Source organism: Varroa jacobsoni, unplaced genomic scaffold, assembly GCF_002532875.2.
Source record: "Varroa jacobsoni isolate VJ856 unplaced genomic scaffold, vjacob_1.0 scaffold_533, whole genome shotgun sequence".
Lineage (NCBI taxonomy): Eukaryota > Metazoa > Arthropoda > Arachnida > Mesostigmata > Varroidae > Varroa > Varroa jacobsoni.
In genome coordinates this window covers 206,152-278,240 of record NW_019213435.1, presented here as the reverse complement: position 1 = coordinate 278,240, position 72,089 = coordinate 206,152, and the positions used below count along the sequence as shown (strand labels likewise).

Genomic DNA, 72,089 nt, shown 5'->3' with positions numbered 1-72,089 from the left:
GTATTCCAATACTTCCACTCCATCTAGTCCTCCGCATCGGTCATCACGACCGCACGAGTCACTCGCCTTCGGCAGGAGACGACAAGCGGGTCACCAGCTGACCGCCGGCCTATTGCATCAGTCAGCGTGCAATTACAATAGATCTCTTGTGTGGACCTTATTTCATGTTCCTGTCTAGACGCCAGCTCCAGGAAAGCATTTCTACCCCCGGTACCCTTTCATTGGCTGAAAGTAGCCAGCACGAGCATTACAAGCAGGACTAACCGGACTTCTACTACTAACGGAAGCACTAGCTGGCCTCTATATATTGCCTGTCGGCCAGGGTATGAAGCTTTGGGAAGCGGGAGGCCGCGTCTGTGGTAGGGGGTGTCCGATCCAGTGGTGGGCGTTGAGGAAAGCTTGGCAGAGGCACCGCGCCAACGTACGATGACGATGAGCTAAGCGAAACGCCCCGGGGGGTCCTTTTGGGACGGGGTATCGTTGTTTCGGACAGGGAAAACGCGCACGCGGGGCGGGGCATAGTTGCGGGCATAAGGGTGGAATAGCGGGAGAACAAGGGGAAAGCAATGCGGCTTGAAGCGCAAGGCGTGTGAAGGGGGAGATCTAGCTGTATAAGAGAGGTCTCTGCTTGAAAACAGAGAAAGCCAACGGAGCCATCTCGTTAATCAAAGCAGAGATCAGCTTCAGCAGCAGCAGCAGCGGCAGTTGGCTGTAGTTGTTGGGTTAGTGGCTGGCTGGATTCCTACGATTGTCTCTCTTCCTTCGAAGCAAATAGGGCGAGAGTCGGGTGGCGCAGCAGCTACGCTGGCCAGTGGACTAACCAGCGGGTGGCTACTGACGAGGGGAGGCTGCCGGTGGGGAACGGGCCAAGAGAAAGTTAAAGCGAAGAACGAGAAAAGCTCTTCCATCGGGAAAATCCATCTGATAGGAGCTGTAGTTGTCTGCGACGCACATGAAAGGGGAATAAAGAGATGGGAAGGAGCTTGAGGGCGGACTAGGTAGCAAACAGCCAAGCGCAGAATGAGAAATGCCTGTCTGGAGAGACTGGTTGTTCACTTTAGGCCGCAGAGTCTAGGGGGTTCTTTGCTTGAGGCAGAGTAGGCCCGCTGCTGTTACTGCAGCTGCTGTTAGGGATGGGAAATACAAGAAAGATGAAGCCGTCTCACCGCCATGGGTGCACTGTCAACAGAATGAAGAGACGCAGATTGGACAGCGGAAGGAGCTTATTCGTAAACAGCATTCGGGTGAGCAAGGGAGAAAGACTAAACAAGATTGCTAAGCATGTCGTCAACAATACGCTGCCGAAGCAGTGGGTCAGCACCCTGTAATTACTAGATTCCACAATTTCGGGATGTATTTACAAAATAGATGCAGTCGAGTTAAATTTTCGGCCTTCAGGTAAGCGAAGCTACACGTATTTTTATCACTACTTTAGTTCGATTAAACAGAAAATCATCCCTTCACTTGAACCGCGACTTGTCGCTAGTCCGAACATATCGCTGGAAAATCAATATTCATGGTCCGACTATAGGTACCTAATACAAACACTGCAAGAGATTTGCAGGCACTAAATAAACCTACATAGATGTAATTCGTTTTTTACAGACGCCATCTGTGATCGGTCAATAGAATTCTGATAGTAGCGATTATAGCTTAAATGTAGGAGCAACTTTTTTTGGAGCATGTCTTCAGGCAGTAGGTTACTCTGAAGTAATTGCTAACTGTCTCAGTGCACGCTCGGCGGCGGGAGCGTATAGCTCGCATGAGGGCCGATACAGAGTGGGAAGAGTGGACCGATGAAGGAGCGGGTTTTAGGTGGAAGAGACGTCTCGCGTATGATAACTTCTTCGATGGTCGACAAATGATTTGTTCATTATCCCTCTTGCAGCGGTGTAGGGCTGCTGCCATTGCCAGCCAAGAAATCTACTACCGGATGACTTGAGGGACTTTGCTGTGACGCCAGCAGCGTTGAGTAAGTACGCAGTAAACACTGAGGTAGCGATCTGTGCAAAGATGCATAGCTTTGCGGTCCCTCTTCAGGAATGCTTCTGCGGCAGCTTCTATCATTACTCCCAGGCAGCTTGGTGCAACGCGGGGCTGTGCAGTTAAACCAGCGTAGGCAGAAAAGCGAAGGGGCATGCGCACCTACTCAGACAGTCGTTCAGACAATCATGCCGTAAATTCGCGAGATTCGAGTTTGATTTTTATAAGCATTTAAGGCTCCGCATCACGACGAGCATTTGTCTTCGGAGAGATGCCTAAAGCGCTTCTCGTTAAGAAATACATGCAGGCTAGGCTGGAGGCACTTTACGGAAAAATGGGATTATTTCAAAGGCACATACTTCAATCAGTTGAGGTCCATGCCATATTTTCGAGATAAAGTATGCTATAATTATATAATTAAAATTACATATCATTTAACTGTTAACAGAATTACTAGCATTGACAGGTGACATTGACGTTTCGGGCCACCGTCTTTTACTTGTACTCTTTACGAGTAACATGCTCTTGAATTAACCACGTTCTGAAATGGCTTAACATCAACACAGCAACAGATCAGTTCAATACCGTTGTATGAAATGTCATAGATTAATATTAAAATCGTTTCTAGCAGCAAACGTTATCTAGCTAGATCCCTATCAGGACGGTAGCTATGTTATTTCACTACTTTTTTCTTGCAAGAAGGCCTGCAGATATATTATTTTCGTTTCAACCATTCTAAACCAGGAGCGCATGAGGTCGGAAAGTAGCTCGGTTTGGCCTTACCCTGCCCTTAGAGACTGCTGAGCGGCATGCACCACCCTCAACCTCTGTTGTGGTGCCATCGTCTTTCGCATCCGCGTGTAGGGGAATACACATATGTGTACGTTCCTTTATCTACTGTTCTATCGCTCTCTTCTTCGTCTTTCTCCACGGGACATCATCTTCCTGTTCCAGGATCAGTACACACGACCCAGTGGTCTCTGCGGTGGCCCATGATGAGTTTATCAACATGCGGCGTGTCCGCTTTGTTCTCAAGTGTCATTCGCGAACGCGACCATCGCTGTCCGTACGGGGATGGCGTACAACAAGGGAGGCAGCGGTGGTCGTGCGATGTTTGTACTGTGGGCAATGGCAACAAACCGGCGACTGCAGCAGTAGTTGTGTTGATGGGAAAAGCCACATCACACTTAAACGAGTACACCAGATATGAAGCAAGCGAGCTCACTTCTGGTAGGCGACTTACAAGAGGTGCTCAGCGTTGTAGCCCCCCTGACGCGCCACTGACCGCGTCCAACGCCCCATTCTCGTTTCTACAGAGGGGACTTGTGCCGAACGAGCTTAGCACCAGTAACAAACTCACAAAAAGAAGAAATTTATAAATTCGTTATCTTTGGCATGCTGGCGCTTCCTGAAGTTAAGTGTTCGCGTGAGGCCCAGTGATATGGATAGCAAACGACTTAATGGACATTAGCCTGAATCGTCCTAAGCCAAGTACAGGTTCAATCTGAACCCGAAACCGGCACTATCTAGAGATAAGGTTTATAAATTCGACAACGCAAACAATGCGCTATCGCGTATCGCTGACAGGTCAGCCCCTAGCGATCAGAGTTAAAACACAAAACACTAATGATTATGCTTGTTAGAAGATTGTATAGTAAAACATGAATCCCGCCTTTCAACTATGGATCCTAGCCGTAAATGAAATAGGTCACCATTGAAATTTAGTTCGTCTAACCGATAACACAATGCCTTTTCGTCTTTCATAGATGTTGTTTACTTACGTTTTTGCTGCAAGTCTAAACGAAAAAAAAAAACTCGATAATGTAATGAAGCCGCTTAAATTTAATCAAGTAATGTTCTTTTTTCTCCCGGTTTGCTATTCTATGACCCGCCTAGCATAATCATCGGAGTTCGTAGGTGGTGCTTCTTCGTCTGCTTGAGGTACATTACTGATGCCGAAGTGTGTGTAATACTTGCGATAATATTAAACATAGGTAAATTATAGTTTAGGCTAAACAGCGCTTCATCTCTAAGAAAAACCATAATTTTCGTTTTCCTTAGCCCATAATGATACAATATTGAGAGTATTTTAGTATTTGGTCCGCGTCTCATTCCATTTATAATTCATCCAAGTCTTTTAGAACGGAATAAACTATTCATTCAATGACGTAGTTCCCAATATATAGTGACCGAGCATATTTACTAAACAGCTTTTTTATGTTCACGATCGTTTTCTCGATTATGTTTCAATCGTACGACGACTACTTAGAAGATCGAAAATGATAAACTACAAATGGCTAGCTTTATATCATAGTATATCAGTACCATAACTTTCGTTCGTTTGGCGCGATTAGATCTGTTTGGACAAATTTGACAATCAGGTCCATATTGAGAATTTTATTGACAATTTCATATTGCTAGACCTCCAAGGAAATTTAAATGTTCTAGATCGATTTACTCGGAAAACAATTCTTTTCACTGCGATTTAATAGAAAAAACGTGTTAGAACAATTTCAACCACAACGTCAGCTGGACAGCAAGCGATGCAAACGACGGCGACGACCAGCACAGCGCGCGCCACCTTGCTCGAGTATAAGCTGGCAAGAACGATGGCTGAGAGATTCTGAAGCAAGGGAACAGACGCCGAGTGAAACCCTTCAGTAGAATCCAATGTACAAGCTAACACTTAAATTAATTTTTTAAGCATCGTTTGAAATAGGCGGATCGAAATCACTTCTATTAGCACAAATGCTATCACCTTTCAATAGTAGAATTTTCTCTGTACTAGCTATTCATGACTGTTGCAAATCGATCTATTTAGGCTTTCCTCCAGCCGTAATATTAACAGTTTATGTATGTAGTTTTGCCATAGCTATTAAGTTTTCAGGCTATGGTGATCGCAGCGGCGGCTACACGCACGTGCTAAATATAGGTAGTTCGTTTAGTTACGACGCTTGATGGTGGATTCAGGCGAGCTCTAGCTCCGGCTTTTCCCCCTACCTGTACATGCGGCGGGACGATGCTCGTCTGAAGTCTTTGAAATAGCGCGCTGGATGGATGGATGTAGCCGAGACGCTCCTCATGAGGTAGTTAAGTTCGTTCATAGTTCATATCCGTCTCATTACGCCGTGTTCCTTCCGCAACAGGCCCATAACCGCTGCTTCCCTCTGTTCGCAGCAGTTCACCGTTTTGGCGCTAATGGTCTTCGTAGGTCGCGTCGTCCTGCTGCGTTGGAGCCATGCTCTACCGGTCGCGGAAAGCCGCCCGAGCGCGCGCAGCGGCTAGTAGTCTGCGTAAGGCGGACATATAAAAGCTACCTAGCTGTGCGCGCCAGCCCCGGCGCCCATCTCCCCTTTTCCTCCAGACTGTGCATCGGTGGATGCATAGCTGCTTTCCTCACCTCTTGGTGGAGCTACCACTACGCCTCCATCTAAGGCGCTCTTTCCCAGAACGCTTGGTCCCGGCCGCAGCTCAGCTTTCTCAAAACCGTCGAGGGAGTAGCACATGTTCGCCTCGCCCTAGTACAACTTCTTTCATTCGCAAGTTCTCCTAGCTCTTCTCTATTCTGTTTCGGCTCCCTCGAGCGCTTCCGTCATCTACCGTTTCTCATCGCTGACGACATAAAAGAAGAGATGGGGTCCCTTTTGCTTAATTATTTTTAAGCTTCACTTCCACTATTGCCTTGCCGCGCTGTTATTTGCCTCTTCATTCTGAAAGTGTGTCGTTACTGCACACCGTCTCTATCGATGCCAGAACTTGGTATAATGCCAGCAAACAGAAAGGTCAAATGAAAGTACTCGTCCTTTTGCCGCAAATCGGCAAAGTCCAGTTGTTGGAAAGCTGCTAACTAATACTTAGAGGAATGCGGCGTCGAAGTAGTGCGAACCGCGGGCCGTACAGCGTCCGTTGTCAATAACTGACGAATGCCTTTTGGATGTTCCACTCAGGCAGCTGCTCGCGTCGAAGTTCTGGTGATTGACTGACTCGAGAAGTTTCACTAGTGGTGGGAACGTCAAGAGTTTTTATCATGCGAACTTGTACGCAAGCGAGAACCATTTTCAGGCATCATCTTCCCGTTACACCACGAGCTTACTTACAGGTAACACCTAAAACGCAAAAATACGCACTAGGAAGCAGTTTCCTCACCACTCAACAACTAATTATGTCCGATGTAGGCGCGTCACGTACATTTGGGTAAGAGCGCTGTATCTGCGGTCCAGTTGGCTGTTAATGATGAATGAACGGACGACGAAACACATCAAGACGAGAACGAAGACTTGTTTTAGTATAGAAATTGATTAACGCCAGGGCTCTGTAAGGAAGTGGCAAATTCCCCCTAAATGCTCAACCGCTGGTTACAAATTACGTCTACCTATAACTCTGTAAATGGGGTGACACATTTATTTTAATGCCGGTGCTATATGCTAATCTTCTCGCTGAATATCATTTCGCCTACTATTTGAAGTACATCTAACTACTAATCTAAGTACATCAAAATAAGCAACGCTGTATCTTTTTTAATATTTCTTTTAGAAAAAAAAAAACGTAAATTTATTATCTACTAAGAGGATCTTAATTATACAGCCTTCTTATGATTGGATGGTTGATATAAAATAAACCAATGAATTGCTTATAAAACTTTGGCTAATTCTGAGCGATTTCTACAGCGACTAAGCAGCTGTTATACAATTATCGAACGTCATTCAGATTTTTTTGCAGCAATGCCGCTTTCGATTGCATTAAACAATAGTTGTCAATGATTTACCTTATCTCGCTCTAGTTTACCATCATCTAATTTGTTACTGTCAGTAAAAGTAACCATTAACTCTAGAGATAAATCTCTTTGCTATCGGACTTCAAGACTGTACACAAATCACTCCACTAGAACAAAAGCAGTCTACTCCGTCGTAGAGATCCTTACTCTACTAAAATTTGTCCTGATAGAGGACACAGTATAGCTTGATAGTATATATAAGTAGTTTTCATTTTCAATACGCCGGCTGGCATGTTGCTGTGCAACGCCCTTATCATGAAATAGGGGGGTGGAAAGGAGGACATATTCATTAGCAACGAGTTTAGACCCTCAGACAACGAAAACATCTAGCGAATTTCAAAAGGATTCTCTTTTTTGTTAGCTTTTTCCAAGAACTCTCAAATCCGAGCACACGAAAAAGGGTTTCATATCTTCTTTCTTGAGTCTCTACTATGTGGATGCGACTCAGCGTTTTCGAACAGCCGTACTAACAGTTTCCTACATGCCTGTTGGGTGGCATAAACCCCTGGGCTCGATGTCTGATGCTATTGCTCAGAGCTCACGCTCCCGTGCTCTTAGTGCCCTTCCTGTGCAGACCCATATAGGCGCCGATATCGCTTCTCCACAACCTCTTTTTTCCACCCCGACTCGTTGGCTCTGCGTCCTCTACCACAATAGCACATCCATTGGGAACCCGCCATTAGGACACCTACTCGATTCTGCTAGTCACCCCCGTACGAACAACCCTCATAATAGAGCTGGCAGACGATAGACGGTCGAAAGCATTGCCTGATGCTTTAGCTGCTGCTACTGCTGCCCAGGGGCAATATTTTGACAAAATGAACAATTTTTCAACACGTGAGCCTGCCATTGGAGCTAGGCTGAGTGTAAGAGGAGAAGCTTGTTGGTGAGTACCAGTGCCATTGTGGTTGGCCTGGCAGTTGGCAGGCTCTGTATGTTCTGTAGTTGTCTGACCAGGCAAAGAGGGGCAATAGTAGGCAAGCGAATGGTGGCTATAGAGCCAAATTCGTGGCGGACCACGTCGTTCGCACAGGACAGCACTGCGTTTATATGCTATTGTGATGTGCCAGATGATAGCGGGTCCTGTTGTCACTACCTTGCAGAGGTCGATGTCCCAAACAGCAGCAGCAGCAGCAGCCGCAATGCTTTTAGTAAAGAAAAAGAAGTGTTAGAGGGGGTTTTGGGGTGGGCGATAGCCTACGGGAACTGTGACGAGTGAATGTTGTTAAAGCAGCGAAGTTCCACTGTGCTTCACTGCATTGCACTCACTTGAATCGTTTTCCCACCCTTATCGCCTTGATGCGTGCGAATGAGGCTCACAAAAATGGCCAAAAAGTTTTTCGCATCGAACAAGCTTTTTCCTGCGGATAGAATACAGGTCCTTATAAACAAATCAGTTAGGCTGGTACATGAAAACAGCTATCCACTTTTCGCTATTCGTAACTCAGCCATCCCATATATTCCTGTGACATTCTCTCTACGGAAGAGATGAACCTTTTTTTTTAACCAACTAGGTCAGTATTTACCCATATACACGCACACAGATCGAGAGATATCTTTGTGAGTCTAACAGTTAATTTGGGACAGATGTTTCCTACAATAATCATAATAATAATGCTACTGAATACCAAAAGTCATATATATTTAGATCGATACTGCATAGCCAGTGGGATTTAAGATCGTTCGAATTATTATCGCATTGTCTAATGCTTGTAACGCCTACATATCGTATGCAGATTCATTATAGTTTCTGTCTGTTTTAAAATTCTGTCCGTAAAAGAAAAATATAATGAAAACGTATTGATCAAACCTGTATCAGTGTATACTAGTGTTTACTCGTTGTACAGGTGTTTTTTTCGTACATTCCAATCAATGACCAACTGATCTTTGTGTTGTCGCTTGAGCGCGTTGTGAAGCAAAATACAAGAGAACCAGGAAATGGTACGTAAGCAAAATCGATAACAGGAAGGTTCTGTGTCGTGCGACATTGCAATCGTCGAAGTCATTGACTGTTGTAATCAGCTAAAGCAGATGCAGTTGAGAACCAATTGGGTATGGCAGGTAGCAGGAGACATCTAGACGCAAATCGGGGAACGGTTACCGCTCTAGAGAGATCTGTCCTCTGCATTTACTCGGACGGGCAAGCAGGAGGAAGAAAAGTACGATGTGGGATGTTAACCCACAAGCTGGCCTGGTAGGCTCGGCTCAGCTTCTTGTCAAGGACATCTGTGGGACAATACGACTACATTCTGTCTGCCGTTCGTTCCTCCTACGCGCACCGTTCCACCACAATGTTGTCCAGCGAAGCGCTTGGGTTCCCCCTCGCATGTCTTGCTACCGGCTGTGACGGCTACAGCTGCCACGTCAGGAGGAAACGGCTTCTGTCACACGATAGGAAACGATATATACACTGAAGCCATCAAGATGAGCCGGAAATCCATAGGAATCGATCTCAAGTATATACACCTACAACTGCTACAGGTATTGTCCAGCCGGTTAGGAAACGGGCTAATGAAATTTAGTGATTCGTAGTCAAGCATTGCCAGTCGAACTCAACTTCAAACAATTCTGCAAATTCGTAGTTAATAGAAGCTGCATATTTTACGCTGACGTCAAACTAACACTCCCTAATCATATGGGGGCCCTTATAGATCTGATTGTCCGTTTAGCACATTTAATGTTTGCATCTTATCTTCAATATTTCATACTCGTTGAAGGTACTACAGGGAAGACGGTCCGTATCCTTTAATAATTCTCTCCAAAACGAGCAATCGCAATAAATGTAGAAAGGATCGCTGCAGATATTTGACTAATGTGTGAAACAACTGGATACGTTGACAAGTTTCATGTCGTAATTTTACAAATAAGCGGCACAGCCATATAAAGTCGCTGACAGTCACGCCAGGATAACCAATTAGCACTCGGTTTATGGCACGCAACATATCCGCCAATGGCAGCTAACGAAAGGGCAATTGCCATCTCTGGGAATAAATGATTCGTGACGAATTCTGGGGATTCGAATAATAGAAGAATCTCTCCCTTTTAGATAAACTGAGTTCTAGAGACGTTTGAAACGAAGATCGGCTAAAGCGGTTAATACAAAAAAAATAACACTGTTTTCGTTTACATCTAAAGTTTCTCATGCAGATAAGACGGCGCCTGTTGGTGCAAGTGCGAAACAGGAAAACTCACAACTTCTGCTCAAGAAATCCGGCTGTCTGGCTTATGCAGACGTCAAACTGTAACACAACAACAGTATAGCAAAACCAGCCAGAAAAACGATGCGCCTCATTTGTCATTGTCTATGATTTTAAGCTATAATTATTGTTACAGGTAACGTCGATTATTGACGGTTATATGACGCCTATATAAAAACATAAAAACGTGAACCGTTATGTCAACATTCTTTGCGTTCGCGTCAGTTAGAGCCAGTAAGTTCAACAACTGCAACACAAACGTATGCAAAAAAAATGTATACAGCGAAATACCTTTGGACAGTTTGCTAGAAGTCCCTGTGCAATAGGGGGAGTGTTTAGTTTATATCTGTTGAGGTAATAGGATATACGCAGCTTGTTGCAATAAAAAGATATTGTGACATATTGTCAGCACGTTGTATTCAAACTGTCCAGAGACTACTACCTACATTACACACTGGTTTGATGATGTGTCGTGAGGCCGAATCATACGTACGATTACGGTTTCACAGAATGCGTCTAATGAATATGTCGGGTTTTACGTTCAATACTGCCACTAGGTATTGCTTGAGAAGACTGGCGCCGAACACACTCGATAACGATCACCTCGTACTCCTCTGACAGCACCACAGCGATTTACGTTTAACTTAGACGACAGTCTTGTTAAAAAGTTAATTATGTAGTAATCCTTTTGCGCTGGCCTGCATTCAACCTGCAGCCCACTGAGCTTTCCGGGCGGAAGGTTACATAAATTATGCACTACTTAGAGGCTGAAATCGATACGTGTTCCGCATGCCTTTAAAAAACGGGCAAAAGAATGTCCATAAGGCAAACAGGACGTATATTTTACAAATGTGGAGCCAACTAAGCACTCAGTGATGCCATTATATAGCCCTACGGCTTGAATGCATATATAGAGGCGTTCCAATTAAAGGTTTATTATATTTTGAGTGTGTAGTAACTTATCATAACAAGGTGACGATAACGCAACAACATTCTGTGTCCAGTCAGCACGCCAGTTGAAGTGATTTCCCGCTATTTCTATGTTAAACGTTTCATCTCCTTTTCATGTTTTCTACTTAGATAAACTTACATAAACAGTCAAGTTCATAGTAGAAAACTTGCTACCGTTTTCAATTGATCATTTCACGTTATTGTCTAGTTATGCCTAAGCGTGTTACAATATTTCTAGTTCTCTGAAGGCTGCAGCTTTCTGAAAGCTGCTTAACCTTTTTCGAAGCTCGACTGACCCGCGGACGCTTCCCAGTGAATATGTTGCGGTGCGTACCTTGCTAGCAGCGTCCAACCAGCTGCTACATTCAGGCCTTTCTTAAAAAAACGAGTCCCTTGTACAAGATCCTTATTCCTAAAGCCAACGTCACCATCTTGTTCACGCACACGAACGGGCCTACAATTGTCGATGTTGCTGTCGTGCCAAGCTAACCGTGCTTCCGATTCGTCTCACGCATTAGCCATAACATGACACGCTATAGGGATTGAAGGGCTTGGCATAGGGCTAAGGTATGAGCGGAGGTTGAAAGGCAGCGAGCAGCTCTTTGGGGTTGAGGGCCTCTAGGATCTGGGCCGGCTGGGTCGGGTGTTGCCTTTAGACGACACGAAAGCAAACTGTGAGTCCCGCGGGAGAATGGGACACGTCGTATGGTAGTCCCAAGCTACCTATGAGCCACGGCCCTGTGTTGTGCGTGCTGTCGCAGGTCTTCGGTGGCTTCTGGGGCGACGACAGCAGCGGCAGACCGCTGGGTGTTAATATGAATGGCGGATAGTCGGTGATAGCCCAATCCAAACGTGCCTAGGCCGTTCACTGACACTCTCAGTGACTGTCTGCTACGAAATCTCTTTCCCCCCTTCAGATAGTCTTCGTGTTCCTTGCCCCCCGCTCCAATCTACCCTAGCCCTTTTTCCTGCCAGTGCCGCTTAGTTTAACCAAAAAATGAGCTTGTTCGAAGGGGAATATTGTATGCGAATATGCGAGCTAAGCTAATGTTTCCAAAGGACGGTCCTCCCGCTTAGCAAACCCGATGCTATCAGGGATAACTTATAGGTGTATGTAGAGAAACTGGGACCGGTATACTTCATGGTAACAGGTGGTACCTCCTTCCCCCAGCGTCATAGATATTTGCCTCGTGGCACAGATAACCTGACGCATTTATATGCGGAGATGCCACACTACGTACATTAGACTTGCTTCGCAATTTGTACCAAATATATAAAGGAGTTTATAGTAGTATGTAGTAGCTAAGTTCCGGGAATTTCGGACATTTTTTAACAACCTTAATGCTCAGTTATTTTTGAGGCTCTTTCTTTAGTTGTATCTTGATTGACGCAAAGGTTAGCGGAAGAAACTTAGACTGATCTTACCACCATATACAAACAAATAAAATGTGGAATACCGTAATCCTTCAATCCATATGAGGCGGCAGCTATAATATTGGGGAGACACATAAGCCCGCGCAGATTTGTTTTCGCCTGAGCTGTCTCGTTCCACGACAGCGATGTGCTGAATAGGTGGTCTGTTTACAGACGTTTACAAGAAAGTCGAGGCTATCCGTTCGCATCGAGTATATGCGAATCAGAGTTGGGATTGTAGGGTTGTATTTGAACAAAACAGCTTCAACAATAATGCTTTTTTCTATTTTCGAAGAGAAAACAGAGCAACGCAGACTACCAATAGGTATGGCGAGTACGTGTGCCCTTGATAGCAGGCAAAATACGCTCATTTTTTCTGGAAAAGGAAGCTTATGAACCCATGACAATTTTCCGTCTGAACTAACTGGGACCAACGCGTCGGCAACGAACGGTAAAAGAACTGGACTGTCTGTTCGATGTTTTTGGCCGAAATACTTTAAATTTACGTTCATGTAGACGGAGACATCAAACTTTTTGACGTTTTGAAAGTCTTATATTTCAATAATCGCTGCCCAACGGAGCGCAGACTAACGTGCAAGAGAATATTACCAAAGACACTAGACAGAAAATGTAGGAAATAGACATATAGAGATATGCTAAATTGGAATCCGACTGTATTGATTCGCGCGCTAGATTGTATACGGAACTGATACGAAGCGCGAGCTAGTGCTTCCTAAGATATTTCGACGCCTTTAATATCATAGCCTTGGTTTGGTTATTGAAGGAGCTGAAGACATCTGACCGTAAAGTTTGGGACATAAACGACAGATTATGCGATCGCCATCTTCATCCAGATCGGGCAGTTGTTTTTGTTTCTTGCCTTTCCTTGCCTCCTTATCCCGTTGTTTGTAGGCGTACCCGTATCCTAAGAAAAACAGAGACGGATCTAGTCAAGATAGTTGTAACATAATGCCCGCTACGCTACGCTGCACTGCTTGAAGCGGGAAGGACTTGAACAGGCAGAACAACGCTTATTAGCGTGACAGATGGAACGGCACAGTGTCCTGCGATCGGGCGAAATGGTAGCCTTGTAGCATTCCTGCCTTGCATTCTTTCCAGCAAAGCTGAGTTGGCGCGGCGGGCCGGCATGTACCCGAATCTATAAAGCAGCGACGGCACCACAGCACGGACCCGATATTAGGTCACAACCCTACCGCACTCAGGAACTAGCAGGCGTTCAACTACTGAGGCCATCGTGCACAGACTTTCAAGACACTGCCTTTCAAGCCTGGGTGCTGCTCGTTTACAGAAACTACTGGGAACAGGGTCATAATGGGGCAATTAACAAACGGCTGTGGCAGACGGGGCGGTTACCGCCGCCAACCGTTCTGCAAACCATTCTAACCACGAATAATTTTCCAGCATCGCCGACCGGTAGTAGGGACAAGCATCCTCGGCTGGTAGGCATACTGCATGTGCCATCACTGCAGTGTAGTGGTATCTGAACTGAGCAGATTTAAGCTGTTGTTTGTTCTTGTGGCCACCGGTAATACAAGCACATGCAGCGTATATGTCTATGTGCACGGATGTACAGAGTCGCACGTCTTTCTCGAAACGTGTAATAAGCCTATGCTAACTTATGTGACAGATTGCATTATTTACAGAGATCTAGATGTGCAACGATGAATGGTATGGGGGGATACAAGATTGTGCGTCTCGCCCTACTAACAATGGAATTTTAATAACGACATTGATTGCTACTATGGAAATACTCGTGCATACCAAAACACAATGACAACGCTGTGCTTAGCTTGTCACCCTCTTATGATGCTTCTAACAAAAGACAATATCTGAGACCTCGAAGGCGTTGTTATGAGCACCCCGTCTCGACAGCAAATATAGGCAAAGATTAATTAGGTGAACATATCGTCATGGGTGAGCAAAAAAACGTAATCTATTCTAGATGGTGCATATATTTGTGCAATTATATGACTGAAACAAATCTTACCGATCCCTTAACAACCTTGACCAGTGCATCTGCCAAATACTCATTTATGATGGCTTAAATTATTTATAGTTTTGAACTATTTAAATTGCTCGTAAAAAAAAAAAGAAAGGAAAAGCAACTTCGAAATTAAGTAAAGGCAACGTTTAAACATTATTACTATTGCAAATCTCTGGACCTTCGTTCACACAGTTCATAAACGCCTTACGGTTAGAGAGGTGTACCGGTATTCTAACTAGTTGAAGGTAAATATCGATCAGATTAGACTGCCGTAACAATAGGGTGTCTCGGCGTGGCGGCCTGGGCTGAGATGCTAACGTCCATCTCTTCATTTGCGTTTTCATATTTGCATGAAACATGCGACTACCCCTGATTCACATTTCAATATTAGCAAATAGTTGCCTTTGGCGTATGATTACTACGCCGTTCCATAGACCCGGCGGAGAAACCGCAGGTAAATCTAGCCAGATCCACTTTGCCTAAATTCTCTGTTAGGGGCAAGTCCTTGATGCTAAACCAAAGACTAGATAATGATGATCTGCTCACAAAAAAAGAAGCAGCTATATAAGCGTTAACAAAGAACCTACGAGTGTATGCCAAAAACATATCCAACGTTTGCAAGGTGGCTTGGATTGTGATTCTAAACAGACTGACGTTGCCCATCAAAGGTGGAACTTAATTTATCTACGGCATTGTGAAGGCAATTTTTTTTTTTAATAGAAGTCCAGTATTATCGACAAGATAGAAGTGAACGAGAGTGAAGCATGAAAAACTCAATTAGTGTCAAAATCAATGTCTGTTTAAGTATAGCAATAAAATTACGAATTTCTATCGAGAATGTCGCACGATGGCGTAGCGCCTTAATGGAGTCATATTTTTGGCTACTTATGGTAGAAAAGAACCGTCGGCGAGATCCATTTGCTCATATCTGGGAAATTATATTGTCTAAGACATTTGTTCGGTTAGTTTAAAAATCTTACATAAAGCATATGATCATGGCACGACAATGAACGAGCGGACAGTGATCACAGGCGCGACCTAGTCGCAATTCTGATTGGGTACGAAACGGACGGAGTTTTTTTCGTAATTTAAAATTGTACATATTCATGTTTCACTCGTAACGAAAGCATATTTCTATTTCATTTTATTATAAGTACTTTACTTTGAGTAAAATTGACAGAAACCCGGTTAGGTAACAGCGATAACAAAAAAATGACTGCTTTTAAAGATCACCCGTGACACGATCGTTTTGGCAGCGTAGATTTAATACACCGTCACTGGAATAACCGTAATATTAATAAGACTTTATTCATTGAAATCAGTAACGATTTTTACGTGGTGGATATTCCAGCTGGTGCGTATAGTCGTATTGTGCGAACAGATATTAATGGCTCAGATAATAAGAGAATTAATTGAATATCTATTGACGATTTATCTAGCTTATTTTCAATCCAAAGTTCTGACATATTTGCGCATGAGAGTTGGCGAAATTATCAGAGGGATAATGTACCGCGCGGTGAAGTAGGATTAGGTTTATAGTTTTCAAACAATAGGCTTACAGCCGACGCGGAAACGCTAAGTAAATAGACTCATAATAGAACGGAAGAGTAGGCATGATATTTTTATAAAGCGTACTTTTTTTTTTTAACTTACTGTCTTCGCATCGCAATGTACCGTACCCACGATTCCCTACGTCAACAAAAGGCAAAGATCTCCTTGTTATAGTTGGCCTCTTGGCATCATTTACCAATATGAATTCGGTGCTAAGAAAATAATAAGTGTATGCGATAAACTTGTTGATACAAATGCGTTAAGAACGAACGTCCTTTCCGTGAACGAAAGTAGGCGTTTTCTCCAATCTCTCATAAACCGTGGCCTTTTTTCATATCTAGGGGCAGACATCTGTAGCCGTATGCATGCATTTTGTTTTCCGGCGCTACAGATTAAAATTGACTTTGATAGTCTGACAACATAGTGTACAAACAACCGGCCGTTAGGAGTCTAGCTAAGTGCGCAACACTTTGATACATTACTAAGTGGATAGACACTTAAGTCCATAAAATAACCCCAAGCATATGCGCTTTTAAAGCAACAGTAACGTGTTTTTCTGTCTCGTGGCGACTAAACGGGTTCTGACAGGCTTTTGGCCCCTACAAGCAAAAAAACATGTCACCTCTACAAGGCCACAGACTCACTGTATGATTTATACCTTAAAAATTATCATTCTGCGTTAAAAATTATGACGCGCAATTTTCAACGGAGATAGTCACATGTTAAAATAAAAATCGTGTTAAGTAAAATTAACTTGTACCTAAGCAAATTAAGTGAAAAATATTATTATTATTATTATTAACAAAAAAATCTAGCCTAATCACAGCCATTTATCGCTATTTACACGACTGTAATATTATAAACATTTTTTTAAATATTCGTGCCCTGTACACACTATTTAAAAGCCTGCACTATACCTGCTTTTAAACTCTTTTCGTCAGCGCAATTTCCACACGATGCGACGCAAAAAACACGCTTGTCGAAAAAAATAATTTTTAAATTCGAAATAATGCAAAGTCATACATCTCGCAAAGAGTATCGATAATAATTGTTTAAATCTATCACATAAAAACAGATATAAAGAGAGCAATATTAATTGAGTTGAATCGTACGGTATCTGAGCATTTCGAATCTTTGATCGATCAGCTTTAGCCTGTAATATTCATGATTCGTTATCTGGTAATTTATCTCTTACGAATACGCTACACAATGGATTGAATCCGGCTGATAGGTATAGCCAAACTTGCCAGACCTGTCACAGCCGTAACTGCTACGGCGGGCTGCGTAACTGCAGTATAGTAATTATCAGATAGCGCGACTTGACGTAACTGGTAAGCTGCAGTGAAAAAAGAAAATCTGAACTTCTTACGTTTACTGTGTGAGCTAGTAAACGACGATTTCGCCATACGCTACGTCAGTCCGCGTCGCCATTGGAAACATAAGCGAAAGTCACTTTTGGCGGCAGTATGGCTATTTTGTTTACCAGCGAGTTGTCTGATATGACAGCAGAGCAAATATAGCCAGAGTATTCGTAGAAAGGGGCCTTCTATTGGGATCAGATACGAGCCATCAAAGAACGGTTACATGTATACCTATCTTCTATAGAAATGCTACTATAGTACAACGGAATGTTATCAGGGACCGTAATAAGGGATACGAAACCACGTATACGTGTCTGTTGATACTATCTGGTAAAAGTTATGGGTAGTGATATTGTTCGCAGTTTCATCGTTTGATAGTTTTATAGCAATTGCCTTATTGAGCCTAGATAATTCAAGGTGGTAGCTAACTAAGTGTTATATATCTACGTGTATACGAACGTGCAGCTGGCCTATCGTAGTAGTCGTATGTTTGTAGTGTTGCAAGCTAGACGTGCATAGAGAGCCTAATGACGTATTCTACCACCTAATGCGTTATATGCACGGCGTTTGTCACGTGTCCATAGACTAGATGACATTGAATTTGGAGACCTGGATCATGACTTAATATGATGGAGAACGTATCGGCTCTGCAAGCAGTTTACTCCAGGAACAGGAAACCTCAACTAAAACAGTTCTCTCTGATGCTTCCTTCTCCCTCGATCTCAGCTTTCCATCACCTTCCATCAAAATCCGCGGCCTAGCATATGCATAAGTTCTATGTAATCTTGTTTCTATTTCAAGACAAATATAGATTAACGATTTTCATTTATTTTGCTATTTTTAAAGCTAAATAATTTATCACTATTAGTACTTCTTTTCGAAGTGACTTAAATTTTTTCTTCAACAATTTTATCGAACTCAGATATTTTCTTTTCTTTTGAACGCTCTACATGCCAGGTGACAAATATCCGAGCCGAAGCGCGCGACGCCCACGTAACCGCGATAGCGGCAAAAAATTCGAAATAATGAGCTAGTTTTGATATCCACGAATGCTATTTGATAAAAATTCGCATATCTGTATATTTCGATCTAAAATGGCTTCGAACGTATCGTCAAGCGGCGCTAAAGTTTATGTTAAGTATTGATTGAATTGTTCCTCGTGAATCCATGTTGGACATTTGAACAGTCAGTTATGTTCTGAGGATCAGATGTGAGGTTCATGAGATTCGAACCCATGTTTACGAATGTGGCATATTTTCGAAAATGTCCTTTTCCTCCCTGAATTTAGTATAGGGAAGACTGACTGGAAACAGGCTAGAATGTTCATGTACACGCACGCCGGGACATATCACTTGACCAAGCATCATTGACCCTGCTGTGACTCGTGACCATTGTGGGCGTCGAGGCGTGCCGTTTATCTGGGATCTAATTTAGGGGCGGTTTGTGTCTGACTGTCACCTTATTGCAGGCTATTTTCAAAGACGGGTGTAGTGTTGGCGTGTTCCTAGCTGCCGACTGCTGGCGCTGGATTCGGTGTTGTTCACTAACGAAATTAATAATTAACAACAACAGGGAGAAGCGAGGTAGGTGGGTAGGAAAGATCCTTCCCAGCAGCAGCAAAACAGCAACAGCTGTCGTTGTCTCCACAAGTCTCTTTGGAGACCCTGCAGAGCTCCAAATGGTATGGATAGATTAGTCACACAACGACACACGGTACCGCTATCTTTTGCCACGACTGAACTTCTCCGTCGTCGCCGCTACTGCTGCGGCCGCCTCGCCCGCCAAAAAAGGTTATCCTTCCTGTTGTGAACATTTGCTTCTCCAGCCTGTGAAAGAGCGATTTTGGAAACAGACAAACTTAAAACGTATGATCGCACTATACATGATTCTGTGCTTCTCAACTGTTTCAAAAGAATCTAAATATAACTCGTTATTATATACTTAAAAGTAAGTAGAGGAGACCTTTATAACGTATCTGAACGTAGCTTTAGTAAGCATGTCAGTAGCTGAACGATTCTTAGAAAAGACCAAATTTATTAGTCGTGTCTTCTAAAAAGTATTGGTTTTAGGGATGCGCTTGTGAATACATATATCGTACGTGATCACAATACGTAGGACAAACTTTGTAAACCCTGCTGCGGTCCGGCGACTACGGGCCCACGCTACTACCGGCGAAAGCGTACGCTTTCGCAGTTACCACAGTCGAAATCGTTGCAGATACTTTTAGCTAACTCTATGATAAATTAAGTAAATCATTGATTCAGCTGTGATTAATGTTGTTACTAGAGTTATAGCAGTTCATTTTGCAACGGACTGCAAAGAAAGGATCTATGTACAATTAAGCTGAAAGCCCTTTTAACATGATGTAATATCATTAAAAAAAATATATTGTGTAATAGATTGCTTAAAAAGCTGAGAAATTCTACATCAACCTTTTCGTTAGTATCTCATAGCGCAAACTAAAATCAAACAAAGAAACAAATAAGAAAATAAGGTGCAGGCAAGCTTTTGCAACTATTATTCGATTCCTATTAACGGTGCTTATCGAATTATGCCGGACAGGTAAAGTAGGTCGACAAAGGAGTCCTTAAAAAGTTTCAGTTGCATTTAGGGCTATATAGCTTAGGGATTATTATCATCATGTGAATGGGGACATGCACCGATCGTGAAACTTTGTCAGAATATTCATACAAGCTATTTTCTAGGCTTGGATAGATAGGGCGTTTGCGAAAAGGCCGGGTTGCTGGCTTCACCTTCAATGAGTTTCACTTTTCCACACAGGCGGTCATACTAGCATAGCCCAATGAAATTTTCCGCTGAATATAATGCATATAGCTTATATCCTGCTCCCTCTACACGTGTGGTAGCATTTCTCCTTATTCGTGGTACATTCTAGGGAAGGAATTATTAGCAAATTGACAGGCAAACTAATTACTCTGAAGAGGATCAGCTTGCTAGATTTTCACCGCGCAAATGACCACTGGATAAGATAGTTTCTGTAAGATATTACTAATTAATCAGTTATTTTAGTAAGTGGCTTTTTAGTATTTAGTTTCTGTAGATCATTTACGTGTTAGTCCTTGCTCAGGTAGTTCGACCGGTTACTCGTTGGGCGCTTAAAAAGGTTGGCCTTTTTATGGTTGAGTATGTTGTTTTTGAATGTCAACTGGTCTCTCTACTCAACTAGGATCTATGTCCACTGCGTAATTCCTGTAACGAGCTAGCATCTCAGTATCGGAGATCTTTAACTCCCATGTAGGTGCATATCGTACCGGGGACGGGATTTGGATAATAGTTCTATTTTTATCACAAGACACTTATTGCCACCCATTTTTATGGTGAAAAAAAATTTTTACTATCAGAAAATAACCCGGGCTCATTATACGGCATGGCAGCTTTGACGATTGAGGTGATGGAATAAGGAAAATATCTCCTATTGATGTCGAGCCTGCTGGCGCAAATGAGTCTTGTATGGCTTTTATTGTTATTCTTGCCCTTTTTTGCCATTGCTTTTACTACCGTAGCGGATATCCCTAGCGTCACACGGCATTATAGAATTAGGTGAAAGCTTGTCAGTATTTACAAATACATCAGAACTGTAAATTCATAGCAACGACAATGTCTAACTGGCATTTTGCTTTCATAAACTGTGATAAAAATCTGCTTCGTTTTCGTTCATGCCATATCTCTGATTACATTTTTCGATCAGAGCCTGTAAAAGACGTTGATCTTGCTTTACAAGCTTTATAGACGCTTCGCACATATGTTATATTGCAAGACGAACATATGGACACACATTCAAAGCCCTTCATGCTTGAATGATCCCTGACTAGTGAGAAGTCAATAATTAAAACGTCGAAGTTGACTCACTCGAAGCTACAAGCAGATAAGACCTAATCGTGACCGTCATGTGTACATACATATGTAAAGAGCAGTTGATCCCAGGAACAACAACACGAGTGGTGGAAGACAGAGCAGCAACAGCAGCGTGCATTATAATAGCATTAGCAAAAACTACCAACTCGACATTAAAAACGGATCACACTAGATGTACACACAAATAACCCTAGACATGATTATAAGATTGCGGCGCACATACAATGATATACAACTGGACGATAAATAGCAATTTATCGAAGAATGAATAGGTGGATCACAATGATCCCCTATTTTTCCACTGGTGGTGTTTTACTCGTTGGCTTACATCATGGAGGTGGGCGTCTGTCGAGCAGCAAGCGACCCAGTGATTATGAGTGACTTTGACTATGATATAGGAGACACTGACAAAGGCGCAGAAACCTTGTTGTCTATATGTCGTATACAGTTGCTCATCCATATCTTTTATGATATGGAGCAACCTCAGTTTTTGCGCATGATTGCATGATGAAGATACATTGCAGTTGACCCAGTCGACTCTCCTTGCCTTCCCTTATTTATTGTGATAGGTCATAGCATAGATTGCCCAAGATTTTACCTTCCATGTTGCCAAAGAACCGTTTCCCCTTATCACGGCCGTAGATAGCCTATTTACTGCGGCATGCGCTTCGTCGCCATCACCGTCATCACTGTCATCAAAGACTTCTAATAAGATGAGGCCAATCGGACGACTTGGATCATCGCTGTACTTCTTATGTGCATGTGCTTACGACTGTGTATGTGTGAGTGCGCGCAGATATAGCGCTAGTAGTAGTAGTAGAGGGAGGGGATAATCTTCACTTGCTTACTGGTACGCCGTCATCTAGAAGAAACGAAGTAGCATGGGGCAATGCGAGTAAGTTGTATGGTGAAGCGTCCACTTTTCCCTCTGTCTCCCTCTTCCCTCTGCTTTCGTTCTTTCCCTCAAGATGAGCCAACCATAGGGGCACGAGGACATTGAAGGGCAAGGGCAAGCATAGTCAGTGAGGCGTTGCGTCGGTGTTCTGGGGAGTTTTGACAGTGGCCGTTGATGCTACCGCTTTCCCTTGGTGTGAGGTTGCTTGGTTGGTCTACATATCCTTCTCAGATCTTCTCAAGGGTGTACTGTAACGCGGTATGGTACCGCAGCACGTCTACTGGTCGGCTTACCATTGCACACTGCCTTAGCAACTAGACCACAACTCGTTGATACAGCGAAGGCATAGTAGGTCAGCTCGGCCCAGCCAGTAGCAAACCATGTAGAATGATGTTCGCTGTAGCATCGCCTTTCGTTCGACGCCGTCGATGCTACAGCGTGGACTCAATCCATTGGGTGTACAGACGGGGTTGTCTTACCAGCTTATTCAGACGAGAGCTGCGACTGATCTTTCGAAATAGGATTATGATTATTTGTGGGATGTAAGAGCGCATGCTGGTGATGGAAACAAGTGCGTGACAGTCATACTGGGTTTGAATGGTGCCTTCCACCGTACCAGTACCATTGTAAGGCCCTGTTTTGGCGACACTTTTGATGCTAATGTCGGACATTGAGGTGGAAGATTTGACGACCGTGCTAATGACGAATTACGATGTTATCTCTATGAGTTCCACGAGTCTTGTCCTATGTAAGTAGGAGCATTCTAAATGGAGAATGCCTAGTAGAAACATGTCAAATTGAGAGATGTATGGAATTCAATTACTTCAACAAATATCGCGAATTAAATATATATATATATGAGGGTTGCTTGAAAGTATTTCTCATTGCTTGACGCGGGATGAGTATGTACATGATGAGTTTGAATTATCGGCTCCTTGGAATTGATGTCGATGGGCTGAGTTTCGATACTGGACTATCGTGGCACAACTTTTATTTGTGCGTTTCAGCTCTCATTTCCTGTTTTCCCTACGCTACGAAAAGTAAATGGTAGAAGACCCAGGCTTCTCGTCACATCTATTTTGATACCTTCGACCCTATGAAGGCTAAGTTGAGATGTCCTTGAGTTAAACTTAACTCAAGGAAACTGCTATAAACGATGACTGTTAGTATCTAAATTTCTGGGATGCAACAACTGAAAAATTATCCAATCCACATTGTGTCTCCTGCTCTTATGGAGGCATTGTCATTTTAAAGTGTAATTACGTTCCAATTTAATATGCAAAAGAGTTTTAAATACATGAATTATAGGTTTGCTGCAAAGCATCATTCATACACAAAGTTACCATTGCTTGATCAGTTAAATATTCGAACATTCATAACTGCTCTGTAGAAATCATAAGAAATACTATTGTGTTACTTTACATTGCTTAAATACTGATTGTGATTGTTTTATTTATTTATTTATTTTTTTTTTATTTAAGATATCCCTTGTGCGTATCGCTTAATGTATTGTAAACCTTTTCTTAATTTAGCCTTACACAGCTGAATTACGTGTGCAGGATATAGACCTCCTTTCCATAATCAATTACGAAGGCGAGCGCATTTCCGACACAGGCCAAATTGCATATGTCAGCTTGATTTTTAAGCACAAACAGACTCCGAGAAAGTTATTAACTGTTACTATGCTTTCGGTCGGGAAGCTGACGCCGGTACTTTTATATAATGTAGTTGCTTTCTGGTCACCAAAATGTGGGCTAACGGAGTGAAAAAAGCAAACGGAGAACGGGGATCATAAGTCAACTAGGAAATATCCGAGCCTTGTTATTATGCGTGTGCGTACTGCACCCTGGCCCTTAAAAACAAACCAATTATATAGTATACTGACTGTCATGAACGAGTGCATATTATATCGAAATGTAGCAGGTACTTGTGTTTCTGAAGTTAGAAGAGCCAAAGTGAAAAGCGGCTACGGTAACGGCAGAAGCTTGCCGATAGAAGACAAGTCGATTCAAGAAGATGACAAGATGAAGAAAGACGGATCGGAAGTAGAAAACAGTCCCGCAGTAACTTTCTTTGTAAAAACTATGCTACGTAAATTCAAGCAGTTTCACAGATAAACTACTGTATTTGTCGATAGAATATGTGGATTAAATATACATTTCTCTACCATGATCTAGCACAAAACCACAACCAGGTGTTAACGAACGTTTTCATCATTTGTGAACGTGTTCAGGGACATATGGTGTATTAGATTCAAATCCGGCCGCACTTTCTTCCGTGTTGAGAGCCATCTATCTAAAGTAGCGTAATTATTTAAGTATTAAACGTGAAGCGCAAAAAACAAATGTTAGGGAAAAGAGTCGGGCGTCAAAGGGCACAGTACAACCATCGCAAGGCCCTCTCAAGAGAACTGAGAAGGTCAGTTCCTACAATATAGAACCTTCAGTATCTCCTTCTGGATACTAACCAGGCGAAAAAAAGCCTTCATTTTGCATTAAGAAGTACTTCAACATTACTTCGAAAGGATGGTTGTTTGTACAATTAAAGTAGGATTTACATACAAATATGAGAAAGCTAAAAACGCATTTGTTAAGTGTCAGCAGGCTACGGCAGCAGTGCTACCACAGTCTGTTTTTTTTTGAAGATCCAAAACATCGGTAGTGAAACGATGCCGGACAGCTTGATTTTGGTGGCTAAAATCGCACAGGACCTCGTGACCGGGTTAGAAAGCTTGAAGTAGATGAACACTCCTCGATATTAGATACTTGTACATGACATGACCAAATAACAAAAGTAAAGTTGGTTTTTAAAAGAAGCACACGTATCCTGCAAAAAAGCTTATCTGTATTGTATGAAGCCATTATCGTTACTGTACCCGCTTTCGAGAATTTGATTAGAACTATTTGTGTATACCAAAAAAATTGGTACTTTCTCAGTATCGGCTGGTTTGATTGCGACTAGACTTCAGCGGAAGGATCTGCAGTCTCGAAAATACAAAGCAATGCATGCTACCTCCTGTAAGGACATTGGCTTTATCAGCAAAATGTATGTCCTTTTTACAAAAAATTCTACCATGTGTATTACTGAGAACTGTTAACATCGGTAGAAGTTCAGATACAGATATAGGTGAAGAATTTAGGTATAATCTGTGAGAGGTTAAGATTCTGCAGAGGCAGTGTACAAATATAGATATTAGAACGTATATATAAAGGTATATTAAGAAAAATACGTATACAAATGAAAGTCGACGATAGCGTCGAAAAAGCTGCAGTAAATTGTGAAGCCTTCTCTGCTACGTACCCGCCAGCGGCCGCCGTCATCTAAATCTCCTATTAAGATAAGCGTAGAGGGAAAATCATATGTTAGATATCATCTGTTGTAGAGAGCGAAACGTATATAGTTAAACTACAATATATCACCAATAAGACCATTCTATATTCTAATATACACATTCTTTCGTTTTGCAAACAAAGTGCGATTATTATTATAAATGCTTAAGCCATTTTCATCTTGCCTTTCATTCTCAAAACAGGGGAGAAGACTGTTAGGGGTGAGGTTGAGGAGGAGTAGTGAGAAGCTGTCGACTGACTCTATCCAATTAAGCTCCCCGAGTCCTTGGTACCCCGTCCGAGCGAAGTGTATTCTATTCACTCTTCCACTCGTTCTCCTCAGTTATACATGCAGTAAAGCCCGCACATATATTTAAGATCTCATCATCCTTTGCTGCCACAAGCCCAACCACCCAATGAAGTGGATCTTGTAAACGCACGCGCACGTCTGTGGAAGTCGGGGGTAGAGGGAACGGGCTTCCCTTACTGTTCTCTCGTGACTCGGATGAGCTGCTGCTGTTGTCGCCCTTAGAACCTCTCCACCCAGTAGTGCGCTCTCACCATTTCTCTGTCTCATTCGCAGACTCCAACCGTGAAGGAAAAACCCGCGCGCTGTCGAGGGACCCTTAGGATTTCGTCGTCCTCTGGTGTTGAGTCTGTCTCGGAGTCTCAACTGAGCGACGGATGATCATTTTAACATTCCTGAGCTCCCCCTTTGCCCGATCCTCCCAGTGGTCCCGCACTCCCCTTCGGGTGGTTGGTGGACTGAAAGGTCGACATCCTTCCGTTCCTCTTAAGCTCCTCACAGCTCAGCCAGCCGTAGGGCTCATCCAGTCAAAGCCTAGCCCGACTTCGTTTTACCCTCTCCTTTCACACTCCCCGAGTAAAGATTCTGAATTTAACAGTGACAGACTAGAAGAAAAACGGTATCCTTTCATATTTAAAGGTACCTGGCAGCTTTTCAGTAAGTTCCCTGCTTACTTGTAAGTCTTCAGAAAGCTACTGCATAGTTATACGTGTTTTTGGCAAGACGGCACAGGAATCGGCCGTTCGTTTACATGCATACACCTTAGTAGTAGTCTGGCCTATTTACCGCAGCACTACTTATGCTACCACGCCCAGATACGCGCCAATCACGGTTATCTAGCTGCCTTTCCTTTTCCTGTGAGCGTGTGGATAACTTGGAGCCGTACGTACTAACTGAGCAGCTAACAGTGTCAAAACGCACTCTCTCGGGAGCCACAGATTGAAAAAGCCGCGATGAATTGTTGCGGTCGGCGCAACAGAGGTGTCTCAGGAGCAAAGACGCTAGACTGTCCCGCCTTCGAAGAGCACCGAAGTAACCATCTAACACTAAAAGCTCTCAGCCTTTTCTTTTGTCGTGCTAGAAAAGGTCGATGGTTTGTGTCACTTAACCAGCAAGAAGGAGACTCCGTATCAGCTAGTTCACAACAGCAAATTCCTTAGGTTCTTGAAGATTTAAATCTTGACAACATTTAATATCGTTGAGACCATCATCGGGACGTCGGGCTTCCTTCCCCAGGAGACTGGGTGACGTCAATGTAAATAAGAACAATAAACAGAGCAGCAAGCGAAGTCGAGTAATTCGACCAAAGTCAGCCCTGTTTCACGCGCCATCCAGAAGCCAACGATATAAGAACTGTTATTCATTAACGAACTTCATTTATGTCTGGGTAGCTATGATAGGTCTGTTTGTACGCGGTGTCGTTCAGGTCGCTTTAAACTGTTAGTGTTTTTTTTTTTGTTATTGATACGTAACCGAATTTGGCAAAGAAGTCGCTCTGCGTCGTATCCAGCGCATACGGCGATTGCGTACAATTGTATTGTACAATTGTAGATTGTTATGCGATTTCGTATAACGATAATCTGATTTCATTTGCGTTGATAAAAGAGGAGTATTTGTTAGATATAGGTCAATACAACGACCGGCTTAGCGAGAAGGTGTCCTGTAAACAATTAATTGTAATAATGAACGTTTCATTCAACTGACTGGGCGATGCTTTCTTCGCTGATCGGCTTTACTTTTATTGTATTTGTATATTTATCTGATTGTATTGATGATCATTATATTCTATAATATCGTATTTTAACATGTATAAACGTCATGTACTAAAGTGGGATAACGTCAATGCTACAGTGTTGGAGGAATGACAATGCGTGTTTTTATATCGATCTCACTACAGCGTTACGCTTCACTCGGTAAATAGCGTAAACATGGATAGATCTAACGCGCTATCTATCGGAAGCGTACCTGTTGTTCAGCGTTATTACTAGTTAACGATAAGCGTCAAAGTAAAATTTTTACTTAGCCAAGATAGTATCGATTCAAATCAAGAAGCATAAAGTACACGTACAATATGAGCTGAATGGGTAAAATTCATTGTGTTCATATGGAATTTAGCAAACCTGCTTCGATCAGAATTGTCAGAGTAGTATTATGGTTAGCCGGTCGTCGGCTTTTCTCGTACGCACTTCTTTGGCTATTACCGTTTTTCTACAGCATCGACGCTGCCAACCAAAACTGGACCTAGAGCACAGTCTAAAAGCAATGAGTTCTTGTAAATAGCAGAGTTTCATAATGACACAGTTTATTAGGCTGCTTACATCATACAAGGTTATTTGTAACGATTAAAGGTATAACAGTGGCCTAGTGAGCGGTCAATGTTGGACTTGTTTCAGAAGTGCCGTTCATCAATGGGAATATTCTAAAATGTCCATTAGAACCCTGCACAGATATCTAACCTGTATAGGTTGTCATTTAAATCTCATTACTTTATCATCGTAGATTAAAACCGTATCTGCATTGCTTCGTGTTAACATAAATGGTCGCTTCTCTCCCGCAAGTTCCTCTCGCGTCGGCTACTCTTGATCACTGTGTGTACAACGAGTCTCGCTCGTGTTTTTCGTTCGATTTCGTATGTATCGATGCCCCAGCTACAACGATTCAGCAATAGCACGAACCGCGTTATTATGTGCCGGCAGGACTTTCATGACTGTGTTATCGCCACTGGACGTTGGAATCGCTTTCGAACGACGGCCAGCGAACAATGCATGAACGAGCAATAATGTACGCGATGTGAGCATATACTCGTATGTGCGAATGGCGCGAGGGGGACAGAGAAGTTAACGACCGTGTTTGAAGTCAGACATAAACACCGAGATTCTGACCGGAAACCAGCGCGATACATATATCGGTGAGAGTTTCTTGCTACACTACTATATATGGCTCCTATTCCATGAATCTCCTTTCTCTGTCTGATCAAAATCTTCAACCCCCCATTGAATGCCTATAGCTGTCGCCCACCTGCACACTTGGCGCTGCTCGCGCAACCCCCGTGCTTCCCTGTTACCGCTTCCATGCTATTCTTGGACCTTCCCATGCTCCCTGCGTTTTGTGTCCTTTCGACAGCTAAATCAAGGGGTTCATTGAAGCAGTTCAATTTAATTAAGCTCAGAATGTGCATTGTCACCGATCATGGCCGTCGTGGCCTGGCCTACTCGTAAGTAGCGCGACGAGTCTGTATGTGTTTGCCTGTATATTTGTGTGCATGTGCTTGTTCGGGTGTGTGTATGTTGTACGCGTTTGCATGTGTGTACGGTGCACGGCGCTTTCAGTCGTTCATTACTCGTTATCTAAGTGGCCGACCAGCCGGTCCCCGTTTCTTACAGCCGAGCAGAAACTGTCCCGTAATCGCGCGCGTACAATCGTCGCTGACGTCAGTCGATTTTTCAAAATGTTGATTATAAATGCCATATAGTAATCGGGAAATTGTTAGCCACCCACCTATCGGCCCCCTGTTAGTGCACTGGCGGTATAATTTTTGGAGCAAGACAGCTTCCAGAGAGCAGCGATCGAGCCTGTGAGAAGGACACATGAATACATGAAACTGGACAACAAAAACCTGGCTAATATGAACCATTATTTTTGGCTCAAGTATCGTCTCTGTGTAGCTAGATACATGGAAAGAACAGTACGTTGTCCGCCTATGTAGACATCAAGGCAGGTCTTCTACAAATAAACACAAACTGGGGCGTATGTGTTTAAAGAGAGGCTTTGTAATACTGCTTTGCAAGTGCGTTTGCCCTTTTGATTATCGATGGCTGGTGTCGTCGACATTAGTTCTTTTCTCTACAGGGATCCGCTGGAAAGAAACAGTCCGATAATCAGCGATGGCCGTTTATGTCTAGAGCATTATCGCAAGTATCACTGTATTTTCGTCAACCGTGTTCGATTTAATCGTAATCATTTCGTCAGATTCTCCCAAGAACTGACTAGCGACTGGAAGACACTTACTTAGGACGGGCTTCCGATGAAATATTCAGATACTGCGCTGCCAATGCTAACTCTCTGCTGAGTCAGTAGCGATTTTACTGACAAAACACGCGTCATTTCCGCTAAATCCTTTTCAACACACCATCCAGAGGCATTCTGCGGCAAGCTATATACGTTTGAATGGCACGCGCTTTTAACTTTGAGAGAACCAACACTCATGTCTTTCGCAACGTTTTTAATACGTGCATATAATACAATGAACAATTGGAAGAATATAAATATAGAAGGCCCTTGAAGTAACATTATTGCTGAAGTATGTATTAGATAATGTGCATTCAAGACACTGCACGATCGCTACGCACGAGAGATTGACTCGACACGTAGTCCTGCATTTGTGTATCCAGACGGAGCAGTTCTTGCTGATTTCACTGATGATAACGCTGTGATAACGAACACTTGATTGTTTGGCTGCTGAAGGGGTGGCGTTCTCTGCAATACTGCTCGAATATTTACAAAGCCTGAAACGGAAGGGACGACGGTATGGCAATTCTGTTACCTTTTTTCGGAATCAAAACCGAAAAACGTTAGCCGCAGGGATCGTCAAGCGGGCTAGGTAAAATATTGCAAAAGTATTTTGTGAGAACCGGCCTCGAACGTCGCATTAAAACTAACGGCAGCATACCCCTCCAAAAAAATCTAGCAATTTCTGGTACCACAATAGTTACTTATTAATATCCCTATAAGATATGACTTGCCATTTAGCTTTGAATTATTTATTTCAACATCTTGAGAATTTAGCAACGATTAGTCTTTAGGTTACTTTTGAGAAGGGTATCCAGTCTCGCAATACTTCCTCGATAGAGTTTCTCCTTAGAATTCATTACAATTAACTGCGTTTTTGCAGCGGACGTGAGTAGATTTACTTGTCGTTTTGTTTTGTTGTTTCTTATTACTAAGTGTCCTATGGCAACCTGTCGATAGAGCCTTCTCCGAAAGTAGCCAGTCCTGTATGCGCCTTCAACAAATAATTAACGAAAGAAAAAGACGCGCAAAGAGCTCATTCAAATAGACCTAGTCACCACTGATAGACTTGTAATTACTAATGTATCTAAATTTGTAGTAAATAAATGAATTGGATTTGGAAAGCACGACAGGGAAAGCCCCTATTTGATATCATCTATTGGGCACCCTTTTTGTAGCTGTATTTAGATAGTAGTATTTTAGGCGGAACATTTCGGCCCGATTCTTTAGCTAACTGGAACTGTCTAAGAAACATTTGTATTTATTTAGAGAAAATTGGCGTGTTTGCTAGTTCCGGCCTTGAGCGTATATATCCAAGGCATCGTGCATCCTGTAGACGAAACTTCTGTTAATTGTCTCGTAAATAAACTTTCGATACGCACCACTAGAAGCCTTCATTCAACGTTCAGTACGAAAATGCAATTTTTTCAGATTACGTTTCCTGCCCTGAAAGGGTCGCACCTAAAATTAAGAAGCCAACCAATGAATTTTAAATGAGAACTACCAAATACAAACCAGCCGTACCCCATGAAGTTGGCTAGAACTGAGCCGCTTCTATTGAGAAGACTATTGATGCTTTCAGAATAAAATGGAAACATTTACGATACCTAAATAATATATCTGAACTTGCCTATATCTTTAAAGTACGATTACAGTGGCGATAATGAAGCGGGTTTTGCACGAATACAGCACAAATAATAAGCTTCAAAACTGTCGTATGCCAAAGCCCAGTAAAATAAAATCCCTTTATTATTTAGTTGTCCTTTACATTAATGCACATATACACATGAAATTATATATATATATACATGAAAATAAATACTCTTCTATTAACTAATGGTTGAAGTAGTCCTATGTCTTATAATACGAAATGATTGCATGTCGTAGCTTGTAATGAATAGGAATAAACGCTCTAGAATTTTTCTGTTTTCTATCTAGAACCACCTACTTTATCTATGCCTAATCCCTGTCTTTGAACGTATTTTATTTATTAACATAAAGCCTACTAACTTAAAGCTCGATCGGTATTACCTATCTTCTGTCGCTTGGTTATTTGGTAAGGCAAACTTTCGCCTAGCACCAGGCGAAATCTATATTTTACAACTCTATAAATCGGCGTATTTAATGTGCAGAATAAGATACAGTACTCAACCCAGCCGCTTGGATGGTTATAGTGTAGTTATGCGACAAAAATAGCGTCATCGGCACGGTGCTTACTTCGTTGATATGTCTCTGAAGTTGAAACGATGTAGGTGCCTTTGAGAATTCGAAATTCTGAAACAAGTACATTCCTGATAAACGGTTGGCAAGGGCAGATAGCGTAGACAGGACTTTAAACTATGTTGCGCAATCGTATATTTCAAGAGTATCTCTTTGGGTCCTTGACAAAGACATTATCGTAACAATGCATTCATTTCATCACCGATCCCCCCCCCCCCTAAACTGAAAAATTCTCCGATTCTAAACGTCATCTTAGACAGCGAAGTCCCGTTCTTTGTTCTCCTCTAGCCAACTAAAAGAGGTTCAGGGCTGCAAACTGTTATAGCATATATTATTCGTGCCCACGCTGATGTCCCTCTCGGATAAGCTTCAAGGTACAACGAAGACTGTGAAGAAGCGAATAGTAGCAAGTAAAAGTACGAAAGATAGATACGAAGAGAGAGAAGGCCAAGTTTGAGGGAAAAGGAGAAGGGGTCGGGATGGCGGCTGGAAGCGTTAGGTTAGGCTGTGGCGACTTAAAAGCAAAAGGCTTAAATTAAATTGTCCACAACTTCGCGAAGGAGCGAACGAACACATAGGACGGAAGAGGAGGCTTTTATATAAAAACCAGGCTTGTGAGTAAAATGAACGGGTGGAACTTTAACCGGCGCGAGCGCTGTCTAGAACATGGCCTGCGTAGACGGTCAAACGGATGAACGGACGCAAAAAGTCTGAAGGGCGAGGACAGGCCGTAACTGGCGGCAGCACGGCAACAACGACAGTGGCAGGACTTCACGGACATTACTAAGACCTCGGTTACACACGCACTGTGATCACTAGGTGGGCCACTGACTAGACACCCTACAAACCAGGAATCGCATATACTTCCATTCTATGCCCTCTATCACGACTGTTACAGAAAGCCGAGACAAAGCTAAAAGTGCAAATGTAATACGTCCATATTATCCTTGAAAATATCATATTTTGGTGGAACTTAAATACAACTTCAGTTCTGCTCTCGTTTCTTTCCAGCTTGGAACAAGCAACACATGGAAGAAGAAGAAGTATAATTTTATTTCCTATCGATTGTATAAAAGATTACTGTTGAAGTACATTTCAAAGTTCATGCAGAACACGGAAAATAGACCGGGTTATATTTTCGCTGGTTCTTTTATATTGCCGGTATACGGATACTACTTTTAATACTCACTGTCTATAGAAAAGTAATAGATCCAACAAGTGATCGATAATGTTTACACGTGAATTGGCATAGGCTCGAGATCCATGAGTAATTAATTCTGACATTGTCTATATATAAGATTGCTTGTATACATATGTATAAAATAAGGTTAAAAAATAGAAACTAATAACTATAGGAAAGAAGTAGAAACAGACGAAGTTAGAAAAAGGGTCCGAAACTGTCTTAAAAAGGCTACGTTTCTCATGGTTTCTACCTCTACTCTGAATCGTTAAGGTCGTATTGACAATAGCAAAGCTGGGGTACCAAATGTGTTACTAAATCGAACAAGTGTCTTGGTTTTTTTAGTTCGCCGTTATACGGCAAGCCGACTTCTGCGATAGAATCGACTACTCGATCACCCAATACGAGTTTTTGTTTAACAATACAACTTGCGGTACGCAGGCAAACATCTTAAACATTGCAACAAAAACGACCGGATGAACAGGTCTAGGTTCCGCAAAAAAGAGCAGAGCCTTTTTTGATGTCTAATTGAATTAAAACAAATAGAAAACATATTTCGACTAGAAACTATATCACCCGACATGTTCATCATTTTGCCTCGTCATCTCGATGCCATGAGATGGTTTTATATGGTTGCATTTTAATGAAACTTAGACAAAGAGGGAATCAAACATCGATTGCGTAAAGATAACTAGGCAAAATGGGTGCAGCAAATAAGAATGGCACAGGTTTGACATAACATATAAATACTCTATTTCGTTTGAAAGGGTTTATTACTTTACAAATGAACAGAAAATCGGCGCGATACGTTTTTGGTTTTCACACGTTTGTTGGTGGTTTACGTTCACAAACTGGTAAAGTGGGTAAAGGTAAACTGTACAGCTGTTACGGAAAGTCTATGCCTCGACCAGGATAAAGGTAAATTGCTTATCTTGAAGTAATTAATTATGAACTATTAAGAGACTATTAAAATAATTCAGATTCAACCGCGAATTGTCTGAAAACTATTAAAAAAGCTTGTTGACACAGGCACTTCCCAAAAAACGCAATTAGCCTTAATCACTGTCTACGGCTCTACGATGCTCAAATAAACATAAAAAAATCATTCTAGTTCTTTTCCGATTTACCTATACTTAAATGCGTGTTATGGCTTACGTCAGTTACGTTGTCAGGTCAGCAATAATTGTTAAATGCGCCACAGGCTAATCAACATTGGTCAGATAATACCTCTAACTACAAAATTCAGTGTATATAAGGGTTAGTTGGCCTGCTGTTTGAGCTTACTGTAATCTAAATGTATGTAAACAATACATTATTGTTGTTCATGCTCACAGAAATCAATGCAATCTTCATTTTTTTTATTCCTTTTTTTGTTCCAGTGAGGTATCGACATCAGAGCATTGCTTATTTGTCAAGACTTACGCGTATAACCCTGGAGTGCCGGAAAGGGGTGAAGAGGAGAATAGGGGTTAGCGATAGGGACCCACAAGACAATCCCGAGTTGTAGCCTGAGGTTACCCGTACGAAAAACCTCTGTCAGTTGTTACACACGAACTAACAGAACACAACAAGCAGGTAGGCACTCATGGAAAGAATATGTTCACACTTGCAGAATGAGCAAGGTAAAGTCCCTCAAAAGCGGAGCTGCGGAGTGATGGGCCGAAAAACGGGAATCACGGGGTGGGGGAGGGAAGGAGCGAACGGGAAGGGAGTGGCGAGGAAAGAACTTTTGTAAATACATCAGATTTGAACCGCCTCGAGCAAAAAAGGGTTTTTGGGTCCAAAATGATGACGCCATCGACGAATGGTCGAGCGGCAAGTCGGCCCAAATCGAGACAACCGATGAAGAAACGAAATAAGAAGAACGAAAGCAAGTGAAGGAAGAATCCGCGCTACGGCATCTATTGATGGTCTGCGCTAGCGGTTAAATATTTGTCAAGTGCACATATGGTGATGGCATGGAACGAGCTGGCAACGACCGCTGAAGTGCCGACCAGCCGATCAACGCTCTGTGTTAGGTGCTTTTCGACTGAGACTCGCTGAACTGAGCCTTGAGGGCTGCTGCTGGCGCTTCAGTAGTAGCAATTGCAGTTTCCGCTGCTGCCGCCAACGATGCCCCCAGTGCCGCTGCTGTTCCCGCCATCTCTTCGAGAAGGAGCTGCTCGACTTCATCGGGCTCTCTTGGTTCGCTCGTTCGATACGATTGAGCGTTCAGCGGTGCTTTCATTCACGGAAGGTGCCCAGAGGGTGTGTACGGTAAGCACGAAAAGGAGGAAATCCTTGATGAGTGGTAGCTTCCTTAGGACAGAGGACGTTTGCAAGAATTGAGTCTGACGCCCCCATCCCTCTCAAAGGTAGCAGGAGCAGACGTTTACTGACCTGAAGATCACTTCATCTACTACCTCGTTTCCTAGACTAGCGCCACCTAAATATACGAAGCTCAAAAGGCGAAATGGCGCCGCGACTTTTCAACGCCAACTTCACGAGTAACCGCTACGCTACAATATTCATGAACCCGAGTTGTGATATGTCGCTGCGCGCGAGACTTACGTTAATGCAGTTTCGAATCCATCGTTTTTGAGTAGTATTTATGTTACGGCTTAACCACTGCACAAACAACGTGGACAGCTTTTACTTAAATACAAACGTATTTTATTTAATATTTATTTACCTTTGTATTTAAACCCTCAAGGCTTATTCATATGGCGACTCAACCAAAAGGATTGGTTCAAGTGTCGGGGGGGAGACTATAGAAATACGGGGAAGTATTTTGCGAATTTTATCACTTTAATAATAATAACTTCAGGAAATGGGCTTAACCCATTTACAATTGCTAAAGTGCCCATCATAATATAAATGTCGGATCCGGTAGGCTCTCAACGAATACTTACACGCAACAGACTTTATTGATTGAGAAGACTGTCAAAGCAGTTTTAACTAGCAGTTCCGAGTTTGGCTAGCCCACATTCAGCAAGGAGATGCTTTATTGCTATAGATATTATTTGACATCATTAATTGTAACAACTCAAATATAACCCGCTTTTCATATGGGTATAATTCTTGGTCAACATACGCAACAGTAAGCCTTACAAATACTGTGTAATGACGAAGCTATTTGATAATCCTTTGCCCGATTTCTATTCAGCTTATGTCGCTCTCTTTTGCTTTGTCTCCTTTTCTTTTTGCTCTGAAGTTGATTTCTATTTCTTTATGCAATCTCAGCGCTTGCTTCAAGTTATCTAGTTTCACGCATTTACGTCGCAGCTATTTGCGTCGATTTCTGTCTTCTTTTTTTCACTATTTTTCTATCGGTTTCAAGTTAACACAAAGTCTTTTTGCTCACTCTGCTTGTAGCTTAATCTCAGTTCTCCCTAAATAGTTATTTACCAATCTAAGATTAATCCGTGTGCTGCTACAATCCTTAGTTTTATTTTTTTTTGCCTTCTGACAACTTTATCTGTTCACTTATTTCCGTATGCCTTTCTGTCTGCACGAATTCCCCAGTTGTTCTACCGCTGTTTTTCTATAATTTCCCATCAGATTTCCTTCGCGCTAGCCAAGGTTCTGCCCGCCGATTTTCTATTCATTTTTTAGTTCGCCTTTTCCTTTCACTGGCAACACGCTGAGGCATCTTTAGCTGTAGCATCAACACAAGTGCCAAATAGGACGTAATGTCATTTCGATTCTTAGACGTTATCATGTAGTTCTTCCTATTTTTCTCCTTTCAGCACGCGCCTACATCTGTACAGATATATGGAAGAGCTCGCTATGCTTCCTGATTTCTATCCATTCCTTGCAGGTGCAAACATTCGCTGCTATTTGGACACGCATCCATTTGTAATGACGTCGCAGTCGATTTGTTTATTAAAAGCGGTGGGCTAGTGCTATCTTTATTGTTAATAATATTTATTCATGTTCCGTTTTCTCATTCTAATCTTATTCTATGATGCTATCACATATTCAGGGACGCTTTTCGTTTCTGAATTTGTCCCACCTCCTGAAAACGGACGTTATGCACTCCTATTTTTTCGTCCAATACAACGAAGCAGCTTCTTCATGAGAGCGCAAACATCATTTCCCTAATACGTAAAGTCCTCTTTCTGTCTTCCCGTTGCGCGCCTTTTGAAACTCCATTGAACGACCATAGCGGAAATTTCGGGCCACGCTATCGGTGTAAGGCAATAATATAACTTCCGTCATTGCGGTCCCATCACAGATCGCCTTTTCGTTTCCTCTCTCTTTGCAGTTACTCTCCACTAAATTAATTACACAACCGTCATCTCATAACTAGTACTACAGCAAACGCACTGGTAAGCACGACAGAGTCCCTTTCTCAACGTCTCGCGGCACAGACTTCCGATAGGATTCCGTGTTTTCACGGAGGGTGATCCACAATGGAGATTTGTTACGAAATGGGCTTGGCTTGACAACAAGGAAATATCAACGTGGCGGAGACCAGGCTATCCGCCGGTTAAAGTGACGCTTAGTTCCTACCATTAAAAAATCCTAATGACACATGATCACTTTAGGGAAGATTTTAAGATACAAAACATATTAAGGCTTGTCTCTGTTGGGCTGATCAGCGTGCTCTCCGTGCTTATACGCCCTAACTGAAAGCTAATTTATAAACGCAGAGAAACACTTGATTGCCCATGCTATGTAGAAGGTACTGTGGATCAATAAGCTTAGCGTGTGTCAATTAAGCGAGTGGAATCGATAGAATTAACACTACAGGCAAAGAACAGAGCTACAAACTATAAGCGAAACATACAGTTTGCATAAGTACTATATATTTCTTATACTATACTGTACATTGTACGCTAGGTTCAGCTGCGTGCCAGAAATTGACCAAACTCAGAATTCTTAATGGCCTAAAATCAGGTGGATTAGCCACCTCTTAAATTACGTAACCATCAGCTGGTGCGACAATTATTGCCGACAATGAAACGAGACTCATATAGAACGTATTATAAGCCGGGTTATCGATTTGTCAGGGAATATTCTCAGATCAGTTCAGTCCACTACAACTGGAATCCACTTAAAGTCGGGAACTAAGCTACCCTCCAAGTTGCTAGGCAAAAAGCGTAACAAAGTAACAGATTTATGGCTGCTGATGAAAGGGATCTATGAACAGACTTCTATGTCTATGGAACTCGCGTCTTTATCGTCTTCGTCAGTTCTCTGTTATTCTGTATGGCTTGACTTTGCCGCCAACCAAAAAGATTGAATCCATATCGCTGATTGAATACGATTTGGCCAAGATGGCACCAAGTGAACGACAGGTCGACGCAAGAGAATGAGGCCGGTAATGGAGTGGTGGATCTCTCAGGAGAAGATTCGAGGCGAACGACGAGAATGCTTCTGTTGTCCCCCCATTTTTAAGCTGTTCACTGAGCATCATGCCGTGCGCAGTGCACTTTGAAATGTATGAGTGAATGGGGTTCCTCATGATAGCATTATCAATCCCCAATATCCCAGCTCTGCAGCTTGCCGACGTCGCATTATTTTCGGTTCCCAACAAAGAGAAGCTATCGTTTCCATGTCGTCACGCAATCGATGCAAGATACGTCGTTCAGTTAAAGTAGGCCTTAAAACGTTGCACCGAGAAAACATTTCCTGTATACTACCAACTCTGTGTTCTGTAATTGATATAACCAATAATTAAAAATAATTTTTCAGTTACTGCCTAATTAAGGCGGCATATCTAAGATATCTTTATATTCCTCATTGCGCTTAGGCTACACTTAAGATACTTAAAGTCTCCGTTAAGATTTCGCGATTGATACATTTCAACTGCCTTTTCCATTTGATTCAATATCAAATCTTTGCTTTGTCCCGGTCCCTCAAGAGTATTAAAAATTTATTTACCTTTTTTTATTCTTCAGGCTTATTTATCCGGTTGAGCACTTTGGCTTAATATTTATATGTACTACGATAGTGACTACTATTGAAATTCACGAAATTTATTTTTTGTTCGGCAATTAATAGGTTTATCCCACAATCTACCCACAGTTGTACTTGGGCTACTGAAAAAAGAATCTAGAATCAGATAACTCGTTAAGCGGAAGTTGAGTTGTTCCCTAATATTTTATAAGTAATACATAGAACACTCCATCAATTTGTTTTAGACCGGAAGTTTGGTTAATGAAAGTTAGTCGATAGAGTGGGTCACTTAAGTAAACTTTTTCTTAAGTAAACATAGTAGTGGATAAAGTGACCCCAATTAGTTTGTAATTATTATGCTTATAGGTAAATAATAAGTTGTGGAGGGTTATGTCTTAGAAGTACTGCTATATTTCTTATCTGTAACTCTAGAAGTACATTGCTGGACTTTATTTTTGTACTCCAGTATTATATATGCATTTAGAAATGTTCAGTATTTCTGAGAATGACGGCCAATAATTTTGAAATTACCTGAGGCGTAGAAAAGTAGCGCGACGGCAACACGGTCGCATACGCTTAGCCTAACATGCGTGTGAAAGCAGCTGGCTCGGACCAAAAGTTTTTCGACCGTTTTTTAGCCGTTAAATCGCTTTCTACTAAAACAGCAACAGTATACATTTGGTATTCTCCAATGGTGTCTTGTGGTAGCTGGAGGTAAAATCCTAGTCTACTCATGATGATACTTTGATCGATAAATTTCAATAGAGAAGAGTCCTAGTAACAGTCTGTATTTTTGCCAGTAACAAGATCTATGAGTGAGGAAGTTCCTCGAAAATTCGTCACCGCATCTTAAGGATCAGCTATTAGATCACATCCTTACCAAAGTTATTGTTTTCTAAAGGATTATTAGTTCAGGACGACGTAGCTATCAGCAAGCATATATCTAATAGTCTTATATATATATATATATATAATAATAATAACTATAATAATATTTTGTTAAACACACTTCAACTATCTTTAAAATACCCAAGCTTCCAAAATGTATTTCATCTATGCCTATTAAATGATGCTTACGGATATTACGAGGTAGTGCCTAAAGACACAGGTTTGCAGTAAAAGGGTAATATAATACCAAACACAACTAAATTGCTGGTGCCTACTTGTGTTATTGCTTTTACAAAGCGGTATAAATCTGGCTAGCCATAAATATGATGAGTCATCCCGTCAATAGATTCGTCTCCGGCTGGCGCTGGCGGCCAACGATACCGTAAAATTCTAACACCTATTACCCATTAGGCGACCCGGGGCCCTTCGTCTCTATTCCGTCGCACTGAATCAACTGTAGTCGACTTCTTGACCCGTAGCTACAAAATACTATAAGCAATTCGCAAGTAGGTTTAGCTGTTGCTGCTAGAATACAATGGTGATCCTGCAACTGAACTTTACCCGTCTTTAACCGTCCACTTCAACGGGCCGACTATAAATTAGAACGCGTAACTGTCCGTCAGTGACAAACCTCCGTCCAGGGTCTGACCACTGCCTTGATCATGGTCCATATATATATATATATACATAGCGATAATATAGCCTAAATCTAGTCGCCAAGAGGGCTTACTACGCATAGCTCTATATCCTATACGATCATAATGACGCTGTCGCTGTCAAAGTCGCCATCATAGCCTACACTTACCATAATTGAATACTACCTAAGTAATGGAACTATCTTGTGCTCCCTGCCTTTTTGTCTGTCGGTTGCTCTGTCCGTTGCATGGAATTGCTGGTGGCAATGGTAGAACTAGTATTAGAGTTGGGTAAGGACTTTTTCGTGGTCGGCAGCTGGGTTGCGAACCGGACGGCTGGGGAAGTGCGCTGCTCCTGCTGAAGCTTCGTACGCACTTGCCTGTATGTATAGAGCCAAAGAGGGGCTATGAGCAAAGAAGGGGAGTATTCGATCGTCTCGAGTCGGGAAGATAGGTACGAGCAGCCGACGAACATCGGTCGGCGCTTGATTGACAGCTCTCATACAGCCCCCATGACGCTTGCACTTAGCAAGGCACCCACATTGGGATAATACCACCCTCTCTCTCACAGACGACTTCACTGGATATGAAGCCTTCGCCCCCGGCCCGTCGATCTCGTGCGAGCAAGAAGCTTTAGGAAGAGCAGTTAGTTTACCCCATGCTTGTGCCAAGCTTACCCCGTCGACACCCGAACACAATGCCTACTGTGTGGTTCTCGTCTTCCGTCATAATGCATCCGCTCGAAGCTCATTGCCCCGATACGAAGCAAATAAACACCCCACCGAAGAAGCTACCGTCGACCATCTAACCCACATGATGATGCATTGCAGAAGGGCAGGGTGTAGAAAATCAATCCATAACGTTGCTCAATCGAATCAAGACGATTGATAGGAACGATCCAATTATGCTATGTGTAATCCGGACTGGTTCTACATTATTCTAGGTAACAACTCCGGAACAAGCCAGTACGAGGAAACTTGGTGATTTAGGCGTTTATCGAAATATCCGCTTCATTCTGGGTTGCAGAAGTACACATGGCACATATTATAAGCCTTTCACCATTTGTATGTGTAGCTTATTCTATTGACATTGATACAACTTGAAGTAAGAACATGATCCTTATTAACGCTAGTAATGTATCTGCTAGAATAAAAATTTCCATTTGATTCCACAAAACAGCTGTTGTACAGGCTTAAGCATCTTTATGCTTGACTTGTAATTGCATTTCAAAAGTGTCATGTTTTCTCCTATAAGATTATAGGACTTTATAGGTTCCTTATAGACTCGTCGAAATCTATTTTCTTTGGTAAAGATAGTTTACATAACTAATTTATCTATTTTTAAACTGTTGGTTTTTTGAAGCAGAAGGAAGGCCTTTTTGGCAGAGGTAATATTTATCAGTATGGCTTGACGGTTAGTTATTTCAAGTTTTACGCGCGGTATCGCCGTGGAACATTCCCTCTAATGCCTGGCTCCCAACAAGAAACCAAGTGTCTCCACGCTCCGATTCACGCCTAGATTACCATGTACCTACCCACTTTAGCATAAAAATGTGTTGCACATCACGGGCCTGCTAGATAGCGCACAGTTGGTTATAAATAGTCACTAATAGTTAACCTCTTCATTGCACTGGCGGTTCAATTCATAATGTGGGACATTTTTTTTGAAAAGTAAATCAGCTTTCTGCTGTTCTGCCGTCGCGCCGGGCACATGAAGCTCTCAAAAAAACCCAGACACTTTCACCCACATTTACCTATAGTTAAGAACCGTAACGTCAGGAGCTAAGATGTTCTGTGAATGTGGCTTCTTAATATACTGGATTTGGGCCTGACTTCCATAAATCGTCATAAATAAAATACCTGTGAGGGACAAAGGAAATATGAAGAGAAAAGAATACAATCAATATACAGTAATGCTTTTCGATTAGGTTCTAAAACATCCATGATTTTCACGAAGAGCTTGTGTCTTCGGAGTGCTAACCAGCCATCCGATTAGTCCCGTCTAGGAACAGTTCGTTCTGCGTAACAGTTACTGCTCTGATCGTCTTATCTCTCGCTTATTTTTTGTCCAGTTATTATCCTCATCTTTCCGGTCTTCGTTTTACTTTCTCTGTCGATTCAGTGCCACGTCTGGCCGTCGTTCGCTGCTTTACCATTCACCATCCGAGCGGCATCATCTGTCGCTTCCGATTGCACATAGTGCAACATGCCAGTGCATCTCGTCGCACTATCCTGTTGCTCTGTCGTGGCAGATCCGGAAATTAATTTGTTTGTTTTGTTTTTCTCATTCTCTTTTCTAGTAACCCCGACCCGGATTGCCCTCCCGTCCACGTGTACCCATTCGCCTTCCACATCGTGTTGTCACCCTCCGTTTCCTCTCAATCCAACAGACCCCATTTTCTCAATAGCGTTTCCTTTTTATTCCCCGTAGCCTCGTTGCCGATTGGCCGGTCTCGAATCGCTTGATTTTTTTTCGATTCATACCCCCAACCTTTGTCGCTCTAATGCCCAGCTGTACGTATTCATGTATGCCTTAGTCCTTAAATGCACATGTGTATACGAGTGTATGTGTGCGTTTCGGTTTGTCTCCTCGTCTTTCTTTGTGCGTGCGCGCATTTTTTCTATCTTCGTTTTTTCCTTCGTTTGTTTTTTGTCCGAGCTTCGCCATTGCGGACAACAGTAGCACAGCTGTGCGCGGATCGATGTAGTCTTTTCATCTCATAGGCAATCAGAAGCTCGTGAGCGCATCGACGACCTCTCGTCCATGACTGGTACTGAGAACTCGAAATACTCTGAACTCAAAGTCGACCATCGCACAACGAATCCGATGACTTCGCTGCTCGTTGTCGTTGGTTTCGTTCGTTTCGACTAGTGCTTACGTTGCGTCGGCATCAGAGTCCCTCTGGAGACCCTCCGGTTCACTGGCTTAGGGGCTTCCCTTATCCCCCCGCTGTCCGTTGAGAGATTGCTAGAACTAAGGCCGTGGATCGCGTCGCTTGACATGGGGAATAATGCTGCTTCCTGCCAGAGACTACATCGGTATGGGGTTGTTTTTGCTGCCGATCGCGACAGTCGAAGGGCGTGTTGATGCCAAGGGCCTCGAGGGAGATTAGAACGAGACAAGCATGCCACTTCTCTTATCCTGTCGTGTTGATGCTGCAGTTGACGCTACTACATACTCAAAGAAAGAAGCCTAAAAAGGGAACAGCGAGTATCAGGATTTGTGCCGCAAGCAGGTGAAGGAATCCCTCCGATTGTGGCTGATTAGCTATGGGTTACTATAATAAATGTGACGAACGACTGTACTTATAAGTCAGACAATGAAAAAATCTGCGAACTGTTAACTAAAACCGTAAAGCGTGGGAAATAGTTAACTGCTGTTCTAAATCTTTCAGCTTTAATGGCTAATATAATTCTTCTTGATTATTTCAATTATGCGTTTACATCCGCTAGTGATGATTATTCATATAGGCGCAGTTTTTAACCATATTTAGATACTTTCATCTAAAAAAAAAAAACGCGATATTTTAATAAACAAGCGTTATACAATATAGCACCATTTCTTGGACGGCTAGTCTTTGGTTGAATCTCTCCAAGGTTCTATTTGTGAAATTTCTTAGCTCCCTTTGGTATACCGCTTATAACGACTGCCGATTTTGATTATCACATCAAATAAAAAAAAAAAAAAAAAAAAAAACCAGGATGGTAAAAACCTTTCCAGTTATTATCCTCATCTCATTTGCCAGAGCAGACGATATACATCCCATGCCAATACGGTATATTCATTACATAGTTTTTGCGAGTGCTATCGATCGAAAAATGTGCTAAATATAAGACGGTGTCCATTAATTGTATTTCTGGTATCCTTAGTCCTGTAACAAAAGCATACATTTCGCAAAAATATTAATTTGAAATAGGGTTGTTTCTGAACTAGATCATCCTGGCTGCCAATGTCCAATGCAGGTTTATTAACTTTACAAAGAACCATACCTAAAACGTATCATATAGAATATATGGCTTCAATTAGGTCGATTATTAGATGTAATTATAAGGTGGAAAAAAAGGAAAAAAATTAATTAAATACTTCGCGTTTATGATCAGCACCTGTTAAAGGTCTAGGTGATAAAAGGTATAAGTAAGATATAAGGTCTAGGTATGGGCACCATCAGGATTATAATATTGATATCACTAATTCGAAGATTATGATCTTTCCTCTTACTTGGATACCAGTTTGTTTGGACTACAAACAATCTATAGGAGGTAAATAATTGTATTGGTTAATTTAATTTTTGAAATTAATGACGATTGCCGTGTACCGCGCTAAGACGATGCGAGCCGTAAACTACGACCCGACGCCACGCTAAGGCGCTAGTTTGTAGGTCTTGTGGAATACAACAAATAAAGATGGGCGAGTGGCATGCCCATACTCGCACGATGAACCGTCCCCCACCCACCTTGTAGTTCACGAAAAATAGTGGACAGCCCTAGCTTATAGTAACAAACGTAATTATGTGCGGTTTTAGGGCTTAGTTCTTATACTCGTCCAGCTCTAACTAACTCCTATGGGCGACCGCTATATTACGAGCGTTCATGTCTGGCACGCCACCTGCCCACCGTGTTGACTATTCGGGTTAAGAACCCCTAATGAACGATGAAACTCTGCTCCGTAAACTATCAATACGTGTGTGGTTATATAATTCCCAAATGCTATTTTTATATATACATTCAGTATAGAAATATCTAGACTGACTCGATTTCGGTATAGCAATTAGTAGTTATGGTAACGCTACATAGAATTTAGAGCCTACCAAAGGATTTTTCATATTATTACGGTAAATCTGATTTTTTCATAGATATGTCGTTTTCATGATAATGTAAGTCAAACTTACACGCAAAACATCACAGAAGCCTTTGCCGGTATAATCTGTAGTGTATTAAACTGTTCTACTTAGCATCGAGCTTGTCAATTGGACACCAGTTTTAAAAACCATTCAAAATATGTACGAATGTATATATGAAGATTGAGCTTCTGCGTACCGAAGATGAGGCCGAAAAAATCCATCAAAGTGAAGACACTTGGCAAGAGAGCTTTACCGAGAAAACAATTCGTTATCGGTGCAATAAATTTAAAGACGGAAATACGGAACTCAAATGATAGAGCGAGTTGCTATATGTCCACAGCAATGGGAAAAATTTTCCTGTTAGCTCGATATTATATTTCTCTGATCACATGTCACACAATTATAACGAAAGAACTGAATATAAGGGAAAAGCAAAAAAAAACTGACGTCTTCATGAACTGAGTTGAAGAAACGGGTGCAACGTAAGTTGGAAGCAGATTGTGTGGCTTCATTATAAAAAAGGTATGGGTTTGTCTGTAGGGGTCGGCAAGGTAAGAGCGGGTAAAAAATGGTGTTCTGCACGAAAAAAAGCAACTTCGATGGCAGCTTTGTATAGATTGGGACGTAAGCCACTGTTCCTACTCGTTATATGCTACTAAGAGGTATTGACTAAGAAGGACATGGTCAATGCTACCAAATATCCCACAGTCCGGGGAAGCCGTACCGATGGGCGGCGCGGCAGTCGGCAGCATACTTCATAGCCAAGCTTCAGTCATGGCCTGAATCGAGGAAAACAGAATCGAGTCTATATTCTCCAAAATTAGGTCCATTTAATTTTAAATGCTTTCATGCCTTAAAGAGGCTGATAGGTACAAGATTAAATATGCTAAGGTCAATCAGGTTAAGAACCTCCCAAGGCACTGGTTTTAGCACGTGTTATGAAAAGAGTGGGTAACCCACCTAACAGTCATACGGCACGTTCAGATTTCGAAATTATAGTAAATTCTTTTGAGATCTAACTTAGTCATGCTAAATATCGCATATATGCACTTTATGGTCGTGCATCGTTTAGGATTCTTTTGATTACTGTTAGCACATAGTGGCAGTGTATGATCACCTGTCAACCTGATTAGTTTAAATTTCCTGTCGTTGTTGTTGAGTTGTACTCACGGTAACAGTTCCTTTAGCTTTAGTACTTTGCATTTCAATCTGCTCGCTGCAGGATGTCATGATTTTGACATGAGTTGACACGTGTGACCAAAACAACGTTAGATGATCTCGTTGAGACTTGTTTGAATTGCCTTACTTTCTAGCAAGAATCGTCGTTCGAGATTGAGTCGGAAGAATAAAGACGCTATCGTTCTTAAAAACGACAATTAGCGGTTTTTCACCGCTCTCATCGAGTAGCGACTGGTTAAGGAAGCAAGAGAGATTGCTGTTCCCTTCGAAGTTTTCGTTGCGTTTGTGTAAGCGTTACGTGCAGCTAAACCGGCCGTAAACTTACTATAAGCTAGTAGTAGCGTGTCCTAGGAAAGCAATTTGCGTTTTAGCTGCTTTGCCAGCACAAGCCGCAAGCTTTGGTTGTACGGTACATCGAGGCACCCGTCGGCAGCTGTTGGCGTTCCCGCACCTCCCTGATTCTCTCATGTAAGCATTTTCCTATATTTCGCTAGGGCTTGCCACATGCCGTAAGCGCGTTCTCTCCAATTCTTGTTTTGGTAAACGTTAGCAGGTAGCCACCATCTAGGATGCCCCCTATGAATATCTCTCGTCCGTCGACTTGATCCATCCCCGATTTTCAAGTTTTGCCCCCTACAGCCTTAACTTTGCTTCCTAAGAAGCCTGTTGGCTGTAACAGGAACAGGATTGGTAGCACACTTGTCTCAAGGAGAAGAGTCGACTAAATTCCTGTCGCACAACGTAATAATTGTTCAAAAGCTGTGGTATTAGCTATATGAATATGCAAGCAGGGCAGTCTACGCAAAACTGTCACTATTGCAGGGTAACAGTAGAATTAATGTGGGCGGCTGCTGTAAGGCTATATGAACAGCTCAAAGATTTAAATGAGGGCTTCATTTGCACCGGATGAGCCTGGCGTCCATAAGTAAATTTAACGGTTGATATCACCGCGTGGGAAAGGAAGCTTAGACCTTGGACGGCGAACAAAAATAGAAGCAAATCAGTGTCTCATACACATTTATGTGAAGGCGCTCATGTATATTCGAGTATTAACACAGTATGTGGTAATGAAGCTTTTTTGCGGAACTGGAAAGATCATTGCGGCAAGTGTAGTCCTTTCTGAACAATGACTCTTAAAAATATTGTATGCTTTAGTTAGTTTTAAATGGAATTACGCTAAGAGACGCATATAGTTGCTTTGATCGTTCAATCGACCAACGGACGATTATGTACAAGGTGAAAAGAAACAATGCTCGTTAGGTTACGAAAGTACAGCGTTTCTACCGTGTTATGTGAGTTCAAAAAGGGCTTTTACTTCATCACAGCATAGTTCGCATCATTGGTAAAATGGCAGAAACTATTGAAATCTCGGCCATGAAACAGAAATGGCTTTATCGACGGACATCATCTTGGTAACAAGTGGCACAATAGTTGGTTGTTTGCGATCTCTCATTTTTCCACTAACTTACTAGTGACTGTTAAGCACAAATGCGTTTGCCCCGCACCGCGCGTCTAAAAATTATATTTCTGACCATATTGCTACGTAATTTTTTTAAAATACAAAACACTTTCGACCATTTTCTCCACTTTACGTATTCCTTGGATGTAGGTAATCTCATTTCTGAAATAGCTACGGCACACGCCGTACAGCACCCGGTACTAACAGTGTGCCATTCATTTACTATGTCGACGTTGACGTTGTGCTTCTTCTAAATTGCGAATCTTTGCCCGCCCACGCCCTGTACACCCACGTTCACACGTTGTTTTGCACTCAGATACACACGCGAAAATAATGAAAGGACACAGGCGCTCGTATAGAACGGCAACGGATGCTTTCGCAACTTGTTTTGCGACTACTAGCTGCCTCTATAAGGGACAAGGGAATGGATCGCTCGCTTACTCGCTCAGGAGGCTGATTACGTTCCTTCCCGGCTGTTGTGTTTACGATGGGGCCATCTTTCTCTTCTCATTGTGGCGTGGACGCCAACGAAAGAATTCGCACTTTTTTGCAGTTTTGCCACAGTTACTTTTACGCTTCTGGTTCAGTTGCGCGTACACCTCAACGAGCCATGTCGGACTCTATGCCGCGCCTATTGGTGGCCCCTGGCCCTTTAACATCTTCGCTCTTTCCCTCTCACTGTCTCCTTCCCTAAAAGGCGAACCTTCGGTTCGTCGCTTTATCCCCCTCAAACTGTCTGTGTACGCTTCCCAAGCTACACATTTCAAATTGTCCCACCCAAACGCGTTCTTTGTCGATGGCCATTTGTGGGTCTGTTTGGGTAGCTCAACTGCCTCTCGCCACAAAGCTGGGACACAACCTAGACAGCTGCTGTTGATTATATTGCTGCCGTAGCGGCGGCGCCGATGTTCCCCAATGCGTTTAGTGCAATTCGGCAACGCATAGAATGACATGGGAGTTAGTTGCCTCTCGACTTGCAAGCTCGGATAGTGATGGCGAGCGTAGCGGCGGAGAGGTAAGGCTAGCGGGAGATGAGAGAGAGGCACAACGAGCGTCGCAGAATATCGTCGCAGTTAAGAAAATTTATTTCTTCACATTCCACAGAAGACACCAAAGCCCTCACTCACTACATTGTCCTCAGATCTGCGCCAATGTAATGAGCTTGCTTTCCTCCATCACTACTTGCTTTTCGTCCACCTCCTAAGTCTCTCACCTTCACTAGGTTTTCCCTCACAACTGCTTGAATAAATATAATACACCATAAACTGCATTGCCAAACTTAGCCGATGATAACTCACAACAAAAAAATCCTTTCAACAAAGGTGACACACCTATACATATATATATGGCATATAGGATCTAGGTCTAAGAATGGTTTTGTTTCATCAACAAATGGTCGGCATTCACCCTTAACCTAAATCTTAATTTTTCTCAAAGAACAATGAGGTGGTGCAATAATGAAGTTTGAATAGTTACTGGAAATCTTCATAAAGATTTCTAACAATAATTCTCCCTTTATAATCCTAGAAGACACTTGACGATTACAATACTAGGATCCAGATATACATTAGAAAAACACAAAAATAATTATGTTCACAGGAAGGTTCTCCACAAGTACCGGCAATTGCTGATTAGTCTACTTTCAAGCCTACATCCAAACAAGACATCTGATCGATTGATTTTCTTTTTTAGTAACAGGTTCATGTGCAAATCTGGTCGACGAGCGCTCGGCTTCATTTTTAACGTTTGCCGAAGTAGTACGAAGACTGTAGCCGATGTTTCTTAGCTGATATCGTCGGATATTGGGTGCACAATTTTCCATAATCTAGTCCTCATTTGCTGTAAGATCGAAAGCAGGCTCGAAAGAAGATGAATCGAAGAGTTGAGGATTCGGTCCAAGGGAAACCCTAAAATTGGCCGACTCGATTGTACAAACAACTGCTTTCATGTTAATTTCCATATAATATATTAAAAAATATATTTACTTTTGGTCAAACTGTTTGTTAGTAACTATTCGGCCGCTTTTTTTCCTAGACAAGTAAAATATTCTTGGAATAATCTTTTTTCTTGTGGAAACATTTATTGCGTCGATATCGAAAAAGCTACAAAAGCTTTTTCAAATTGTCAACAGTTGTCGAAATTAATCGTCACAGAGGTCATCACAACGTTCGAGAACAGGAACGTATAGACAACTGTGACGGTCTGTTGTTATGTAATTGGGTTATAGAAACGGATGAGTCTTATTTTAAAAACATATTTGGTGACAAAGTAAGGCTTATGCTGAAGGCAAAGGTAATGTAGGCTACAGGTTGTTAACTATTGTTTGTAATGGTCAGTTGGATAAATTGCGCACTGTGATACAATAACTAATAAAATTCGAATAGAAACACCTCATAAAAATCGCGGGAGCAATATTGGTGACACGCTTCATCCCAGTTTGTTTATTTTTTATTGTGTGCAATGACTAAGAAGAAGGGCGCACTTATTGATCTAGGAAACATTTAACGTTACAATATTGTTTCCTGTAAACCGTATTAAATTAGCTGCTTGGACAAGCTTTTATCATATAAGTAGCCCATTTCACTCAGGTTTCGTGTCTTGCAGCATACGTGTGTTTTCTGTTTATCATTAGTTACAACAGAACGTCGTGCTGCCTCAACAGACCTGACCAATGGCAGGACGAACCATCGAGACAGAGCGAAAGCGACCTTGTGCTAATATGAGAACCCATGAGGTATCATACTTCATCTGCGTAACAACCGGACGCCGCAATGCGACAGCCGGGGGTCGGCGGATAAGAGAGGACATTAACCAAATTATGCTTATTCCATACAACCCACAATCAGCGTTCATTAGAAGGAGTGAGGAAGAAGCATTTGGCCGTATTTCACAGTACGAATTCAAGTATAACTCGAAGTGTCCCTGTACACTTCGAGACATACCACCTATTTCCAAATACCTGTTATTGGATGATAAAATGAGAGAGAAACGCAATGAAAATATCCATGTTCTAATAGACGTTCATTTAACAGATGACTGAATAGGTTTTGCATTACGGGCCAAAAGAAATCAAATCTTAATTTTAACATATCAATCGACCAAACGTTTCGTCGATGCTTTCCAGATCGTCTTTCTCTTGCGTCCGCGCTACTACAATTAAAGTATTTTTCATAACTCTTAAATCATTGTTAGCTATCAATATAAACTTTATGCTCAGAAGATATCTTTTTTTTTTTCGAAGAGATTTTTCGATAGACCTCTAATATCTCGGCTTAAAATTCCATTTTCTGACTAAGCCGCACCAGTACGCAAAAGACAGTTCGAAACAGCCCAATATATAGTCTTCTAAATTCTAAACACATCATGGAATCTGTGGCAGCCTTCTCGGGATTCAACGTAGCCTGCTATGTAAGGTAATATCAGTAATGATAAGGGCAATGTAAAATTTGGTAAAGATTTTGGAAGAATTTGCGAGGAAATGGCCTCAGTGGTTTTTGAAATAGCTCTTCTTATCCTTGACCTCTTCTCCTATTAAACTTCATAATACTGATAAAAAGCAGCAGTGAAGTAATTTTTCGAAGCATCGATAACGCCTTGCACCTACTTCGGCTATCCGATTGCATAATTGTTAAATAGCGACGTTCTTTTTCTCATGGAGAGGAACAGTCTCGAAGGACTGTTGCCGTGGGACAGCTGCGTGCCGCGCACAAATCATTCCGCTAGGTACGCGTCCGTTTTAGTAACGCTGATCTATACGAAGCAGTGAGCACCTATAGTAATATCTCTAGTCAAACGTTGCGTCCTAGAGAAGCGGTTGGTTTTAGTAAATTAATCGGTATAAACCCGTGTTGCTTAGTTGCGTATTGCTTGGCTGACAAAAAATTCGTGTGTGTAGTTAGTATAATGCAATATTTATAAAGAACGTTTTACTTCTCGAAGGACTAACGTACCACGCTGCAGTGAGCGCTGTACGACGACAGAATCACTCAGGGCCCTTCAATTCTACGGCGCAACGGTTTGCTATCTTCCTGTATCGTGGGGCAACCAGGTTTATTCTGAAAAAAGAAATTTCACTAGAATTGTTCAATGCAAATCTATTGGCGACTTCCATTAAAGGCGGTACACAGTAATTAGCTTTAATCTATAACATTTATGAATCTTTGTTATGATATTGCTCTGCCCGTGCGATGATTAGGGGCTAAAGATCAAGCAAAATGAGCGAACGTTTATGAGAGCAGCGTTATCAGTTCATTATGTTTCGTAGAGGATTTCTCGTGAATGAGTGCATACCGTAGGACTTTTCCATATTTGCCACACAAATTGTCGATTACGTTGACGTTCCAGAGGTCACACTTGAATGTTTTTCACGTTTTACGTCCGGTGTTGAGCCTACCAGATATTATTTCCCATGGCAAGCGCTTACCACGAAACGAAATGTGTCTAAGCTCAGAGTTCATGCCCATGCAACCCTGTGTTTCCAACTTTAGCAGATAAACACGCTATCCATTTTACTACTACTACTGCTACGGGAACACCGCAAGTGGTACTTACCGAATAACAATCCAAATAAACAACAGAAGTTGTCCGTGAAAATTACGCGAAGCATAGAAAAATACGTAATGATAAACTGAGAATTTCTTTTGTTTTATCTTTAAAACTGTATCTAATGAAAGGCAAAAGTTTCAGTGGCATTTTTTGTATGTGTTAAAAATCTCATTTCTAATGGTCATAATCGTTCAGTATACCCATTGTCCACCGCGATTACAGCTCCGGCTGAGGATCTAATTAATCCATTCAGAAGTATTTCTCCCTTTATCCGCAAACAACTTTTTTGTGGCAACTATACGCCGAGCCATACTGGTCGGTGTAACTTGTCAAAAGGTTACTCAAATGAGACACATGTAACAATTTAAAACGGCATTGAATTTTGGTCTGACAGCAAACTAAAAATTCGTAAAATACCGAGGCCTAAAACGACCAAAAAGTTTATATAGGTGTAACCGTTCGAGCTTATCCAGCTGACCCAATTCGCAATTAACATTTTCTTCTTTAGAATGGCCTTTAGGTTTTTCATCAAAACCTTATATGTATCGAAAATGGTTATCTGAGTTGTTTTGATTAATTTTCTAGATTTTTTAGGTCAAAACACTATGGAAACTGTACCGGTCTGCCTCATGAAAATTGACAATTTTGAAGATCGTCGAAGAAAACAAAATCTTTAACTACGATGAGGGTTCGCCTAGCGCCAAAATATTAGATATTAGGTAATATTTATTCCAAATTCGAAAGCTGTTCGCCATCACTAGTTTGTCAATTTGTTCTAGTAAAACTCTAATATACAAAGTAACACAATCCATGCATACTTGCTACGATAAATTGCCAGCCCTAATTTGAACGCAGCACCCTGTGACGAACATTAATTCATGAACAAAACACTTCAACCTACAAAATTACTTGCCCAGCTCACTATTCTCCATGTCTGTTTTCGCCCTTTATTATAGACCCGGGCTTTCGATAAGCCTTACCTACTGAAAAAATCATACAGACTATATACAAAATAAATTAGAGGAGATTAATTCTTGTCGCCCGTCAAGTCGATCTAATAAGACTTCAGCTTCCCCAACCTTCGAACCAGGAATGAATGAAAGTGTCTTTGACCGACGTCATTTGCGCAAGACAAGCATCTCGTACGCACAACTGCAGTAATCGGCAACAGTTCACAGCAACGCGACTATCCAAGTTAACTGGGCGAATTGCCCTACTGTTGTCCACAGGACTTGTCAGTACGGCAGGAATAGAGTGATATCCATAAAAGCCTAAGAAACTTTTAGGCTCGTATTACCCTCACGTATCCTTCGTAAGCGCTGGCTCACTGCGGCTCCTGCTTCTACTGTTCACAAATGAAGCTTGCGTCGCCCTTAATCCCGCATGGTAAGCTTCGGTAGAATGACGATGCTTTTCTCTTTCCCTTCTCTAGCATCCTCTTGTTTTTCTTCCCCCTATGCGTCTTCCACTACCAGCACTAGTACATAATCGCAGTTACTATTACCCTCAGGCCGACGACTCCTGCAAAACTGCGGCATGCCATCCTGTCCGTTCCTAGGAGATCACAGCTGGTAACGCACGCCATCAGAGCTATCGGTGGCGCCAAGCTAAGTAGAAAGCATGTCCAGTTTGGCTCGGAGAGACGCCGAGATAATCTCACCAGATCTCTACCCTCTCCAGTTCTAGGCTCCCGGTCCCAGACGACTGTCGGCCTGCCGTAAGCAGCCCGCCTAATCTAAGCCAATACAAGGTGGACTTTTTTGTGTCCACAGAATCGGCGATACGTCTACGATATACTGGCCGCTAGGTAGATCTACGCTTGACGAAGTGCAACGGAGCTATACATAAATATTATTATAGCTAGAAGTATTCACCGGTAGGTCTCTACTCATATGTATTAAGAGCAGGATACACTGTGGTTTCAGTACGTAGGGTTAGGTCGAAAATTATGTTCGTCTAGCTAGAGGTGTCTGAAGGCGCGGATCATACTACTGATCGCGCGGACACTGAAATCATTGTTACGCGTAGTGCAAGTTTTTAGTGAATGTATGAATAACAACGACTTAAAAAAATATGCATATATTTGTTAATTGACATAAAAAAAAAAAATAAAATTTAAATATATGAAAAGAATGAATTCAAGATCTTAGAGTTTCCAAGGCAACCAATTGAAATTACCTCCTAATAATTAACAGATTTATTGGACAAAATTTCTAACTTTGTCCTTTTCCACCCTATGCAATAATGGGCTTATCATATCCGCCGATCTTCGTCATATAGACTTCTATTGACGGTCGAATTAATGTGCAGTTCTGCTGTCTTCGGCCAGTTGTCAGGTTGAGTCTCTGCCTAAATACAGGGCCCATTTTTAATCAGCTGCTTGTACCTCCAACGGCCACGACATCCACTTACCCGAATCTATGTATCTTTTATGACTGCTCTCCCACATAAGGCGTTTCCGTTGATTCTTACGGTACTAACAGCAGCACAAGCTTGTGGTGTCTGCTCTAACGGATGAACAAGCGCGTCTTTCCGTTCGCCTGCCCGCCGCCCCTATTTTTTCCGGCGGCTCAAGCTTTCTGTCACCATCTGAGCAACTTCCCTTTACTTGACGGCGCGCATAGTAACGCTCAGTTTGACACAGTGATGCCGCGCACGATCAGCGTCTAGTCGGCTACCACACATGTGTAATCAGCCAACCGCGCGAGCACAAGGAAGACCGGAGCATGTTGGTGGAAATGTGGTCGTATAGCCGCTGCTGCCACCGAGGTATTGGAAAAGAAAGAAAGAAGGAGATTGTGGTGCGGGACGAAGAAGCGGCGACGGCGGATGTTCAATTATTCAAAATTGATAATTTGCATATTTATGATTTTCCCGTCCCACATACATGCAGTCCTTATTGGCCTTCCCCCGCCATCCTGACTTGCAGCCTTACCCATCTCTCTCTCTCTCTCTCTCTCTCTCTCTCTCTCCCGCTTTTTCTCACGATCGACGAAATACCGCGCCTGCTATACGCGCTGTTGCAACCACTGTCGCTGCCGTCATCGCCACTCCCGTCGGTGTCTCGCATGTTCGTAGTGGCGGTCCGAAAGAAGCGCTATGGGCAAGTGTTTTTTCTCTTTGGGAACCAGCAGTGCGATGTAGGAGCATGATACCAGTGGTGGATAAGACATCGCGAGATCCCCCCATGCGGCTGTCAAACGACCGTCAGCTATTGAAGCTTTCAACTAATAGAAACAGCTGCAGTTGGACCGCCCTTGTAACAGTTATGCCCATCTACTTCGCCTCAGTCTTTAGCACTCGTCGTATCTCTTGCTATTACTATCCGTGCGGTCGCGCAGTTCAGTGTCTCTCTCTCTCTTTCTCTCCTTTCGCAGAGCTTTTTCAGGACCCTTCCTTCATGTTCCCTTGTCATTGTATCGCTTTGTTCTTCATTGCCTTTGTGAGGCAAAGTAAAGCAGTTACCACCACGGTTCAACCAACAACGTCGAACAAAGTTAGCACGATTGACGACTGCTCATAGACTCTACGAAACTCTCAGCTCCCCGGTCGTGTGAGCAGCCAGCCAGCACTCGTTAAACGGCCGCTAAAGGGAGCCGCAATGAGCAGAAACGTAGCAGTACATGATTCGGAGACAAAAGGGGCGCGACGCCTCGTACTTAGACCCTTTTCAGGCCTGGTCAGTAGCGAGCGTATTAAGCAGTTCATCTGAGGGTAGTGGATGACAGCAAAAGCCAGAAGCTGTGCGGACAGCTGTTGGCCGCTTCGCGTAAAGTTCTTTCGCATATCAACAGTCTTCTACTAACAGTTGTCCACGATGCTGTTCTCTTAACGACAAGGAAGCGATTCAAGATAGTCTGTCCTATCAATTCAATGATAATAGCCGTCACCCCTTCCTCTTCCTCCATTTTCCCCGATTTGTTCGTGCCTCGCTCTTAACCATCCATACTACTTCCTACTAAGCTAAATACCGACAGACAGGCAGGCAGGCAGCCATGATTGTCTGTCTGTGTTTCTCTGAATACGTCCTGACGTTGTGGCACACTTGCTTATTGTGCACTGAGCTAAAGATAGCCTCTGCTATTAATGAGCATAGAGTACAGCAAACAGTAGGGTTTGGATCTTTTCTATGAAGCTTGAAATTTGTGCTCCTAATCTAAAAGGAGGCTGATGTCTTTCACTGCAGGCGGTGCTACAGACGGCGGATGCTCTGAAGCCGTCCATGTGTGTGCACGCATCCCGTGTATGTAGGAACGAGGTGTGGGAGGCTTTCTCGGTTAGTCATGCCGCGCATCTCCGCTTCGGGCTTGCAGTCGTGCTGGGGCTATCCGTACAACGTGAAATAATAGAAAAATCACTCGCGACATGGCATAGCGTAACTTCTGTAAAAAAAAGCTCCATTCCCATGTATGCCCTTTTTGGCCATGCGCTTAACGCACTCGATAGGCGCAGAACAATGAGACATCGGCGAGTGTTTGAAGTAACTCACTTTTTGAATCATGGTAATATGCTGTCACTCGACGACTTTGTTCGCCGCATATCAGGTCCGTTGCCCCGCTCCATCTGTAAACGGTTTCCCCAAGCAACCCAACTAAATCGACTGCTGCAACTTGTCGCTGTTTTTCCTGCTAGTAGTGGTAATGTGGCAGCCCCCCGAGCCGAGAAATGAAGACCTTTTGTCCTTCCATTTATTTGCCCCTGTATCCTAGAGTCGGCTTTCTGTCTGTCTGTCTGTCTGTTTGTTTCTCGGCTGTGTAGCTGCGTTGCACCTCAGTGCTTTGGTACATTTGAAGTTCTCCCACACTGCCTGCTCCCTTATGCATTCTGAACGCGGGAGAGCAAGCGGAAGATCCGCGAGTTACGTGTAAAGAGCAGAGCCTCAGAGACGGCAAAAAAAAAGGCATAGCAACAGCCCAGAGCTAGCACTGCCACCGAGCTACTACTTACCGAAACCTAACAGGAACGGCCAAAGTTACCAAAAGTACAGTGAGCTTGGCTAACACTACGGCGATGGAATTAGACGTAGCCAGCAGAGCGATGCAAGAAAGCTTTCCCAGATGATTCAAGGGCAAGTCGGAAGGAATTTTTGGCTTCAAGAAAATAGAGGAAATGTGTTACTGTAGAGCGAACACAATGAATGGGCTTAACCAGTGCGCCGTAATTGGCAAAGGATGAAGGAACGGCACAGAAACAAGTAAGCGGATACATGACGACGTCGTAATAGTTTGAGATGGACGCATAACTTTTGATCAGAAGAGTACGATACGATATGAAATATCCAGAGAACTATACCGAATCTCCAAATCACTAAATTGTAAATGGTTTAGAACAAAAACTCAATTAAGTATATAGTGTCGTGGGTATTAGATATTCATCCTTTATGTTCAATGACCAACCTGCTTCGAAGATGCTAAATTACTATTCGTTTCGAAGTAGGCTGATATTTGCTCACTTATCACGGTGTTGTGTTTATATCTTGGAAAGGGCAGTTATTGCAAAAAATCAGCAGGAAAGCGATCTCTCTTTGCGAGGCCTGTCTATGGTTTGAACCCTATATTTTTTTCAATAAAAACAACCGTAAAGACGGTTTGCGTACATAACATATGCGCTGCTTATGAGGTAGTAGATAGCCATATGGCAGTCATGTTCGTGCCTTGACGTCTTCAGTGGGGAAGCCTTTGGGCAAACAACCGGGCACGCTAGTACCTCAGAAAAGTCAAGAGCTCTTTGCTTCCATATTTTAAAAATGCTTTTATTCATAGGTAAAATGCATCTACAATATCGAAGTTTAAAATTACGTACACTTTCTTCATTCGATCACACACGTCATGCAACATATTTCGATAATGGAAATATTCGAATTACGTAGATAAGAGAGCGTTGTCTTTGACCAAATGCATATCGCGATTTCAGCGTCCGGCTGGACACAGTTGCAACATACGAGAAAAACAGACGGGGCCATCAGCAAAATAGGCAGCTTTTGGATAGGTTTTTGGCAGATAGATTTTTTCTCGCCATCACCTCGCTGGCTTCCATGCTCTACATACTTCTACGGAGTTTTGCGGCGAACTGCAATTGAGTTCGGGTCTACCAGTCATCTGCACGATTGCTATGCACTTGCGAAAAGGCTACATGTTACACCTAAGCGGAAATCGTTCGTTCTACATTTTGTTGCTACTCTGTGGGGAATTTGCACGTAACGCCGCGAGAAGTGCTATGGTTCCGTGTACGCATTCCATTCCTCATGTGATTGTCATCTGAGCTCGTTTTCAGGTTTCCATAAGGGCTTCATGTTGTGTGCTGTTTCGACTGAATGGTGTCAAAAGGACTAAACAATAATTTAAAAAAACTGACTTACCTGCTCATCGCAAAGTTGAAAAAATATTCTATAAACATAACTAGCTCGTCCTAAATCCTGCAATAGCAGGCTCTGTTAATACCGGTCTAACTTCGTGTTTGGCTTTGATCAGAGAGACTCTGTATTCACTCATGCGCATCATGTATTTGACACTGAATTATTTCATGTGAAAAGATATCAATTTTTTGTCCCAAGCATGCATATAGGATTAAGTTTACTTATCCCAAGTAATCGTTCAGCTTTGTAACCTCGCTCTGCCTAATTCTTGAGAAGATGGTTAACGATGAGAATCATTGATTCCCAAAAACTGAAAGACGAACTAGCATGAAGGATAAAGAAAATTGTCCAGAATGAGAGGTAATATCCCGAGAAGCATTGCTTATGTGCGATCCATATTGACGTTCGACAGGCGAGCAGTTTACTGTTCGGTAAAGCGCAACGAGCTCCGGGAACAGGGAGACAGAAATCTGTCAAAAAGGGACATCAACGGTCTGCAAGCTTGGACAAGCCATCGAAGAGTTTTTCTTTTTTCTTCCTAGCTTCTACGACAGCCAATCAGCATTTCCCAGGCGGATGATAGTAGAGAAGCAAGAAGCAAGACCAGGTGACGGACGACAGGCATTGTCAACAACGGTCAAACCGTCGATGGTTGTATATCGAGCTGAAAGGCGATAGCAAGCCGACATTGAAACGATGCGTGTTCATCTGGCTGACCAGTGACCAGTAGACGGAAGTGATCTGGCTCCGAGAGGCACGTAGCTGGTAAACCGAAGATTCCTTCCCTGCACGGACGGCATGGAGGAGATCCTGTTATAACGATGACGTCCGCGACCCTTTAGGACGTGCCAGTCGAGTGTTAGTAAGCTGCAGCATACAAGCCACAGCCTTGCCGAACAAAGAAAGTGAACGAGGATGACATATCAGGCTGCCTTCAAGCGAATGTTCAGCGCAGGCATCCCAGTCGATGACGCTGGTATGTCTTATACGCTTGTCGTGGCTGCTACTCCTCTCGCGATAATTCAGATTCAGATGCAGGCTGCAAACGAAGAACAAGAACACAGATAAACAAGAAACCCCTTTTGATGATGACAGTTAGAATCAACGATGGCGACCCGGACCTTCCAGAAGAACGTGCCACTGTGCCAGACAAACCAAACGTCTCCTTTGTCTCCAGCAAATTTGACAAGTTATAATGACGGCAACGTGTCGAAAGTGAGAGTTTCTACTTCGGACACAATTTCCTGCTTTTTTGTGGAGCAATCCACACAAGTCTATTGTATGAATATTACTTATACTAGTGATAAATTCTTCGTTGCTAGCTAAGTCTGTGTCCCTCATACATAGCTATTCTAACTTGCACGGCCGCTGTTGCAACCGTAAAATACTTAGTCGGATATGGTACCGTTGGCTACCCTGCACATTGCCCCAACTATACTCAACTTAAAACCTGAAAGCCTTCTAGCTGCCTCTCAGGCGTCCATTCCTCGCTTGCTTTGCTCGTTTGCAACACCTGAGTGGAATCTCATTGATAAGATTTAAATGATCGCACTGTAGAAGATCTCGCTTGCTTATAAGGACGTAGCTGCTTCCTCTCGGCCCACCACAACGCTTCAATTTGGAACGGTAAACAATAAATCGTGCAACTGATCTCAGTTCGTGCAGGTCACGAATCGTAGACGTCAAGGTCTTCTCCAGATATGACCACGTAAACTGAAGATGGTTAAGTGGACAATTATACCACAGCGGTTCGAGTTCACTTGACTGTGGAGCGAGTGCTTGTGGGCAAGGTTCTAAGCCTAATATTTATTTATATTTGGTGCAACATGAAAATACAACTCCATTCCTGTGGTTGCCTCGTGTAGCAAAAAAAGAATGGATCTATCCCACAGATTATCCGAGATGTCGTTGCGTCGGATTCTGTCCAAGACCATCAAACCCGAAGTGATATCCGCTTTCCCCGTTTGACGCTTTCATACGCTCCACAAGTCTCTTTTGTCATTCTTTTTATCTGTCCACAAGGTTGCTTATAATTCCAACATAATGTTGGAAAAAACAAAAATATTTTCTGAGCATTTTTCGACCTCGGTCCTGTCAATAGCATCCTCTTCCCTGAAGAACGCTTCATTGCGAATTGAGTGTCTTTCCGTAGAATGAGATCTTGACATAACTGTTGGATTCTTCGAAATTGCGATTCACGATCTCTTCGACACCTGTGATCTAGTTTCATTCCTGATACAATAATAATGCCCTCAAAGAAATCGTCTAGTCTTTCTCGGAGTCTCTAAGGATTATTTCTAAACGTTCTTATAGTACGTTGCTCTTATTTTTGTTAAGGTAGTTTAAAATGCCGTGCACACACAATCGAACCCAGAAAAGCAATATCTATCTAACGTAGGCCAATAAATGTGGAGCTCGGCCCTAATGGGGGGCTGTTCCGGACTCGTTCTGTCAAGGTCTTATCATGTCTATATCTAGAAGGAACGACAGGCGACAAATGACTATTATATTCCTTATCACAATCAGTGCTCTGTTGTTTGAGCAGTTTGTGTGAAAAATATAATTGCAACTAAAGTTTAGCGATCGTCTCGGTATTATCCAACCCGGCTGTATAACGTCGCTCCAAAAGCACTCAACTCTAATATAGTCTGTCGAGACTGGGTCCATCGGTTTGGGTAAACCTTCCGATCGCGTTTATTTCGATCCGAAGAAAGTTGTTGACGGAGTAGATCACAAGCAGCTATTTGAAACGGTAAGATATTTGGGTAAACATAATTACACTTCAAACTACCTAAAGTTTTGCATAAGCAATCAGACGTTGCAAATGAAGATTGGTACTGGTACCGTATGCTGTATTTGTCATAAATATACATAAATATATTTTGACGTAAACATACATGGATATATTATTAACGATCTAAAGAAAGCGGTAAATCTTCTGACTTGCTGGAGAAGGTATTGACCGGCAGCGTGATAGGGACGATACGCTGCTGTTGAAGCGAACATGTTGTCCTAAGAATGATGCGTCAGACTGGAGTTATATTATTGTCGGTTCCTGTCTCTTATTATTATTATATATTATACGTCATTTGGGTATGCGGGTGGCGGCAGCTCAACTCAATTCCCATCACCACGTTATGCAGCTAGTTACAACCTGTACTACCTTAGTAAAAGCCATTCTAAAGTACTTTGCCATAGAAATAAACATATGTTCGTCCACGACAATTCCTGATTTTATACTGTCTTGTGGCATGCAAGCCCTATTGGAAGAAACATCCCAGATTGATCGATAACGTCAAAAAACGTTTCGCAGAAGAATGCATTGGAGGTATTTATTTGAAAATTTTGACTCCTCTATCGTTGCATCACTGTAGTCTTTATACAAAAAAAAAATCGAACCTTGTTAATTAATTCTACGGCTTCAAACAATTTATGCAGCCCTTGTTTAGCCCACCCCCAAAGCTGTTGAGGCCTAGTGGACTTTTTTTTATCAATGCAGGCAAATGAAAGCAGTATAAATTTCCGATCTTTGTCTAATCTAAAATCTAAAAATGACATAATGTAAAGCGCATAATCTGTGAATAATATTTTCCTGTCATATGCTCATCATTTGGCCTGCGTTGTTAGCCTTTATGAACTATTCCTTGGCAGAAAAAAGGCGCTTTTAATAATTGAACCTCGAGTCTATTCGCGCCGTGAATATATATATATATATACAAACGCAAGTATTTCTTCCACTTTCTCGATACGTGAAATTAAGACCTTGTTACATCTTGACTAAACTAATACAGAGATAGGAAGATAGTGTAAGGTTTAATAAGGGTACAATAAACTCATAAGATTAGCCTGTACACTCATGTGTTTTTTAGTGTACCACTTTCAATCTCCCATTTGCGGTCCGGGGCCTGAAACGCATGTTGTTTATTCTCTCTTACTCGATTGCTAACTGTAGGGTGATGCCTGGCTTCTATGAAGATATGTAGCTATGTGTGATGAAGGAAGGGGGTTATGAAGACGAAAAGCGGGTAATCTGGCATCTCGGCTGTGCCTTTCTTCCTGTATCTGGCAAGCGTTTGCAGGACTGAGTCCATCTGCGTTTCGCGTCTACATCTATGTACAGGGCCTTCATCCGACTACTTACACGGTTTCCTATGAAAGCTGGCTAGCTCCCTAGCTTTCGTTGCTATCACCGTATGGTATCGCCATGCGTGCAGATATAGAACGACCGTAACGGCTTGTGCAAGCCGTGGGCAAAACAGAGGGTGTCAGCGGGTCGGACCGTGCGGACGTTCGACTGTATAGGTTTCACTACGATTTTGCTATGTAGCTATATCCACCTACAAGCTTGAGGGTGTGTGCAGACGGGACGAACGAGTGGGAGACGGTAAATCTATACGGTTGTCTGCATGTGTGTGCAGATCCGTCGACGTGGCGGGAGACGGCGGAAGTCATTAATTAGCCAGAGACTCAGTCACGTCCGTGTGTGGGAGCATCCTTAGACACTACCTACCCTGCTCCATTTCTTACTGGCCCTCGTTCAACAGCCTTGGGGACGATACCGCTCCAGGCCGACGCTGGTCTTCCACACCGCTTTCTTTCTCCCGCCCTGCGTGGTTGTCTTTCTGTCGTTGGCCGACAGCTGGCAAAACTATCCGCTAACTGTGATTCACTTTTCACTGTCTAGCCATTTTCGTATAAGAAGCACTGTAACGAATGGGGCAATGAATGAGGATGCCCCTCAGACAGGAAGATGTAATGATAGCGATGCGACGATTAGAACGAGAATGCGAGTTACCTTATTGCAAAAATGGTAGATACTGGTGGGCGTGTTTGCATTATCAACACAATAAATTAAGATGTCCTTTCAATAGCAGGTGTCAGTTCCTTGGCACTATATTATTCACAAAAGTTATCTTAGTCGTAACTTCGTTCAGTGTCGGCTAAAAAAATAAATATGCCTACTTGGTTTAACAAAGAAAGTCTTTCTGATTTTTTTTAAGATGTGAGCAACCACCGACATATGTATCTTCATTTTAACAATACATCTATATATACGATTATAGATTTCATATTTGAAGATCAGAGAAAGCGGCGACAGCGTGCTAAACGTGATTGAACGATGATACAGCATTATCGAATTATATTTTCGAGGATTGTCACTTTTCAGAGGTTTATATCGCATATTTTATATCATAGTGAACCTTGTTAAAGTCTATGTTTGTACTATGTGACTGAGTCAATAAATCAGTATCGCTGCCTAGAGGGAATAAATTCTATAAAGCTGAATGATTAGAAAACTTGCTATCCTTCGCCAGTTTTCATATCTCCATAGGGCTTTATATATTAGTTAGCAAAGTAAATTGCAATACGAAAGTAGAATCAAGTATAAACTGAGTCATTTGCAAGATTAAAAACGAATTCACATATACATTGTCTATATGGTAAAACCAAAGCATGACAACCGAAAATTCACAGCGCATTTGTGTTATTCTTTAGGGCTTGGTGTCTCAAACTTTTGAAGAGTAATAGCATTATCGTATTCAGCTTCGAAACAGTATTTCCGTGTCCACGTCCTGCTGTTTTTCATTTTCCTTTTGGTTGGTGTGGTTGGGGCACCGGAAAAGGGAGGAGCTACTGGCCTTACCAATTAACCTCTTTAGACTTAAAAATACACAAAGTATCCGCGTCACGCCAAACATTCTATCGAATCACTTCGTTTAAACGCCTGCAACAAATTTGATTTATCATTCAGTAGCTTATAAACGGATCCCATGCGCTTAAAGGGTTCTTTATATAAAGAAGATATTTAATGGCGGCATCTCTGCAGATGCTGCGACAGGTTACTAATGCATGCGTGCCCATTATTTTTCCAGAACAATGTAACAAATCATCCACTAAAGACCGACTTGTCTAATTTTCTTTTGAGTATGGTCAACATCGATCAAATGTCTGCGCCTACTTATAGGAGCTATTAGCGATGCTCGAAAAAGGCTTTATATATTGTACATACATTAAGGTCAAAGTTGAAAGTACTTTTAGCTATGCGAGTTTAGCAAATTTTCAATCATCAGTCATAACTTAATAGTGCGGTGCATTAATGCGCGAGTTAATATATTTTCAGCACTTATATATAATGTTTGCGTCATGCTATATATCTAGAAATATAGGAAGTATAGAAGCATCCTTGATTTCAGCTTACTGTAGCCAGGAAAATGAAAAAGCGGCACCAACTTTGCACATAAGACACGTAGAAAAACTTTTATTCGAATTGTACCCTTCAGCATGAACGTATGATTTATGATTGCAGCCTTATGCCCTCTGAAAAAAGATCCAATGACTTTGTTCACACATAACAATACAATGGGATTCCACAGGTATGTTTCATTTACACGATGCTAACATTTGTATCATTATTTCGCCTTCTAGTATGTCCTATTCGAAATACATCCAACGTCTCCGATGTGTCGTTTTTTCCCGTATTGTTCTAATTATGGTTTGCCGATAGCTGACTCTCATGGTAAACAGTAAAAACGTGATAGAAAATGGATTTGATAATTCTATAATAGCAGATTAGTAAATAAGTACTGACCGGAAACTCAGTGGAAATCTGGGTATCTACTAAAATCGCGTCGCAATACACCGTTAAGCAGCGATTTGGAAGACTGATATAAAATGAGTCAGGACATCTAGTATCGCACAGATCAAGGACCACTAGTTTTTCGTGTTTATATTATAGAGAGAAGACTATGATAAGAGAACAGAAAGTGTGGGTCCTGCAAAGCTATTTTCCGTTAGGGGATGTTCAATTTTACCTAGGCTGGATGTAAATTTGTGGGTCGAATAATGCCTTCGCGCTGAAATGCCAGACCACGACATCGCTACGGACCAAAAGAGGTTATCTAAAAAAAAAAACTACCACCTCTACCCAGGCGGCGATCTTTCCTTAGCCCCATTTACCCCCTATCGTACAAGATCGCGCTTTTGGCTGTTACTGCTGCTTGAGCTGTTCGGGGTTGGGTCGGATATCGATCGGCAAGTTGGGTAACCGTTTTCCATGATCTTCTGCGCTGGATATCGCCCTGTGCCATTCTGCGTAACTCGCTTCGCAATTTTGCTACCGACACAGACGACCCAACCGCTTTTTCTTCTCCGTAAAGCGTCGTGTAGCTTCTGCAATAGCGTCGCCTCTGCCTGGCAGAGCAAGCACGCGTTTAGAGGCCACGTAAATCGCTTGCTATTCCCAGCGCTTTAGTCTCCCAGCCGCAAATGTGATGGCGCAGAGGAAAAGAGAAGCGAGAGAGAGAGAGAGAGATGAAGGAAAGGACGAGATTTCTCATAAAGCGATGGCGTGGGTTGAGGTTATCAGCAAGCACGCCACGCAGCCATAATGCTGATGCCACTTCAACTACTTTTGAGATCGAATTTCGTTTCGCCGACAACTACAATTCGTAATAGCGAAAACCAGTAAGGACCAGCTACTATTCAACAATGAACGGAAGGATGTACGGACGGATACAGGAAAAAGACGAGAAGGAAAAGCAACGTAGGAACAAGACAACTTTAGCCACGCCAAATCGACCCTTCATTTTCTATCGGTTAAAATATTGTCCTCGGAAATCTTGGTACGTAAGCAGGAGAGCTTGTACGTCATACTAACAAGAAATGTGAGCGAAGTATTGGAAAATGGATCATCGTCGAGCCTTTGATGATAGAATTTGTGTGGATATTCGTACTGCTCAAACAGAATTTTCGTTTCGTCATTGCTTTTACCTGTACATAATACATTATCGACGACAGTTATGTTCAAGTACATCTATAACGGAAAACTGTGCGCATATCGCAAGAAAATAACTGTTAATTTGATTGAATGGAGTATAATAATTGTGATACAATAATCATGCTGCCGGACATTCTTCTCGTTTAGTTTATGCAGGCCTTCTCGTAGCGCTTCGCAGTACTACACAATTGTCGACCTGCTCTGGCCTATCGATTTTTCTAAAATGCCTTATAAGTCACCAGTTGTGCTACTGACGACGACTGCTGATCAGAATTTTCGGTTTCCTGACTTTTAGGCTTTGTGCATCCCTTTAGTCTTTCGAAATAGAAAGGAAATTAGGATATTTCTATACATAACACCAACCGTCTAAATCATTTAAACAATGACACCTGGGCTCACTCCATGTGCGATCGAACATTTTATAAGAAATCTAACAAAAAAAATCGTTTTTTGCGGCGCTTTTTTGTTAAATAGAAGAAAAGAGTATAAAATAAAATTTTATCGTCTTGTAGCATCATATAGTTGCCATGTTATCCACTTACTATGACAAGCCTTATTATTCCTTAATATGCTAGGTTTTGGCCTCATCTATAATTTAACACAGTTATTCGAAAGCTGAATTTAAAATGCCCATGAAGGTATCTGGTGCATAACAACCCCACACGCGCTAAAACCCTTCTTTTGTCGTCTCCACGCTTCAGTTTCAAGCTTCCAACAACTTGTAACACACGGAAAATACAGGGGATATTACTGTTTATAAACCGTACCGCTACCTTATTTTAAATTCATTATGCGCATCAACTTGTCCATAGTAGGAAAACTGCAATGAGAGTTTTCGTACTCGCGCGCAGTTGGTCCCGCTTATTTCGAAATCAATGCGTTAAAAATTGATTAGTTCAAGATAGATTCAACTGTGAATTTGTTAGAATTCTATCCTTTTGTACCGAAACTGACAAACAAATCTATCGGAAAATGGAACAGATTCCGATACATTTGTTGCTAAAAAGTCGATTTTATGGATAGAGTCTTTTTGTCCAAAAACGATGCGTAACATCTTATATGAAAAAGTATCGCTTTAGTAGTAGTAGTAGTAGCGTATCCGCTAAGCAACCGTAACTAGTTCCGTAATTATTCCGCTACTTACATGACTGAATGTAACGAAGCTTATCTATTGCACCGTTGACTTGTAGTCCGCAAATCGAATGTTAATTTCTCGGGCATAGTCAGATAGCTCTCTTTAAGGGTTACGCGGTATATTAGACCGCCGGATAAACCTAAATCGCATCCTCTGCATCATCTCTATTTCTTAGCTTTTGGTTTCCCGTTCCCAAACCATAAAGACATTTGATTGGCTTTTCAAATAAAGGAATACCTATTCGAAGTAAAGCGGGTGCGCTGTTAGACATGATTACGTCTAATTAGCTCCTCATCCATGGTATATTCGTGGTCATCTTGACAAAACACTTGTACGATACAATTCAGTGTAAAAACTACCATAGTGTCTTTAAGATATTGAGCAATAGCGGTTGATCATTCTAACATTTAATATTTTACAATAAGGGCAGAGGCCCTTAGAGATTATTTTCAAGTCCTTTCGAGGGGCACGTAGGGTGCAAACGGAGGCTGAGAAAGTGAATTCTTTGAAGATCATACTCAAATCTAGAAATCGATAATTAGTGATAATCGTTTCTGGTTTATTAGCACACTGGTGCTTTATCTTCTTACATGTACTTAAAAGTTTGTTTTTAATCTATACGCGACGTTACTAACGTACTAACAGAGTGCGTGAAACTTACATCAGTTACGGTTTTGTGGTAGTAAATGGATCAGGGCTTTTGATAAGTTCACCACATTCAAATTACCAAGAAACGATTTATTCGCTTAAAAAGCTCATCTACACTTTATGAATACTTATGAATGAAGTCAGTAACCAACTTCTTTCGCAATACCATACAGATTTTACAGATACAAGTTAGCTGAATAAAAATATCTATGCTTACCACTTATGTACGAAATAGTATATTGTATTGCAAGTACATTTTATGCGGAATGCACAGAACTATCAGACATTTCGATAAAAAACTGAATAATGGTCATTTGGGAGAGGATTAGTTCGTTGCACCATCTTTCAAGTTTGACCCAAGTTTTAAGGGTACGCCCTAATGGCAAATCGAATGGCCTGGCCTCAAAAAAATCGACTATCAGATCACAAAAAAATGTGATGATATTGCACAAAACATTGACTCATTTCCGTTGGTCACTGTATGTAGACACACAATAGCGAATAAGTACCACAAATTTTTACCTGCCAGTTTAAAAATATTGCCCCTTGTAAGATACCTTGCAAAGCCTCAGGAAAAATGCCAGATAAAAAGTAAGTAATAATTACCCAGCTTCGCTGCACGTGTCTCTATTGCTCACTTCAATAAATCCGTATGTGGGATCTGAGCTGAAATGTGCAAGTTTTTTTTACGGAAATCTAAACGGTTTGGTATTGACAGATAACCCTTTTAAATCTCTCCCTTCGTGTTGAAGGAGCCTACATAACGCGTAGCTTTTAAAAATCTTATTTAAAACTAATCTTTACAAAGTATATCACGAGAAGTGTGTATTTACAACAGTAATAACTCGGCTACATGCAGATATTAGCTATCTACAAATAAAACGAGTAGTTCGAATGTTTCGTTTGACAGATTCTCTTTCTTATACACGTTGTAAATCATAAAAAAAAACGAAAAGGAATATGTGTTATACACAAAGAGTGTACACTAGATGTTTTAAATGTAGAAAATAGCTAGATGATTATTTACTAAAATTGAAAAAAATGATTGGTTTAGTATAAAAAATAATTTTAGTTTTCTTTGATGAGGCGAAGTATTCTTAAAGCGAAAGTAACTAAAAAAATTAAGTTGGGTTTTCTGGCCAAGTTTGTAAATACCTGTTTTGCCAAACAAAACCCGCGCCTTGGCCAGTACCTTCAAAAAATTCTTAGAATAAAACTTTATATTTGGTGTACGCTCGAAAAGAAATGGTAAAATAGTTACATAATGTTATACCGTAGATATTTATACGATGGATATTTTCTGTAGTAGCCTTTTATATTGAAGCCTTTGACAAAACGTAACGCACATCAGTTCCCTGGAGCCGATCCGTTCGCTAGCCAACGGAGATGTACTGTAGGTGAATGTAAAGTACCACGGTCGTGTGTTGTTGTATATATTAAAATTAATCACACGCTTTTACTAATTCGCAGATCTAGCAAAAATTATAGCTCAGTTCAACTAATTTCTTGAGCACGCGGGTTCCAACCAAGTCTCTATCAAAAACGACTCTACTCTGAGCATAACCACATGTTATTTATACACGTATCGCATGTCAAATGGTATTTCACTTATCTTGCAAATGTCGCGTTCAACTCCGTCCACTTTTGGGTGCGACGGGAAATAATCGCACCGATCAACTTACGATCGTGCTTAGTCCCCGAGCATTCTTCTAAAATGTACGATCAATAACAACTCAACACTTTGATCTACACTTGGAACATGTAACAATCAATGTCGAAGAGGACCCGTGTATCATAATTCAACTCCCGCAAATCTCGCTAAATCACGACCCGCGAATATTCAAAAAAAGTCCACGCATGCGATAAATTGATGCCAAAACGAACGCAAGCCCTCGATATACAAGATGCGCTTTATAGGACTCGGCGGATCAATTATTATGAATACCTTTCATCACTCACTGAAGAAGGTAATCAAACGGTCTAATATGAGCTGTGTGAAAGGGATACGAGTTAAGAACACGATGCTTCGAAATCGATAGCGCGCTCAAAATGCTCTTCGTTTATGAAGTGATTCTAATAGTAATTACCGGGTGCAACATAGGCATCCGCTAAGTATAAGAGCATACAACAGAAGAATAGGTAACAGACTATTAATATCTGTTTCATCTATTAATATCTGCCTTAAATATATTAGAGGCCCCCTAAGCAGATACATTGTGCATCTTAAGTAATACAAAGCATGTTCTTCGGAAACCTGCTTAGCCCATCTACATGTCTAGAACTATTCGCAGTAAGATTTGTTGATATCTAAACTGATCCATAGAAGCAAATTTCATTTTGACTGCTCTAAAAATTATTCCGCCATTGTTAGAATCAAACAACTTTTAGTTAAGTCACACGTGGTGAGAGCAAGTTAAAGAAGTGCGAACCTTATATACCTTGCTCACCTTAATGAAGTTAATTAATATAGAGAGCTTGTAGATATCTTTTTTTAATAGAACATAAAATGCGATGAGAGCCTTATACGAATGCTCGTGCTAATATGGCAAATGGTAATAGCATCCAGTTATTACTAAGGGGCGTTTTTAATTATCTGCAATGCTAATAACAAAAAGCTATAACCAAAACCAGTTTTCAACTTATTCTTCGAAATTTACAACTGTGATTAGTAGTGAGTATGATGGTGGGCGAAATAAAAGTCGTTTTGCTAGTCATTTCTACTTAACGCGACCAAATTGCTAAGTTACTTTTTATTCGAAGTCATCTGCCAAAAGTAAAAGTAGGCTGTCTTCAACAGCTGCGTTTGTTGCCTTCGGCACTTTGGACTTTTTGATGGGCTTGGTCAACCGCCATCCACGTCACGGACAGTTGAGCCATCGAAGATCGGGTTAACAAAAGACACTCGTGTTAGGATTCTGACAACGGGCAGTACAAAAGTAGCTTGAGTAAGTTGAACTCCTTCCTCCATAAGGCAATCTGGAAGTACGCTGACACCGCCGGGGATGACGCGGGTATGAAAGGGCTCTTGCCAGGCGTAGCTAGGTCAGAGCAAAAGCGTGGCTGGTCTGTTACTTCTGCACCAGCCTTGCGGAACGTCTAAGAGAGAAACAAAGATGAGCGTCCAACGTCCGGCCTCAGTTTCGCTTCCCTCAGACAATGTCTGGTGTTATTGTGCTACAATGGGCAGCAGTGGTCCACGTTTAGCTCAGCGAGCACCACTCAGTCAGTCACACTCAGCGCTGGTTCTTCGGCAAGCCGTTCGTCCGTCGTCATGTTGACACTGCTCTTGTACTCTCACACAGGGTCTGTTTGTTCGAACGTTCCCGCCTCAGCAGGCACCGGAAGCGCGTCCGGCAATTTTCCCCCATCTCATTCTCTATAATAGTAGGACCACTAGTCCTAGCTAGACCGTTCTGTCGCCCCTATTCCCAATTCTATTCTACCCGTTGCAACGCGGGAAAAACAAACAGAGCGACTTTACAGGAACAGCTACAGAAGCATTAGCGGCACAAGGGTACTACGAGTAAAAGTGGGAGCCATAGCAGCAATAGGTGCAACGATGGTGGATGGGGGTATGAGCTTACCCGGGTGGGTGTTACTCAAACATTGCCACTGCTGCTGCTGCTACTGAATAGCGCCATCAAAGACGATGAAGTAGAAGAAGTCGAGGCTTCTCTTAGTTCACTTGCACGGTT

At 42.1% G+C, this 72,089-nt stretch overlaps 1 long non-coding RNA gene across 2 annotated transcripts; it reads left to right on the top strand.

Annotated features, from left to right (window-relative positions):
- Nucleotides 1–18,848: 18,848 nt before the first annotated feature.
- Nucleotides 18,849–36,916, top strand: LOC147753375 (uncharacterized). 2 transcript variants are annotated; one of them, XR_015311396.1, is made up of 3 exons: nucleotides 18,849–19,182; nucleotides 34,430–34,625; nucleotides 36,779–36,916. It is a non-coding gene; the product is annotated as an uncharacterized LOC147753375 (long non-coding RNA). The 2 variants fall into 2 exon arrangements; XR_015311395.1 differs by lacking the exon at nucleotides 36,779–36,916 and having other exon boundaries at nucleotides 34,430–35,716.
- Nucleotides 36,917–72,089: the final 35,173 nt, after the last annotated feature.